We start from the raw sequence: 72,089 nt of genomic DNA, 5'->3' as shown, positions 1-72,089 counted from the left end.
TACCTAGATCTATCCTCGCTTTTATGCCTAGCTAGGGGCGTTAAACGATAGCGCTTGTTGGGAGGCAACCCAATTTTATTTTTATTCCTTGATTTTTGCTCCTGTTTAGTAATAAATAAATTATTTAGCCTCTGTTTTGGTTGTGTTTTTGTGTGTTTAATTAGTGTTTGTGCCAAGTAGAACCGTTGGGAAGACTTGGGGAAAGTCTTGTTGAACTTGCTGTAAAAAACAGAAACTTTAGTGCTCACGAGAACTGCTGTCATTTTTATTTTAAGAGTGATATTTAGTTAATTATTTTTGAAGATGATTAATAGATAAATTCCTCACGTCCAGAAATTTATTTTAGAATTTTTTGGGTTCCAGATCTTGCGCTAGCTACAGATTACTACAGACTGTTCTGTTTTTGACAGATTCTGTTTTTCGTGTGTTGTTTGCTTATTTTGATGAATCTATGGCTAGTAAAATAGTTTATAATCCATAGAGAAGTTGGAATACAGTAGGTTTAACACCAATATAAATAAAGAATGAGTTCATTACAGTACCTTGAAGTGGTCTTTTGTTTTCTTTCGCTAACGGAGCTCACGAGTTTTCTACTTTAAGTTTTGTGTTGTGAAGTTTTCAAGTTTTGGGTGAATTCTTTTGATGGATTATGGAACAAGGAGTGGCAAGGGCCTAATCTTGGGGATGCCCATGGCACCCCCTAGATAATCCAAGGACACTAAAAAGTCAAAGCTTGGGAATGCCCCGGAAGGCATCCCCTCTTTCGTCCACTTCCATTGGTAATTTACTTGGAACTATATTTTTATTCACCAACATGATATGTGTTTTGCTTGGAGCGTCTTGTATTATTTGTGTCTTTGTGTTTTAGTATGCCACAATCATCCTTGATGTACACACCTTTTGAGAGAGCCATACATGAATTAAAATTTGATAGAATACTCTATGTGCTTCAGTTATATCTTTTGAGCATTATAATTTTGCTCTATGTGCTTCACTTATATCTTTTTGAGCTAAGTAGTTTTGCTCTATGTTCTTCACTTATATCTTTTTGAGCTAAGTAGTTTTGCTCTATGTGCTTCACTTATATCTTTTTGAGCTAGTTTTGCTCTATGTGCTTCACTTATATCTTTTTGAGCTATGTAGTTTTGCTCTATGTGCTTCACTTATATATTTTGAGCGTTATAATTTTGCTCTATGTGCTTCACTTAGATCTTTTAGATCATGGTGGTGGATTTGTTTTAAAGAAACTATTGATCTCTCATGCTTCACTTAAATTATTTTGAGAGTCTCTTAATAGCATGGTAATTTGCTTAATAATAATATGCTTGGTATTCAAGATTTGTAAAACTTTCTTTTGAGTGTGTTGAATACTAAGAAAAGATTGAAGCATGATAATTTTTTTGAGATATGGAGGTGATAATATTAAAGTCATGCTAGTTGAGTAGTTTTGAATTTAAAGAATACTTGTGTTAAAGTTTGTGATTCCCGTAGCATGCACGTATGGTGAACCATTATGTGATGAAGTCGGAGCATGATTTATTTATTGATTGTCTTCCTTATGAGTGGCGGTCGGGGACGAGCGATGGTCTTTTCCTACCAATCTATCCCCCTAGGAGCATGCGCGTAATACTTTGCTTTGATAACTTCTAGATTTTTGCAATAAGTATATGAGTTCTTTATGACTAATGTTGAGTCCATGGATTATACGCACTCTCACCCTTCCACCTTTGCTAGCCTCTCTAATACCGCGCACCTTTCGCCGGTATCATACACCTACCATATGCCTTCCTCAAAACAGCCACCATACCTACCTATCATGGCATTTCCATAGCCATTCCGAGATATATTGCCATGCAACTTTCCACCGTTCCGTTTGTTATGACACACTCCATCATTGTAATATTGCATATCCCGGTACACCGCCGGAGGCATTCATATAGAGTCATATTTTGTTCTAAGTATCGAGTTGTAATTGTTGAGTTGTAAGAAAAAAAAAGTGTGATGATCATCATTATTAGAGCATTGTCCCAGTGAGGAAAGGATGATGGAGATTATGATTCCGCCACAAGTCGGGATGAGACTCCGGACGAAAAATAAATAAAAGAGGCCAAAGAAGCCCAAATAAAAAGAGGCCATAAAAAAGAGAAAAGGCCCAAACAAAAAAATGAGAGAAAAAGAGAGAAGGGACAATGTTACTATCCTTTTACCACACTTGTGCTTCAAAGTAGCACCATGATCTTCATAGTAGAGAGTCTCTCATGTTATCACTTTCATATACTAGTGGGAATCTTTCATTATAGAACTTGGCTTGTATATTCCAATGATGGGCTTCCTCAAATTGCCCTAGGTCTTCATGAGCAAGCAAGTTGGATGCGCACCCACTTAGTTTCTTTGGATGAGCTTTCATATACTTATAGCTCTAGTGCATCCGTTGCATGACAATCCCTACTCACTCACATTGATATCTATTGATGGGCATCTCCATAGCCCGTTGATACACCTAGTTGATGTGAGACTATCTTCTCCTTTTTGTCTTCTCCACAACCACCATTCTATTCCACCTATAGTGCTATATCCATGGCTCACGCTCATGTATTGCATGAAGATTGAAAAAGTTAGAGTACGGAACAATTGCTTGGCTTGTCATCGGGGTTGTGCATGATTTAAATACTTTGTGTGGTGAAGATAGAGCATAGCCAGACTATATGATTTTGTAGGGATAACTTTCTTTGGCCATGTTATTTTGAGAAGACATAATTGCTTTGTTAGTATGCTTGAAGTATTATTATTTTTATGTCAATATAAACTTTTGTCTTGAATCTACCGAATCTGAATATTCATCTCACAATTAAGAAGATTTGCATTGAAATTATGCCAAGTAGCACTCCGCATCAAAAATTCTCTTTTTATCATTTACCTACTCGAGGACGAGCAGGAATTAAGCTTGGGGATGCCTGATACGTCTCCAACGTATCTATAATTTTTGATTGCTCCATGCTATATTATCTACTGTTTTGGAATATATTGGGCTTTATTTTCCACTTTTATATTATTTTTGGGACTAACCTATTAACCGGAGGCCCACCCAGAATTGTTGTTTTTGCCTATTTCAGTATTTCGAAGAAACGGAATATCAAACGGAGTCCAAACGGAATGAAACCTTCGGGAACGTGATTTTCTCACCGAACGTGATCCAGGAGACTTGGACCCTACGCCAAGGCATCAGAGAGGCGGTCACGAGGGTGGGGGCCCCCCCTAGGGCGCGCCCCCTGCCTCGTGGGCCCCTCGGAGCTCCACCGACGTACTTCTTCCTCCTATATATACATGCGTACCCCCAAACGATCAGAACAGAAGCCAAAAACCTAATTCCACTGCCGCAACTTTCTGTATCCATGAGATCCCATCTTGGGGCCTGTTCCGGAGCTCCGCCGGAGAGGGCCGTCATCACAGAGGGCTTCTACATCATCATAGCCTCTCCGATGAAGTGTGAGTAGTTTACCTCAGACCTTCGGGTCCATAGTTAGTATCTAGATGGCTTCTTCTCTCTTTTTGGATCTCAATGCAAAGTTCTCCCCCTCTCTTGTGGAGATCTATTCGATGTAATCTTCTTTTTGCGGTGTGTTTGTTGAGACCGATGAATTGCGGGCTTATTATCAAGTCTATCTATCAATAATATTTGAATCTTCTCTGAATTCTTTTATGTATGATTGGTTATCTTTGCAAGTCTCTTCGAATTATCCGTTTGGTTTGGCCAACTAGATTGGTAGTTCTTGCCATGGGAGAAGTGCTTAGCTTTGGATTCGATCTTGCGGTGTCGTTTCCCAGTGATAGAAGGGGCAGCAAGGCACGTATTGCATCGTTGCCATCGAGGATAACAAGATGGGGTTTATTTCATCATGTCATCTTGCTTAAAGCGTTACTCTGTTTTAACTTAATACTCCAGATGCATGCTGGATAGCGGTCGATGAGTGGAGTAATAGTAGTAAATGCAGAATCGTTTCGGTCTACTTGTCACGGACGTGATGCCTATATACATGATCATGCCTAGATATTCTCATAACTATGCTCAATTCTGTCAATTGCTCAACAGTAATTTGTTCACCCACCATAGAATACTTATGCTCTTGAGAGAAGCCACTAGTGAAACCTATGGCCCCCGGGTCTATTCTCATCATATTAATCTCCATCACTTTAATCTTTCTTTGCTTTTTACTTTGCCTTTACTTTTCACTTTGCATCTCTATACCAAAAATATTATATCTATCAGATCTCACTCTCGTAAGTGACCTTGAAGGGATTGACAACCCCTGATCGCGTTGGTTGCGAGTAGCTATCGTTTTGTGCAGGTACGAGGGACTTGAGCGTGGCCTCCTACTAGATTGATACCTTGGTTCTCAAAAACTGAGGGAAATACTTACGCTACTCTGTTGCATCATCCCTTCCTCTTCGAGGAAATCCAACGCAAGCTCAAGAGGTAGCATTGCACAGAAGAATTACGTCTTGGAAGCACCGCTAGGTGTACCACCCACGCCAGCAACTGCAGACATTGTGAGTGCCTGGCAGACGCGTGTTAATGACTACTCGATAGTTCAGTGTGACATGCTTTACGGCTTAGAATCGGGACTTCAACGACGTTTTGAACGTCATGGAGCATATGAGAAGTTCCAGGAGTTGAAGTTAATATTTCAAGCAAATGCCCGGATTGAGAGATATGAAGTCTCCAATAAGTTCTATAGATGCAAGATGGAGGAGAATAGTTCTGTCAGTGAACATATATTGAGAATGTGTGGGTACCACAACCACTTGACTCAAATGGGAGTTAATCTTCCTGATGATAGTGTCATTGACAGAGTTCTTCAATCACTGCCACCAAGCTACAAAAGCTTTGTGATGAACTATAATATGCAAGGGATGGATAAGACAATTCCCGAGCTCTTCGTGATGCTAAAGGTTGCAGAGGTAGAAATCAAGAAGGAGCATCAAGTGTTGATGGTCAACAAGACCACCAGTTTCAAGAATAAGGGCAAAGGGAAGAAGGGGAACTTCAAGAAGAATGGCAAGAAAGTTGTTGCTCAAGTGAAGAAGCCCAAGTCTGGACCTAAGCCTGAGACTGAGTGATTCTACTTCAAAGGGACTGGTCACTGGAAGCGGAACTACCCCAAGTATTTGGCGGATAAGAAGGATGGCAAAGTGAAAGGTATATTTGATATACATGTTATTTATGTGTACCGTACTAATGCTCGCAGTAGCGTATGGGTATTTGATACTGGTTCTGTTGCTAATATTTGCAAATCGAAATAGGGGCTACGGATTAAGCGAAGATTTGCTAAAGACGAGGTGACGATGCGCGTGGGAAATGGTTTCATCGGCATGCTACCTCTACATCTACCTTCGGGATTAGTTTTAGACCTGAATAATTGTTATTTGGTGCCAGCGTTAAGCATGAACATTATATCTGGTTCTTGTTTGATGCGAGACGGTTATTCATTTAAATCAAAGAATAATGGTTGTTCTATTTATATGAGTAATATCTTTTATGGTCATGCACCCTTGATGAGTGGTCTATTTTTACTAAATCTTGATAGTAGTGATACACATATTCATAGTATTGAAGCCAAAAGATATAAGTTTAATAATGATAGTGCAAATTATTTGTGGCACTTTCATTTAGGACATATTGGTGTAAAGCGCATGAAGAAACTCCATGCTGATGGGCTTTTGGAATCACTTGATTATGAATCATTTGATGCTTGCGAACCATGCCTCATGGGCAAGATGACTAAAACTCCATTCTCCGGAACAATGGAACAAGCAACAGACTTATTGGAAATAATACATACTGATGTATGCGGATGAGTGTTGATGCTCGTGGTTGGTATCGTTGTTTTCTGACCTTCACAGATGATTTGAGCAGATATCGGTATGTCTACTTGATGAAACACAAGTCTGAAACATTTGAAAAGTTTAAAGAATTTCAGAGTGAAGTGGAAAATCATCATAACAAGAAAATTAAGCTTCTACGATTTGGTCATGGAGGTGAATATTTGAGTTATGAGTTTGGTCCTCATTTGAAACAATGCAGAATAGTTTCGCAATTCACGCCACCTGGAACACCACAATGTAATGGTGTGTCCGAACGTCGTAACCACACTTTATTAGATATGGTGCGATCTATGATGTCTCTTACTGATTTACCGCTATCATTTTGGGGTTATGCTTTAGAGACGGATGCATTCACGTTAAATAGGTCACCATCGAAATCCGTTGAGGAGACACCATATGAAATGTGGTTTGGCAAGAAACCCAAGTTATCGTTTCTTAAAGTTTGGGGCTGCGATGCTTATGTGAAAAAGCTTCAACCTGATAAGCTCGAACCCAAGTCGAAGAAATGTGTCTTCATAGGATACCCAAAGGAGACTGTTGGGTACACCTTCTATCATAGATCCTAAGGCAAGATATTCGTTGCTAAGAATGGATCCGAAGGAGTTTCTCTCGAAAGAAGTGAGTAGGAGGAAAGTAGAACTTGATGAGGTAATTGTGCCTGCTCCCTTATTGGAAAGCAGTTCATCACAGAAATCATTTCCAGTGATTCCTACACCAATTAGTGAGGAAGCTAATGATGATGATCATAAAACTTCTGATCAAGTTACTACTAAACCTCGTAGGTCAACCAGAATAAGATCCGCACCATAGTGGTACTGTAATCCTGTTCTAGAAGTCATGTTACTTGACCATGACGAACCTATGAACTATGAGGAAGCGATGATGAGCCCAGATTTTGCAAAATGGCTTGAGGCCATGAAATCTGAGATGGGATCCATGTATGAGAACAAAGTGTGGACTTTGGTTGACTTGCCCGATGATTGGCAAGCCATAGAGAATAAATGGATCTTCAAGAAGAAGACTGGCGCTGACGGTAATGTTACTATCTACAAAGCTCGACTTGTTGCGAAAGGTTTTCGACAAGTTCAAGGAGTTGACTACGATGAGACCTTCTCACCCGTAGAGATGCTTAAGTCCGTCCGAATCATGTTAGCAATTGCCGCATTTTATGATTATGAAATTTGGCAAATGGATGTCAAAATTGCATTCCTTAATGGATATCTTAAAGAATAGTTGTATATGATGCAACCAGAAGGTTTTGTCAATCCAAAAGGTGCTAACAAAGTGTGTAAGCTCCAGCGATCCATTTATGGACTAGTGCAAGCATCTCGGAGTTGGAATATACGCTTTGATAGTGTGATCCAAGCATATGGTTTTATACAGTCTTTTGGAGAAGCCTGTATTTACAAGAAAGTGAGTGGGAGCTCTATAGCATTTCTAATATTATATGTGGACGACATATTGTTGATTGGAAATGATGCTAAATTTCTGAATAGCACAAAAGGATACTTGAATAAGATTTTTTTCCAAAGAAAGACCTTGGTGAAGCTACTTATATATTGGGCATCAAGATCTATAGAGATAGATCAAGATGCTTAATTGGACTTTCACAAAACACATACCTTGATAAAGTTTTGAAGACGTTCAAAATGGATCAAGTAAAGAAAGGGTTCTTGCCTGTGTTACAAGGTGTGAAGTTGAGTCAGACTCAATGCCTGACCACTACAGAAGATAGAGAGAAAATGAAAGTCATTCCCTATGCTTCGGCCATAGGTTCTATCATGTATGCAATGCTGTGTACCAGACCTGATGTGTGCCTTGCTATTAGTTTAGCAGGGAGGTGCCAAAGTAATCCAGGAGTGGATCACTGGACAACGATCAAGAACATCCTGAAATACCTGAAAAGGAGTAAGGATATATTTCTCGTTTATGGAGGTGACAAAGAGCTCATCGTAAACGGTTACGTCGATGCAAGCTTTCACACTGATCCGGATGACTCTAAGTCACAAACCGGATACATATTTTATTGAATGGTGGAGCTGTCAGTTGGTGCGGTTCTAAGAAAAGCGTCTTGGCGGAATCTATGTGCGAAGTGGAATATATGGCTGCTTCGGAAGCAGCAAATGAAGGAGTCTGGATGAAGGAGTTCATTTCCGATCTAGGTGTCATACCTAGTGCATCGGGTCCAATGAAAATCTTTTGTGACAATACTGGTGCAATTGCCTTGGCAAAGGAATCCAGATTTCACAAGAGAACCAAGCACATCAAGAGACGCTTCAATTCCATCTGTGATCAAGTCAAGGAGGGAGACATAGAGATTTGCAAGATACATACGGATCTGAATGTTGCAGACCCGTTGGCTAAGCCTCTCTCACAAGCAATACATGACCAGCACCAAGACTCCATGGATGTTAGAATCATTACAATGTAATCTAGATTATTGACTCTAGTGCAAGTGGGTGACTGAAGGAAATATGCCCTAGAGGCAATAATAAAGTTGTTATTTAGATTTCCTTATATCATGACAAATGTTTATTATTCATGCTAGAATTGCATTAACCGGAAACTTAGTACATGTGTGAATACATAGACAAACAGAGTGTCCCTAGTATGCCTCTACTAGACCAGCTCGTTAATCGAAGATGGTTAAGTTTCCTAGACATAGACATGTGTTGTCATTTGATGAATGGGATCACATCATTAGAGAATGATGTGATGGACTAGACCCATCAGTTATCTTAGCACTATGATCGTTTAGTTTATTGCTATTGCTTTCTCCATAACTTATACATGTTCCTATGACTATGAGATTATGCAACTCCCGAATACCGGCGGAACACTTAGTGTGCTATCAAACGTCACAACGTAACTGGGTGATTATAAAGATGCTCTACATGTGTCTCCGATGGTGTTTGTTGAGTTGGCATAGATCAAGATTAGGATTTGTCACTCCGGTTGTCGGAGAGGTATCTCTGGGCCCTCTCGGTAATGCACATCACTATAAGCCTTGCAAGCAAATGTGACTAATGAGTTAGTTGCGGGATGTTGCATTATGGAACGAGTAAAGAGACTTGCCGGTAATGATATTGAACTAGGTATAATGATGCCGACGATCGAATCTCGGGAAAGTAACATACCGATGACAAAGGGAACAACGTATGTTGTTATGCGGTTTAACCAAGAAAGATCTTTGTAGAATATGTAGGAACCAATATGAGCATCTAGGTTCCTCTATTGGTTATTGACCGGAGATGAGTCTCGGTCATGCCTACATAGTTCTCAAACTCGTAGGGTCCGCACGCTTAACGTTCGATGACGATCAGTATTATGAGTTTATGTGTTTTGATGTACCGAAGATAGTTCGGAGTCCCGGATGAGATCACAGACATGACGTGGAGTCTCGAAATGGTCGATACATAAAGATTGATATATTGGATGACTATATTCGGACACTGGAATGGTTCCGAGGTGTATCGAGTATTTATCGAAGTGCCGGAAGGGTTATCGGAACCACCGGGTAAGTTATGGACCTTATTGGGCCTTAAGGGAGAGAGAGGGAGCAGCCAAGGGCTGGCCGCCCCCCCCCCCATGGGCCTAGTCCGAATTGGACTAGGGGGAGGTGCGGTGCCCCCTCCTTCCTTCTCCTTCCTTCTTCTCCTAGTAGGACTAGGAGGGGGGTCCAACTCCTACTAGGAGTAGGATTCCCCCCTTGGGCGCGCCCTATAGGGTCGGCTGGCCTCCCCCTTGCTCCTTGATATACAGGGGCAGGGGGCATCGACCAGCCCTATAGGGCGCGCCCAAGGGGGGCAATCCTACTCCTAGTAGGAGTTGGACCCCCCCCCTTTCCTAGTCCTACTAGGAGAAGAAGGAAGGAGAGGGGAAGGGGAAGGAAGGAGGGGGCGCCACCCCTCCCCCTAGTCCAATTCGGACTAGGCCCATGGGGGGAGCGGCCAGCCCTTGGCTTCTCCCTCTCTCTCTCCCTTAAGGCCCAATAAGGCCCATAACTTCCCCAGTGGTTCCGATAACCCTTCCGGCACTCCGATAAATACTCGGTATACACCTCGGAACCATTCCGGTGTCCGAATATAGTCATCCAATATATCAATATTTAGGTCTCGACCATTTCGATACTCCTCATCATGTCCGTGATCTCATCCAGGACTTCGGACTACCTTCGGTGCATCAAAACACATAAACTCATAATACCGATCGTCATCGAATGTTAAGTGTGCGGACCCTATGAGTTCGAGAACTATGTAGACATGACTGAGACTCATCTCCGGTCAATAACCAATAGTGGAACCTGGATGCTCATATCGGTTCCTACATATTCTATGAAGATCTTTATCGGTCAAACCGCATAACAACATGCGTTGTTCCCTTTGTCAACGGTATGTTACTTGCCCGAGATTCGATCGTCGGTATCATCATACCTAGTTCAATCTCATTACCGGCAAGTCTCTTTACTCATTCCGTAATGTGACATGCCGCAACTAACTCATTAGTCACATTGCTTGCAAGGCTTATAGTGATGTGCATTACCAAGAGGACCCAGAGATACCTCTCCGACAATCAGAGTGACAAATCCTAATCTTGATCTATGCCAACTCAACAAACACCATCGGAGACACCTGTAGAGCATCTTTATAATCACCCAGTTATGTTGTGACGTTTGATAGCACACTAAGTGTCCCTATGGTATTCGGGAGTTGCATAATCTCATAGTCATAGGAACATGTATAAGTTATGGAGAAAGCAATAGCAATAAACTAAACGATCATAGTGCTAAGCTAACGGACGGGTCTAGTCCATCACATCATTCTCTAATGATGTGATCCCATTCATCAAATGACAACACATGTCTATGGCTAGGAAACTTGACCATCTTTGATTAACGAGCTAGTCTAGTAGAGGCATACTAGGGACACTCTGTTTGTCTATGTATTCACACATGTACTAAGTTTCGGGTTAATACAATTCTAGCATGAATAATAAACATTTATCATGATATAAGGAAATATAAATAAAAAACTTTATTATTGCCTCTAGGGCATATTTCCTTCAGCGGCAGCTCATGTGCCATCAGAAGCGCAGCCCGCACATTCGTCGGCCCTCGGCGGGCATGGGAGGATGAAGTCGTAGCTGGGGTGAGGGAAGGCATGGCGGTGCGGGCATCGGGTTGCACGGAGGGGTGCATGGAGGAATCCTGCTGCTTGCGAGCAGCGGGGTCAGTGGCAGCGTTGGTCGCGAGCGAGGCGGAGTGGCAACGGTCACCACGGCTGGCGTGACACGAGCCGCCCGACGCTTGCTACCTCTTGAGCACTGCGTTGGATTTCCCCGAAGAGGATAGGATGATGCAGCAAATTAGCGTAAGTATTTCCCTCGGTTTTTGAGAACCAAGGTATCAATCCAGTAGGAGGCTACGCGCGAGTCCCTCGTACCTACACAAAAACAATAGCTCAACGCAACCAACGCGCTTAGGGGTTGTTAATCCCTTCACGGTCACTTACGAAAGTGAGATCTGATAGAGATGATAAATAATATTTTTGGTATAGAGATGCAAAGTAAAAGGCAAAGTAAAAAAGCAAAGCAATAATAAAGTGATGGAGATTGATATGATGAGAAAGAGACCCGGGGGCCATAGGTTTCACTAGTGACTTCTCTCAAGAGCATAAGTATTCTACGGTGGGTGAACAAATTACTGTTGAGCAATTGACAGAATTGAGCATAGTTATGAGAATATCAAGGTATGATTGTGTATATAGGCATCACGTCCGAGACAAGTAGACCGACTCCTGCCTGCATCTACTACTATTACTCCACTCATCGACCGCTATCCAGCATGCATCTAGAGTATTAAGTTAAAAACAGAGTAACGCCTAAGCAAGATGACATGATGTAGAGGGATAGTTTCGTGCAATATGATAAAAACCCCATCTTGTTATCCTCGATTGCAACAATACAATACGTGCCTTGCTGCCCCTCCTGTCACTGGGAAAGGACACCGCAAGATCGAACCCAAAGCTAAGCACTTCTCCCATGGCAAGAACAACCAATCTTAGGCCAAACCAAACTGATAATTCAAAGAGACTTGCAAAGATAACCAATCATACATAAAAGAATTCAGAGAAGATTCAAATATTATTCATAGATAGACTGGATCATAAACCCACAATTCATCGATCTCAACAAACACACCGCAAAAAGAAGATTACATCAAATAGATCTCCACGAGAGAGGGGGAGAACATTGTATTGAGATCCAAAAAGAGAGAAGAAGCCATCTAGCTACTAACTATGGACCCGTAGGTCTGAAGTAAACTACTCACACTTCATCGAAGGGGCTTGGATGATGATGTAGAAGCCCTCCGTGATCGATGCCCCCTCTGGCGGAGCTCCGGGACAGGCCCCAAGATGGGATCTCGTGGATACAGAAAGTTGCGGCGGTGGAATTAGGTTTTTGGCTTCGTATCTGGTCGTTTGGGGGTACGTAGGTATATATAGGAGGAAGGAGTACGTTGGTGGAGCTTCGAGGGGCCCACGAGGCAGGGGGCGCGCCCTCCACCCTCGTGACCGCCTCGTGGCTTTCTTTACGGAGGGTCCAAGTCGCCTGGGTCTTATCTGATGAGAAAATCGCGTTCCTGAAGGTTTTATTCCGTTTGGACTCCGTTTGATATTATGTTTCTCCGAAACACTGAAATAGGCAAAAAACAGCAATTCTGGGCTGGGCCTCTGCTTAATAGGTTAGTCCCAAAAATAATATAAAAGTGGAAAATAAAGCCCAATATAGTCAAAAATAGTAGGTAATATAGCATGGATCAATCAAAAATTATAGATACATTGGAGACGTATGAAGCATCCCCAAGCTTAATTCCTGCTCGTCCTCGAGTAGGTAAATGATAAAAACAGAATTTTTGATGCGAAGTGCTACTTGGCATAATTTCAATGTAAATCTTCTTAATTGTGGTATGAATATTCAGATTCAAAAGATTCAAGACAATAGTTCATGTTGACATAAAAATAATAATACTTCAAGCATACTAACAAAGCAATTATGTCTTCTCAAAATAACATGGCCAAAGAAAGATATCCCTACAAAATCATATAGTCTGGCTATGCTCTATCTTCACCACACAAAGTATTTAAATCATGCACAACCCTGATGACAATTCAAGCAATTGTTTCATACTTTTGACATTTTCAAAACTTTTTTGATCTTCACGTAATACATGAGCGTGAGCCATGGGTATAGCACTATATGTGGAATAGAATGGTGGTTGTGGAGAAGACAAAAAGAGGGGAAGATAGTCTCACATCAACTAGGCGTATCAACGAGCTATGGAGATGCCCATCAATAGATATCAATGTGAGTGAGTAGGGATTGCCATGCAACGGATGCACTAGAGCTATAAGTATATGAAAGCTCAACAAAAGAAACTAAGTGGGTGTGTATCCAACTCGCTTGCTCAGGAAGACCTAGGGCATTTGAGGAAGCCCATCATTGGAATATACAAGCTAAGTTCTATAATGAAAAATTCCCACTAGTATATGAAAGTGACAGAATGAGAGACTCTCTATCATGAAGATCATGGTGCTACTTTGAAGCAAAAGTGTGGTAAAAGGATAGTAACATTGTCCCTTCTCTCTTTTTCTCTCATTTTTTTTGTTTGGGCCTTCTCCTTTTTTTATGGCCTCTTTTTTTCGTCCGGAGTCTCATCCCGACTTGTGGGGGAATCATAGTCTCCATCATCCTTTCCTCACTTGGGACAATGCTCTAAAATGATGATCATCACACTTTTTATTTTTCTTACAACTCAACAATTACAACTCAATACTTAGAACAAAGTATGACTCTATATGAATGCCTCCAGTGGTGTACCGAGATATGCAATGAATCAAGAGTGACATGTATGAAAGAATTATGAACGGTGGCTTTGCCACAAATACGATGTCAACTACATGATCATGCTAGCAATATGACAATGATGGAGCGTGTCATAATGAACGGAACGGTGGAAAGTTGCATGGCAATATATCTCGGAATGGCTATGGAAATGCCATGATAGGTAGGTGTGGTGGCTGTTTTGAGGAAGGTATTTGGTAGGTGTATGATACCGGCGAAAAGTGCGCGGTATTAGAGAGGCTAGCAATGGTGGAAGGAAGGAAAGTGCGTATAATCCATGGACTCAACATTAGTCATAAAGAACTCATATACTTATTGCAAAAATCTAGAAGTTATCAAAGCAAAGTATTACGCGCATGCTCCTAGGAGGATAGATTGGTAGGAAAAGACCATCGCTCGTCCCCGACTGTCACTCATAAGGAAGACAATCAATAAATAAATCATGCTCCGACTTCATCACATAAAGGTTCACCATACATGCATGCTACGGGAATCACAAACTTTAACACAGGCATTTCTCAAATTCACAACTACTCAACTAGCATGACTCTAATATCACTATCCTCATATCTCAAAACAATTATCAAGCATCAATTTTTTTCTTAGTATTCAACGCACTCAAAAGAAACTTTTACAAATCTTGAATACCGAGCATATTATTATTAAGCAAATTACCATGCTATTAAGACTCTCAAAATAATCTAAGTGAAGCATGAGAGATCAATAGTTTCTATAAAACAATTCCACCGTGCTCTAAAATATATAAGTGAAGCACTAGAGCAAAACTATAAAACTCAAAAGATATAAGTGAAGCACTAGAGTAAAACTATAGAGCTTAAAAGATATAAGTGAAGCACATAGAGTATTCTATCAAATTACAAATTATGTATGGCTCTCTCAAAAGGTGTGTACAACAAGGATGATTGTGGTAGACTAACAAGCAAAGACTCAAATCATAAAAGACGCTCCAAGCAAAACACATATCATGTGGTGAATAAAAATATAGCTCCAAGTAAAGTTACCGATAGAAGTCGACGAAAGAGGGGATGCCTTCCGGGGCATCCCCAAGCTTTGGCTTTTAGGTGTACTTAGATTATCTTGGGGGTTCCATGGGCATCCCCAAGCTTAGGCTCTTGCCACTCCTTGTTCCATAATCCATCAAATCTTTACCCAAAACTTGAAAACTTCACAACACAAAACTTAAAGTAGAAAATCTCGTGAGCTCCGTTAGCGAAAGAAAACAAAAGACCACTTCAAGGTACTGTAATGAACTCATTATTTATTTATATGGGTTTTATACCTACTGTATTCCAACTTATATATGGTTTATAAACTATTTTACTAGCCATAGATTCATCAAAATAAGCAAACAACACACGAAAAACAGAATCTGTCAAAAACAGAACAGTCTGTAGTAATCTGTATCTAGAGCAAGATCTGGAACCCCAAAAATTCTAAAATAAATTTCTGGACGTGAGTAATTTATATATTAATCATCTTCAAAAATAATTAACTAAATAGCACTTTCCAAATAAAAATGACAGCAGTTCTCGTGAGCGCTAAAGTTTCTGTTTTTTACAGCAAGTTCAACAAGACTTTCCCCAAGTCTTCCCAACGGTTCTACTTGTAACAAACACTAATTAAACACAAAAAAACACAACCAAAACAGAGGCTAAATAATTTATTTATTACTAAACAGGAGCAAAAATCAAGGAATAAAAATAAAATTGGGTTGCCTCCCAACAAGCGTTATCGTTTAACACCCCTAGCTAGGCATAACAAGCAAGAATAGATCTAGGTATTGCCATATTTGGTAGGCAATTATTCAATGAGGCATCTATCTCCCTTAGGAATTTCTTTCTTTCTAGTGATTATCAAACTCTTAGGCACAAGATCAAAAAAGTCATTTGTAGCAATTGGTTCCTTAATGATAGCAAAAAGATTGGGATGAATACGTATAGATTTAAGATCCGCGGTTTCCTTACTAGATGATTCACCCTTATTTTTAGGAACATACATAAGCTTGGCAATTTTAGTAGGAGGACTTGGAGTGTTCTTTACGGAAGAAAAAGCAGTTCCCAAGTTCGTAATGATACCCTCAAGTTTATCGACTCTAGTGGAATCTAGATTTATTTTCTCATTAACTATGGGTTCCTTTTCCTTAATATTTTTCAAAGTCATTCCTACCTTAGATCCATATTGGGTAATTTGATTGTGGATCTTTTTATCTAGATTTTCAATTAATTCAATGGTAGCAACTTTATTTTCAATAATTTCAAGTCTTTGCATAACATGCTCCAAAGTTAACATAGTTCCATTAACCAAAAGAGGTGGTGAGCCAAATAAATCTAGCATAGCATTATAAGAATCAAAAGTATGGATACCCAAGAAATTCCCTCTGGTAATGGTATCAAGGATATATCTATACCAAGGACTAGCACCTACATAAAAATTGCGGAGAAGAACTAAAGTAGATTGCTTCCTGGTAGATCTATTTTGAGCATTGCAAATTCTATACCAAGCATCTTTTAGATTTTCTCCCTCCCTTTGTTTAAAATTTAGAACTTCATTCTCGGGAGACAACGGAGAAGATATGAGACTAGCCATGACGACAAGCGAGCAAACAAAAGGCAAATGGGCAAAAAGAGGCTAATAGAGAAAGAGAGGGAGGATAGAGAGAGAGGGCGAATAAAACGGCAAGGGTGAATTGGGGGAGAGGAAAACGAGAGGCAAATGGCAAATAATGTAATGCGGGAGATAGGGATTGTGATGGGTACTTGGTATGTTGACTTTTGCGTAGACTCCCCGGCAACGACGCCAGAAATTCTTCTTGCTACCTCTTGAGCACTACGTTGGATTTCCCCGAAGAGGAGAGGATGATGCAGCAAAGTAGCGTAAGTATTTCCCTCAGTTTTTAAGAACCAAGGTATCAATCCAGTAGGAGGCTATGCGCGAGTCCCTCGTACCTACACAAAAACAATAGCTCAACGCAACCAACGCGCTTAGGGGTTGTTAATCCCTTCACGGTCACTTATGAAAGTGAGATCTGATAGAGATGATAAATAATATTTTTTGGTATTTTTGGTACAGAGATGCAAAGTAAAAGTCAAAGTAAAAAAGCAAAGCAATAATAAAGTGATGGAGATTGATATGATGAGAAAGAGACCCGGGGGCCATAGGTTACACCAGTGGCTTCTCTCAAGAGCATAAGTATTCTATGGCGGGTGAAAAAATTACTGTTGAGCAATTGACAGAATTGAGCATAGTTATGAGAATATCTAGGTATGATCATGTATATAGGCATCACGTCCGAGACAAGTAGACCGACTCCTGCCTGCATCTACTACTATTACTCCACTCACCGTCCGCTATCCAGCATGCATCTAGAGTATTAAGTTAAAAACAGAGTAATGCCTTAAGCAAGATGACATGATGTAGAGGGATAGTTTCATGCAATATGATAAAAAAAACCCATCTTGTTATCCTTGATGGCAACAATACAATACGTGCCTTGCTGCCCCTTCTGTCACTGGGAAAGGACACCGCGAGATCGAACCCAAAGCTAAGCACTTCTCCCATGGCAAGAACAACCAATCTAGTAGGCCAAACCAAACTGATAATTCGAAGAGACTTGCAATGATAACCAATCATACATAAAACAATTCAGAGAAGATTCAAATATTATTCATAGATAGATTGGATCATAAACCCACAATTCATTGGTCTCAAAAAACACACCGCAAAAAGAAGATTACATCAAATAGATCTCCACGAGAGAGGGGGAGAACATTGTATTGAGATCCAAAAAGAGGGAAGAAGCCATCTAGCTACTATCTATGGACCCGTAGGTGTGAAGTAAACTACTCACACTTCATCGGAGGGGCTTGGATGATGATGTAGAAGCCCTCCGTGATCGATGCCCCCTCCGACGAAGCTTCGGAACAGGCCCCAAGATGGGATCTCGTGGATACAGAAAGTTGCGGCGGTGGAATTAGGTTTTTGGCTCCGTATCTGATCGTTTGGGGGTACGTAGGTATATATAGGAGGAAGGAGTACGTCGGTGGAGCTTCGAGGGGCCCACGAGGCAGGGGGGCGCGCCCTCCACCCTCGTGACCGCCTCGTGGCTTTCTTAACGGAGGGTCCAAGTCTCCTGGGTCATATCTGATGAGAAAATCACGTTCCCGAAGGTTTCATTCCGTTTGGACTCCGTTTGATATTCTGTTTCTCTGAAACACTGAAATAGGCAAAAAAAACAGCAATTCTGGGCTGGGCCTCCGGTTAATAGGTTAGTCCTAAAAATAATATAAAAGTGGAAAATAAAGCCCAATATAGTCCAAAACAGTAGGTAATATAGCATGGAGCAATCAAAAATTATAGATATGTTGGAGACGTATCAACGCTCAGCGCGAACACGGCGAGCATCAGCCATGGAGATGGTGAATCAGGAACTGGAGCGAACCGAAAAAGCTGCAGCACACTGATACATCTCCAACGTATCTATAATTTTTGCTTGTTCCATGCTATTATATTATCATTCTTGGATGTCTTACAATCATTTTATAGCAACTTTATGTCATTTTTGGGACTAACCTATTGACATAGTGCCTAGTGCCAGTTGCTGTTTTTTTTCTTGTTTTTTACTTCATAGAAAATAAGTACCAAACGGAGTCCAAAGGCAACGAAACTTTTTGGAGAATTTTTCTGGGCCAGAAGACATAGGATGGGCGAAAGAAGTACTAGAGGGGTGCCCCGAGGGGGGCACAACCCACCTGGGGGCCCAGGTGCGCCCTAGTGGGTTGTGCCCACCTCGGTGGCCTCATGCACCGCCTCTTTGCTCTATAAATACCCCAATATTCCAAAAACCCTAGGGGAGTCGACGAAACACAATTCCAGCTGCCACAAGTTCCAGAACCACTAGATCCAATCTAGACATTGATGACCCACAAGTATAGGGGATCTATCGTAGTCCTTTTGATAAGTAAGAGTGTCAAACCTAACGAGGAGCAGAAGGAAATGACAAGCGGTTTTCAGCAAGGTATTCTCTGCAAACACTGAAATTATCGGTAACAGATAGTTGTGTGACAAGATAATTCATAACGGGTAACAAATAATAAAAGTAAACAAGGTGCAACAAGGTGGCCCAATCTTTTTTGTAGCAAAGGACAAGCCTGGACGAACTCTTATATAAAGCAAAGCGCTCCCGAGGACACATGGGAATTGTTGTCAAGTTAGTTTTCATCATGCTCATATGATTCACATTCCTTACTTTGATAATTTGATATGTGGGTGGATCGGTGCTTGGGTGCTGCCCTTCCTTGGACAAGCCTCCCATTTATGATTAACCCCTCTCGCAAGCATCCACAACTACGCAAGAAGAATTAAGATAAATCTTGTTGGGGATCGTTGCAGAAATTAAAAAAATTCTACGCATCACCAAGATCAATCTATGGAGCTTACTAGCAACTAGAGGGGAGTGCATCTTCATACCTTTGAAGATCGCGATGTGGAAGCCTTACAAGAACGCGGATGAAGGTGTCGTACTCATAGCGATTCAGATCGCGGTTGATTCCGATCTAAGCACCACCGAACAACGGTGCCTCCGCGTTCAACACACGTGCAGCCCGGTGACGTCTCCCGCGCCTTGATCCAGCAAGGAGAGAGGGAGAAGTTGGGGAAGACTCCGTCTAGCAGCTGCATGACAGCGTGGTGGTGGTGGAGGAGCGTGGCACTCCAGCAGGGCTTCGCCAAGCACTGCGAGAGACGAGGAGGGAGAGGGGTAGGGCTGCGCCAAGAGAGAGGGAGACTCATGTCTCTGGCAGCCCCAAAAACCCCACTATATATAGGGGAAGGGGAGGGGGCGCCGGCCCCCTAGATCCATCTAGAGGGGGGCGTTCCCTCGGGGGGGCAGCGGCCCCCTTAGGGTTTCCAACTAGGGGGGGCGCCCGCCCCCCGGGGGGCAACGGCCCCCTAGGGTTTCCAACCCTAGGCGCCTTGGGCCCTTGGGGGGCGCACCAGCCCACTAAGGGGCTGGTTCCCACCCAACTAAAGCCCATTAGGTCCTTCGGGGCAGGTGGACCCTCCCGGTGGACCCCCGGAACCCCTTCGGTGGTCCCGATACAATACCGATAAACCCCGAAACCTTTCCGGTGGCTGAAACTGGACTTCCCATATATAAATCTTTACCTCCGGACCATTCCGGAACTCCTCGTGACATCCGGGATCTCATCCGGGATTCCGAACAACATTCAGTAACCACGTACATCTATTCCCTATAACCCTAGCGTCATCGAACCTTAAGTGTGTAGACCCTACGGGTTCGGGAACTATGCAGACATGACCGAGACATCTCTCCGACCAATAACCAACAGCGGGATCTGGATACCCATGTTGGCTGCTAGATGTTCCACGATGATCTCATTGGATGAACCACGATGTCAAGGATTCAATCAATCCCGTATACGATTCCCTTTGTCTACCGGTATAGCACTTGCCCGAGATTCGATCGTCGGTATACCGTTACCTTGTTCAATCTCGTTACGGCAAGTCTCTTTACTCGTTCCGTAACACATCATCCCGTGACCAACCCCTTAGTCACATTGATCTCATTACGATGATGTCTTACCGAGTGGGCCTAGAGATACCTCTCTGTCATACGGAGTGACAAATCCCAGTCTCGATTCGTGCCAACCCAACAGATACTTTCGGAGATACCCGTAGTGCACTTTTATAGCCACCCAATTACATTGTGACATTTGGCACACCCAAAGCATTCCTACGGTATCCGGGAGTTGCACAATCTCATGGTCTAAGGAAAAGATACTTGACATTAGAAAAGCTCTAGCATACGAACTACACGATCTTGTGCTAGGCTTAGGATTGGGTCTTGTCCATCACATCATTCTCCAAATGATGTGATCCCGTTATGAACGACATCCAATGTCCATGGTCAGGAAATCGTAACCATCTATTGATCATCGAGCTAGTCAACTAGAGGCTCACTAGGGACATGTTGTGGTCTATGTATTCACACATGTATTATGATTTCTGGATAACACAATTATAGCATGAACAATAGACAATTACCATGAACAAGGAAATATAATAATAACCATTTTATTATTGCCTCTAGGGCATATTTCCAACAGTCTCCCACTTGCACTAGGGTCAATATTCTAGTTACATTGTGATGAATCGAACACCCATAGAGTTCTGGTGTTGATCATGTTTTGCTCATGGAAGAGGTTTAGTCAACAGATCTACAACATTCAGGTCCATATGCACTTTACAAATCTCTATGTCTCCATCTTGAACATTTTCATGAATGGAGTTGAAACGACACTTGATATGCCTGGTCTTCTTGTGAAACCTAGGATCCTTGGCAAGGGTAATAGCTCCAGTGTTGTCACAGAAGAGAGTCATCGGGCCTGACGCATTAGGAATAACTCCTAGGTCGGTAATGAACTCCTTCATCTAGATTGCTTCATGTGTTGCCTCCGAGGCTGCCATGTACTCCGCTTCACATGTAGATCCCGCCATGACGCTTTGTTTGCAACTGCACCAGCTGATTGCCCCACCATTCAAAATATATATGTATCCGGTTTGTGACTTGGAGTCATCCAGATCTGTGTCGAAACTAGCATCGACGTAACCCTTTACGACGAGCTCTTTTTCACCTCCATAAACGAGAAACATATCCTTAGTCCTTTTCAGGTACTTCAGGATATTCTTGACCGTTGTCCAGTGTTCCATGCCGGGATTACTTTGGTACCTTCCTACCAAACTTACGGCAAGGTTTACATCAGGTCTGGTATACAGCATGGCATACATAATAGACCCTATGGCCGAGGCATAGGGGATCACACTCATCTTTTCTCTATCTTCTGCCGTGGTCGGGCATTGAGCCGTGCTCAATCTCACACCTTGCAATACAGGCAAGAACCCCTTCTTGGACTGATCCATATTGAGCTTCTTCAATATCTTGTCAAGGTACGTGCTTTGTGAAAGACCAATGAGGCGTCTCGATCTATCTCTATAGATCTTGATGCCTAATATGTAAGCAGCTTCTCCAAGGTCCTTCATTGAAAAACACTTATTCAAGTAGGCCTTTATGCTTTCCAAGAGTTCTATATCATTTCCCATCAATAGTATGTCATCCACATATAATATGAGAAATGCTACAGAGCTCCCACTCACTTTCTTGTAAACACAAGCTTCTCCATAAGTCTGTGTAAACCCAAACACTTTGATCATCTCATCAAATCGAATGTTCCAACTCCGAGATGCTTGCACCAGCCCATAGATTGAGCGTTGGAGCTTGCACACCCTGTCAGCATTCTTAGGATCGACAAAACCTTCTGGCTGCATCATATACAGTTCTTCCTTAAGGAAACCATTAAGGAATGCCGTTTTGACGTCCATTTTCCATATCTCATAATCATAGAATGCGACATGATTCGGATAGACTTCAGCTTCGCTACGAGTGAGAAGGTCTCATCGTAGTCAACCCCTTGAACTTGTCGATAACCCTTAGCAACAAGTCGAGCCTTATAGATGGTTACATTACTATCCGCATCTGTCTTCTTCTTAAAGATCCATTTATTTTCTATGGCTCGCCGATTATCGGGCAAGTCAGTCAAAGTCCATGCTTCTCTTTCATACATGGATCCTATCTCGGATTTCATGGCTTCAAGCCATTTGTCAGAATCTGGGCCCGCCATCGCTTCTTCATAGTTTGAAGGTTCACCATTGTCTAACAACATGATTTCCAGGACAGGGTTGTTGTACCACTCTGGTGTGGAACGTGTCCTTGTGGACCTATGAAGTTCAGTAGCAACTTGATCTGAAGTTTCATGATAATCATCATTAACTTCCTCTCTAGTCGGTGCAGGCACCACAGAAACATTTTCTTGAGCTGTGCTACTCTCTGGTTCAAGAGGCAATACTTCATCAAGTTCTACTTTCCTCCCACTTACTTCTTTCAAGAGAAACTCTTTCTCTAGAAAGGATCCATTCTTGGCAACAAAGATCTTGCCTTCGGATCTGAGGTAGAAGGTATACCCAATAGTTTCCTTAGGGTATCCTATGAAGATGCATTTTTCCGATTTGGGTTCGAGCTTTTCAGGTTGAAGTTTCTTGACATAAGCATCGCATCCCCAAACTTTCAGAAACGACAACTTAGGTTTCTTCCCAAACCATAATTCATACGGTGTTGTCTTAACCGATTTCGACGGAGCCCTATTTAAAGTGAATGCGGCAGTCTCTAAAGCATAACCCCAAAATGATAGCAGTAGGTCGGTAAGAGACATCATGGATCGCACCATATCCAATAGAGTGCGATTTCAACATTCGGACACACCATTACGTTGAGGTGTTCCAGGCGGCATGAAACAATTCCACATTTCCTTAAGTGCGTGCCAAATTCGTGACTCAAATATTCTCCCCCACGATCTGATCATAAGAACTTGATTTTCCTGTCACGTTGATTCTCAACCTCACTCTGAAATTCCTTGAACTTTTCAAAGGTCTCAGACTTGTGTTTCATTAAGTAGACATACCCATATCTACTTAAGTCATCAGTGAGAGTGAGAACATAACGATAACCACCGCGAGCCTCAACGCTCATTGGACCGCACACATCAGTATGTATGATTTCCAATAAGTTGGTTGCTCACTGCATTGTTCCGAAGAACGGAGTCTTGGTCATTTTGCCCATGAGGCATGGTTCACACGTGTCAAATGATTCATAATCAAGAGACTCCAAAAGTCCATCTGCATGGAGTTTCTTCATGTGTTTGACACCAATGTGACCAAGGCAGCAGTGCCACAAGTATGTGGGACTATCATTATCAACCTTACATATTTTGGCATTCACACTATGAATGTGTGTAACATCACGTTCGAGATTCAATAAGAATAAACCATTGACCAGCGGGGCATGACCATAAAACATATCTCTCATATAAATAGAACAACCATTATTCTCAGATTTAAATGAGTAGCCATCTCGCATTAAACGAGATCCAGATACAATGTTCATGCTTAAAGCTGGTACTAAATAACAATTATTGAGGTTTAAAACTAATCCCGTAGGTAAATGTAGAGGTAGCGTGCCGACGGCGATCACATCGACCTTGGAACCATTCCCAACGCGCATCGTCACCTCGTCCTTTGCCAGTCTTCGCTTATTCCGCAGCTCCTGTTTTGAGTTACAAATATGAGCAACCGCACCGGTATCAAATACCCAGGAGCTACTACGAGCACTGGTTAGGTACACATCAATAACATGTATATCACATATACCTTTGGTATTGCCGGCCTTCTTATCCGCTAAGTACTTGGGGCAGTTCCGCTTCCAGTGACCATTTCCCTTGCAATAAAAGCACTCAGTCTCAGGCTTGGGTCCATGCTTTGGCTTCTTCCCGGCAACTGGCTTACCGGGCGTGGCAACTCCCTTGCCATCCTTCTTGAAGTTCTTCTTACCCTTGCCTTTCTTGAACTTAGTGGTTTTATTCACCATCAACACTTGATGTTCCTTTTTGATCTCCACCTCCGCTGATTTCAGCATTGAATATACCTCAGGAATGGTCTTTTCCATCCCCTGCATATTGATGTTCATCACAAAGCTCTTGTAGCTAGGTGGGAGCGACTGAAGGATTCTGTCAACGACCGCATCATCCGGGAGATTAACTCCCAGCTGAGATAAGCAGTTGTGCAACCCAGACATTTTGAGTATGTGCTCGCTGACAGAACTATTCTCCTCCATCTTACAACTGTAGAACTTGTCGGAGACTTCATATCTCTCGACCCGGGCATGAGCTTGGAAAACCATTTTCAGCTCTTGGAACATCTCATATGCTTCGTGCTGCTCAAAACGCTTTTGGAGCCCCGATTCTAAGCTGTAAAGCATGCCGCACTGAACCAGGGAGTAATCATCACTACGCGACTGCCAGGCGTTCATAACGTCTTGAATTGCTGGGAAAACAGGTGCATCACCTAGCGGTGCTTCAAGGACATATGCTTTCTTGGCAGCTATGAGGATAATCCTCAGGTTACGGACCCAGTCCGTGTAGTTGCTACCATCGTCTTTCAGCTTGGTTTTCTCTAGGAACGCGTTGAAGTTGAGGGCAACATTAGCGTGGGCCATTTGATCTACAAGACATATTGCAAAGTTTTAGACTATGTTCATGATAATTAAGTTCATCTAATCAAATTATTTAATGAACTCCCACTCAGATAGACATCCCTCTAGTCATCTAAGTGATACATGATCCGAGTCAACTAGGCCGTGTCCGATCATCACGTGAGATGGACTAGTCATCATCGCTAAACATCTTCATGTTGATCGTATCTTCTATACGACTCATGTTCGACCTTTCGGTCTTCCGTGTTCCGAGGCCATGTCTGTACATGCTAGGCTCGTCAAGTCAACCTAAGTGTATTGCATGTGTAAATCTGACTTACACCCATTGTATGCGAATGTTAGAACCTATCACACCCGATCATCATGTGGTGCTTTGGAACAACGGACCTTAGCAACGGTGCACAGTTAGGGGGAACACAATTCTTGATATTTTAATGAGGGGTCATCTTATTTATGCTACCGTCGTTCTAAGCAAATAAGATGTGAAAACATGATAAACATCACATGCAATCAAATAGTGACATGATATGGCCAATATCATTTTGCTCCTTTTGATCTCCATCTTCAGGGCGCCATGATCATCATCGTCACCGGCATGACACCATGATCTCCATCATCGTGTCTTCATGAAGTTGTCTCGCCAACTATTACTTCTACTACTATAGCTAACGGTTAGCAATAAAGTAAAGTAATTACATGGTGTTTTCATTGACACGCAGGTCATACAATAAATTAAGACAACTCCTATGGCTCCTGCCGGTTGTCATACTCATCGACATGCAAGTCGTGATTCCTATTACAAGAACATGATCAATCTCATACATCACATATATCATTCATCACATCCTTTTGGCCAGATCACATCACACGGCGTATGCTGCAAGAACAAGTTAGACGTCCTCTAATTGTTGTTGCAAATTTTTATGTGGCTGATATAGGTTTCTAGCAAGAACGTTTCTTACCTACGCCAAAACCACAATGTGATATGCCAATTTCTATTTACCCTTCAAAAGGACCCTCTTCATCGAATCCGATCCGACTAAAGTGGGAGAGACAGACACCCGCTAGCCACCTTATGCAACTAGTGCATGTCAGTCGGTGGAACCTGTCTCACGTAAGCGTACCTGTAAGGTCGGTCCGGGCCGCTTCATCCCACGATGCCGCCGAATCAAGATAAGACTAGTAACGGCAAGTAAATTGGCAAAATCGATGCCCACAACAATTTGTGTTCTACTCGTGCATAGAAACTACGCATAGACCTAGCTCATGATGCCACTGTTGGGGATCATTGCAGAAATTAAAAATTTCTACGCATCACCAAGATCAATCTATGGAGCTTACTAGCAACGAGAGGGGAGTGCATCTTCATACATTTGAAGATCGCGATGCAGAAGCGTTACAAGAACGCGGATGAAGGTGTCGTACTCGTAGCGATTCAGATCGCGGTTGATTCCGATCTAAGCACCGAACAACGGTGTCTCCGCGTTCAACACACGTGCAGCCCGATGACGTCTCCCGCGCCTTGATCCAGCAAGGAGAGAGGGAGAGGTTGGGGAAGACTCCGTCCAGCAGCAGCACGACGGTGTGGTGGTGGTGGAGGAGCGTGGCACTCCAGCAGGGCTTCGCCAAGCACTGCGAGAGACGAGGAGGGAGAGGGGTAGGGCTGCGCCAAGAGATAGGGAGACTCATGTCTCTGGCAGCCCCAAAACCCCCACTATATATAGGGGAATGGGAGGGGGCGCCGCCCCCCTAGATCCATCTAGAGGGGGGCAGTGGCCCCCTTAGGGTTTCCAACTAGGGGGCGCCCGCCCCCTGGGGGGGCAGCGGCACCCTAGGGTTTCCAACCCTAGGCGCCTTGGACCCTTGGGAGCGCACCAGCCCACTAAGGGGTTGGTTCCCACCCAACTACAGCCCATTAGGTCCTTCGGGGCAGGTGGACCCTCCCGGTGGACCCCCAGAACCCCTTCGGTGGTCCCGGTACAATACTGATAAACCCCGAAACCTTTCCGGTGGCTGAAACTAGACTTCCCATATATAAATCTTTACCTCCGGACCATTTCGGAACTCCTCGTGACGTCCGGGATCTCATCCGGGACTCTAAACAACATTCGGTAACCACGTACATCTATTCCCTATAACCCTAGCATCATCGAACCTTAAGTGTGTAGACCCTACGGGTTCGGGAACTATGCAGACATGACCGAGACATCTCTCCGGCCAATAACCAATAGCGGGATCTGGATACCCATGTTGGCTCCCACATGTTCCACGATGATCTCATCGGATGAACCACGATGTCAAGGATTCAATCAATCCCGTATACGATTCCCTTTGTCTACCGGTATAGCACTTGCCCGAGATTCGATTGTCGATATACCAATACCTTATTCAATCTCGTTACGGCAAGTCTCTTTACTCGTTCCGTAACACATCATCCCGTGACCAACCCCTTAGTCACATTGATCTCATTACGATGATGTCTTACCGAGTGGGCCTAGAGATACCTCTCTGTCATATGGAGTGACAAATCCCAGTCTTGTTTCGTGCGAACCCAACAGATACTTTCGGTGATACCCGTAGTGCACCTTTATAGCCACCCAGTTACGTTGTGACGTTTGGCACACCCAAAGCATTCCTACGGTATCCGGGAGTTGCACAATCTCATGGTCTAAGGAAAAGATACTTGACATTAGAAAAGCTTTAGCATACAAACTACACGATCTTGTGCTAGGCTTAGGATTGGGTCTTGTCCATCACATCATTCTCCTAATGATGTGATCCCGTTATCAACGACATCCAATGTCCATAGTCAGGAAACCGTAACCATCTAGTGATCAACGAGCTAGTCAACTAGAGGCTCACTAGGGACATGTTGTGGTCTATGTATTCACACATGTATTACGATTTCCGGATAACACAATTATAGCATGAACAATAGACAATTATCATAAACAAAGAAATATAATAATAACCATTTCATTATTGCCTCTAGGGCATATTTCCAACAAATCTAACCATAGCATGAAACATATGGATCCAAATCAACCCCTTACGAAGCAACGCATAAACTAGGGTTTAAGCTTCTGTCACTCTAGCAACCCATCATCTACTTATTACTTCCCAATGCCTTACCTTAGGCCCAAATCATGGTGAAGTGTCATGTAGTCGACGTTCACATAACACCACTAGAGGAAAGACAACATACATCTCATCAAAATATCGAACGAATACCAAATTCACATGATTACTTATAACAAGACTTCTCCCATGTCCTCAGGAACAAACATAACTACTCACAAAGCATATTCATGATCCAGATCAGAGGAGTATTAATTATCATTAAGGATCTGAAAATATAATCTTCCACCGAATAAACCAACTACCATCAACTACAAGGAGTAATCAACACTACTAGCAACCCACAAGTACCAATCTGAGGTTCTGAGACAAAGATTGGATACAAGAGATGAACTAGGGTTTCAGAGGAGATGGTGCTGGTGAAGATGTTGATGGAGATTGACCCCTTCTCGATGAAAGGATCGTTGGTGATGACGATGGCGATGATTTCCCCCTCCTGGAGGGATGTTTCCCCGGTAGAACAGCTCCGCCGATGCCCTAGACTGGTTCTGCCCAGGTTTCGCCTCGAGAAGGCGGCGCTTTGTCCCGAAAGCTTCCTTCTAAATTTTTTTCAGGTCAAAACACACCATATAGCAGAAGATGGGTGTCGGGGGCCTGCCAGGAGCCCCACAAGGACGGGGGGCGCGCCCAGGGGGTAGGGCACGCCCTCCACCCTTGTGGCTGGCTGGGGGGCCCCTCTGGTACTTTCTCTGCCTAATATTTTTTATATATTCCAAAAATATTCTTCGTGAAGTTTCAGGACTTTTGGAGTTTCGCAAAATAGGTCTCTAATATTTGCTCCTTTTCTAGTCCAGAATTCCAGCTTCCGGCATTCTCCCTCTTCATGTAAACCTTATAAAATAAGGGAGAAAAGGCATAAGTATTGTGATATAATGTGTAATAAAAACCCATGATGTAATAAATATCCACATAAAATCATGATGCAAAATGGACGTATCAGACACCATCACGGAGGGGTTCATCATCCTCATTGGTGCCTCTCCGATGATGCGTGAGTAGTTCATTGTAAACCTACGGGTCCGTAGGCAGTAGCTAGTGGGAATACTAGTTGTGCATCCAAAATCCTTAAACTCAGTTTTGCCATATGAGTCCACCATACCTACCAATATGCGGTATTTTCGTGTCGTTCTAAGCAAATTTGTATGCGCCATCTCTAATCTTCAAAATAAATTTCCTTTTTGTGTGCTCGTACCACTCATGAAACGGTAGGGGATGACTGATATTTTTCCATCCTAGATGTGTTATTCTCAAGATGAGTGTTTATTCACTTGTCATTGCACAAGAGTACGGCAATGGTATTAGGGATGCCCAGTCCCGAAATGAAAAATGAATTTACTTTATCTTGTCAAATAATAAATTCCTTGGAAAGTGTTGGTATGGACGGTACTTGTGGATTTGGTTAGCCATGGAATGTGAAAGTATGGTGGAAAAAGGAATAAACTTTAATTTCTGTTTGGGAACCGCCTATGGTATATCTAGCATGGAAAGTATTGGGAACTACTCGATCGTTTTTGTTGAGAGGAAAAGCATGCCACCCAAAATGTTTTATCTCTTAATTTTTTGTTTTGAGCTCTGGCACCTCTACAAATCCCTACTTCCCTCTATGAAGGGCCTTTCTATTTACTTTATGCAATTTTTATTTTTTTCAGTCTTAATCTTCTCTTATAAAGCACCAACTAAGGGGCACTATGATCGTACTTGAGCATTAGATGTAGCTAATATGCGAGTGTGTTTCATGAATGGATCAATGAATGAGCATGATGGGCTAGGCATAACTTGCTTTAGTGTTGATATTTTGAAAGACATGGTTTCTTGTTGATATGCTTGAGTATTGAAATCTTTATGTCAAAACTAGACTATTGCTTTGAACCATATAGAAGTCCATATGTCCATGCTACAAAAGAAAAGAATGTGATGAACATGATAGGCAGCATTCCATGTCAAAAAGTCGCACTGGGACAGTGTTCGGCCGATGATAGTTCAGGAATATCAGCAGAATCCAGGCTCAAGGCCAGATCTAAGGCAGGGGCAGTCCCAGTGATGGGGTACACCATGCCCGAAGTCAAAGCCTCGGGGTTCGCTGACTCTTCAAGCGGAGCTAAGAACTTTGTCAGAATAAGATCTCCCCGGGAGTCAGCAATGAACTCTAGGATCCCAAACCCAACCTCCTGGTCGGGGGTGAAACTTCTGACCTGGCCGAGGCGGCCGGTCGGATCGGCGTGCAACACAATCCTGCCAAACGCGAAGATCTGCCTGAGGACGAAAACGTCCCCGTTGTAGATGTCGCTGCTGATGGCTAGGCGGACCATTGATTCTTTGGTGATCTCATATTAGAACTCTCAATGAAAGCACTAATGTTGGTGTCAAAATCGGCGGATCTCGGGTAGGGGGTCCCGAGCTGTGGGTCTTGGATCGATGGGGAATAGGAAACACATGGACATTATTTACCCTGGTTCGGGCCCTCTCGAAGAGGTAAAACCCTACGCCATGCTTGATTATATTGATGTGTATACGATGTTTACATAGTTGATCTATCTCGAGATCGGATGAACTAAACCCTAGATGAGTAGGATGGTGGTTCTTCTTCTTGCCTCTACAGACTAAACCCTCTGGTTTATATAGACACCGGAGGTACCTAGGATTACACATAGTCGGTTGCCAACAAGGAATAAACATGCCAATCCTTCCATCTTGACTTGGGGACACTCCAAGGCTTCGGAGGTTTTCCTTCTTGAATACAGAGTCGCCTTATAGTTCGGCCTTCCGATAATAGTTGTAGAGCAGCCTACCTGTCCAGCCCATAGGATTACACCGACAGCCCGAGGACCCCATAATCCCAGACGCCCTCACCGTTTAGTTACGAGAGCAGGCCGGCCTTTGGCCTTCCACTCCGTTATTAATGCGATTGACAAGGGGGTATTTTATATCGGGGTTGTGCGGCTACAAAGCTTTGCTGACACATGCGATAACACATCAATGTAGTAGTCCACTTCCCGCATTTCTGAAGCTTAGACGACGCTATCACTTGTTTCAAGAAAAAATGATGGCGTATAAGAGCAAGTACAATAAGTTGACATAAACAGGTTGTAAGACATACCACATCCATTTTTTGCCTAGTTGAGTAGAGAGAACTTTGTGAGAGAAAAAAAGTAAGCCACATATTAAAAACATAGCATACCAGTATAATCAATTATTACATAAATGAGCTATTAAGGTTGACTAAATGCAACGTGGCAACTTCGTATTGTTGGCTATACACCGCTCCTGCTCTGAGCCGGCCGATCAGACCGGAGATCGGTTTCAGGAACGGTGGAACAGAGGACGCCGCTATGGGCACACACCTTCAACTTTCAGTTTGAGTCAATTGCACCGGTGGTGTTAGAACTTGTCGTGAACGGTCACTTTGGTGCTAGAACTTGCGGCATACATCAAACTAGTGTAAAAACTTGGCTTGGGCGTGCAGATACGGTACAAATCGTGTTTGGATATGAAAGCGACGTTGACTAGGCTCACTTGCATGGAGCAGGGTCCCGCTGTCAGCCACCAGATGACATGAGGCCTGTTATTTTACCAAAAAGAAACTCAAATTTTTTATCCTCACGAAATAGCCCCTGGCACGTGTCAAAATGTTGGCCATATGGGTTTCATATGTCAGCCACACATAAATTATATAAAAAAAATAGGGCTACTGCAAATCGAACCATGTAGGTTTGCTAGCTTCCGCCAATGGTTAACCACGGCTAGACTTTCTTGTTTTGACAGGATACGTCATGTATATATCCTTCACGTCCTATGTGGGCTGCACTTGGTGGGACCCCCATTTTGCAGTGTTATTTTTTATAAAATCTATTTATATTATAATCATGTGTTACAAAAAATATACATAGTAGTAAAATAAATTAAATTATAAAAATGAGCACCTTATATGCATAATATTTTATTAAAACTGTGAACATTTTAAACATATATGAGCATTTATTGAATATATAAAACATAGAAATTCCATTTCATGTTTTGTGAATTATGCAAATTATAATGTGAATACTTTTGTAATCTATAATTCGAATATATGGATGCAATTTTAAATAATAAGTGAATAATTTATAATTTAATTGTTTACATATATATATATATTATTTATAACATTTGATTATAATTTACATATATTATGTAAACTTGACAAAAGTAATAGTGCAAATGGGCCGCATGAAGTGCATTCCCTTATAATATTTAACAGGATATAAAAAAATTCTTAAAACATGAATCAATCAATATTTTGTGAAAACTCTGAACATTTTTTAACTTATATAAGCATTTACTGAAATATACGGAAAAATATAAAATAAATTTGACATATTTTATTCAATATGCATATTATTACATGAATTCTGTAATTTATAATTTAATCATAGGGATAAATTTTAAATTAATACGTCAATATTTTATAATGTGATTTATTTTATGTATATTAGTTATAATATAGTACTAGATTTTACTTATATATATTCTACAGCTTTCTAAAAAAAGAGTGCAAAATTGGCTTTATTTGTATTTTTTTACAGTATAAAAACATTTTTATAGTTCATAAATATTATTTTAGATAGATGCATAATTTTAAAATAATACGTGAACTATTTTCTAAAGAATTTCTTCCATTTTATGTATTATTTATACTGCAAGAATAATTAAACTTTATTTTTATTAGTGAGATTAGAATTTACATACCTTTACGTACTTCTAAAAAGACAAACTCCAGGAGCGACTTTGTTCTACTACATTACAAAGGACTTACGAACTATAGGTGTGATGACGTTGTTGGTGCAGTGGCTATGACCGGTTGTTTCCCACCTACTCCCTCCGTTTCAAATTACTCGTCACAGAAATGGATGTATCTAGAACTAAAATACATCTAAATACATCCATACCTGCGACAAGTAATTTGGAACGGAGGCAGTATATGATAGCAAGTTCGAGTTTTTCTTTCAAATTTTCATATTATACTAACAGGCGGGACGGGCTTTCGACAGAGACGGAAAACATGCCAACACTCCAACATGAGAAGGAGCTCTTATGTGAAAATAAAAAATAAAAATCAAGAGTGTTTTCGTGAAAAACAGACACACGTCCTCCTTCCTCCCTTCCTGTCACTGACAGCGGGACCTGCACCATGCATGCGAGCCTGGTCAGCGCCGCTTTCGTATCCAAACGTGATTTGCATCGTATTTGTACGATCGAGCTAAGTTTTTACACTATGTATGCCGCAAGTTCTACCATCAAAATGATTGTTCACGACAAGTTCTAGCACCACTGGTGTAATTGACTCTTTCAGTTTCGTGGCACTGACGACACTCAACTCAGTCGCGCTTCTGAGCGAGAACTATTTTTGTCCAAAACATTACAGTCATTTCCCTCGCACACATTTGATTCCAGAAGGAAACAAGGAAGCTCGACAAAAATCAATTACTAATACACAGTACAAATGTCACTTGATCAGTCCTAATGTAACAGAAGCGTATGTACTTCTCTGTACAGACCATCTGAGCTGAACACCGCCGCCGCCGGCGCTCACCTGAAACTGCAGCAAAACCACACTACCACTAGGAATCTCTCGCCGTCGGTCACAAGCAGCAGAGTGGGCACCGGACGAGCCCGTTCTCGTTGCAGTCGGGGCACCGCCGGAAGCTGTCCAGCTCCTCTAGGAACACCTTGCAGCTGCCGGAGCACTCCTCGCACGGCACGAACCGGACGCCGCCGCACCCGGAGCACGCCTCCAGCGCGGCGCCCTTGCCGCCCGCGCTCGGCGGCGCCATCTCGCAGGCCTCCAGCGCCCTGGACAGCTCCCCGGCCTCGTGCAAGCGGCGGACCTCCTCGGCGCCGCCCAGGTGCTCGCCGTCCACGAACACCTGGGGCAGCCTCCCCGCGGAGCCCAGCGAGGCGTGGAGCTCGTCCTTGAACCCGCCGTGCAGCGACAGGTCGCGCTCGTCGATGCGCACGCCGTAGCCGTGGAGGATGGACTTGGTGGCCCAGCAGTCCTCGAACGTCTTGCGGATGCCGCGCAGGCTGGTCAGGTACAGCACCACCTTCCGCTGGCTGTCCGGCGGGGGAGGCAGCTGCGGCTGCGGCGGCTGAGGCGGAGAAGGAGGCGGGGACGTGGGTGTGGGCGTGGGCGTGGGTGGGCGCGCCAACTTGGCGAGCTTCGCGTCGATCCTCTGCTGGAACGCGCTGACCCGCGCGCGCACGATGCCAGGGAACCTCTGGATTTCGCGCTTCTTGACGCACTCGCCGTCGCCCTCGTAGTCCCGCGGCGGCGAAGCCTCGCCGAGCGCCTTGCGGAACTCCGAAATGACTTCCGGATCGAACTCCGGCGACTGCTCCCCGCGCTCATCCTCGGCGCCCTCGGCCGCATCGCGCTCCTCGTGCTTGTTGTCGTCGAGGCCCTCCATGAGCTCCCACACATTGATCACCTCGGGCTCGCGGACGGGCGTCTTGGTCGGCGTGCCGACCACCTGCCGCTGCCGCCTCGCCAGCTGCGGCTGCGGGGGCGGCGCCGGCGTGGCGGCCTTGCCCTTGGCCGCGCCGCCGAAGCTGCCGGCGCGCCACTTCATCATCTCCTCGTCCCGGTCCAGGCTGAGCGAGCCGAGCGTGGAGGACTTGAGCGCGACGGTGTGGTGCGCCGCCCCGGCGGCCGCCGGGTCGGAGCGGCTCCGCCCGAAGGACTTCCGGAGGCCGCCCCGCAGCGCGTGCCTGGAGCCCGTGCAGCCCATCCACCGCGTCCCCCACTACCCACTACCCAATCCAGCAACCAATCAAGACCCCGATCAGCGCCACTGCCGCGTCGCCGACCAATCCAACACAGAAGCCACCCAAACGCGCTGGGACAAAGAAGAGATGGACCAGGCCAGAGCAATGCCACCAACCGAGACGAGGGGAACCGGCACCGACTGATCGTGGATCGCGGCCAGCGGGGCGGGAGCTGAGCCTAGGCGATCTCGGCGGCGAGGCGGGGGCGGGGCGAGATCTGAGCAGAGGTGGGGCGCGCGGGCGGGGAGGTGCCTGCGACGGGGGGGAACGGGAGTGGGAAAGGCGAGCGCTTTATGCCGCGGAAGCAAGGAGCGTTCCGGGTCACGGGGTAGGCGCGTTACGCGTATTAACTCGCGCGTTATCTACCGGTTGGGGCCGGGCGGTGGTGGTGGTGGAGTTCCCGGCCGCGTCAGTCAGTCAGTCAGGTCAGGCGATGGAGAGTGGAGGGTGGATGGAATCATTGCCTCGCACGTCTCAGTGAGCAGTGGTGTCTTCGGCGATGGGATGAACGGCTGGAGCTGGGGTTATCCGCGTCGGATCGAGCGACGGAACCTTGGTCCGGCGGCTGAAAATTCGGGGGCCCGTGCATCGGACTCCGGGGCGCACGTTGCGCGGCTGCCTGGGGGCGAGGAACACACGTTTCTCAGTGCTGATTAGGGCATGTACAATGGTGCTATTTTTCGAGTGCCACGTAGGATAAATAATGAGGTGGAGGAGAGAGAACTCATAAGAGAAGGATTGTCTTCTCTTATTTAACATAAAACAAGAGATGATCTCTTAGCATAATATGTCTCACCACATTTTTAGGAATTGCCAGTTATTGAAGATAAGGCTAAGAGATGACCCATTGTAAACATTTTTCTTTGTTATTTTTAAATTACATGTAAAACTTAAGATAAGACTAACTTATCAACCATTGTACATGCCCTTAGACTGTCAATTCGGTAGTGGACTGACTAGGTACGTACGTTAGTCACCTCAGCGACCTACGATTTTGGATTTTCTTTTTCTTTTTCACGCGCCATCTGTTTCCTGGTCGACGATCGGCGGCCTCGTGAACTGATGATGGCCACTGACGATGTGTGGGTGTGGGTGTGGACTTCACTTCACTTGATGCCGAGATCGCGTGGTACTGAAACTTGCTGCAAAGATGGGATGGCATGGGTGCATGGACCACGTATTGGCAGCGCGCCTCGTAGGTTCGAAACCTGTCCTCGTCGGCGCAATGCCACGGTTCTCTCTTCTCTTTCTCCACAAGGGAGCTCGGCGGTGGTGCGTACGGCACGCATTCCGGGGGGAGAAGGCGTCGGCGTCGGCGTCGGCGGCAGGAAACGTATTGCTACGTGCAGTCCAGAGTCCGGACCAACCGACGCCCACCGGCGACCGAAAGCTCTGCCGCGGAACCGGCCAAAGCTTCTACACAGTCCGGCAGCCGCGACGTCCCTCTCTCTTCAGTCTCATCTACCACTGCTTCAGCGCTTCACTGCCACGACACAGTTTCTTCCGTTTTACCTTTGAACCGTTCTGCTTCGGTGCACCGACGCCAACTTAGAGCAACTTTAACAGACGACCCATTTCATCCGCCGTCGTTTGTTTGGATCGACGCGGACAAAAAAATCAATCCAACGTGTCGACGTGCGTCCATTTTTGTCCTCCTGCCGATCTATTTCTGGCTCATTTTTGAGCCGTATTTGTGTCGGCGCGGACACGAGACGGACGCGCGCGCATTCGCCCTCTCTTCTCTCCGGACCCGCTGATTGATGGCACATTGGCCTCTCCACATCCAACAGCACAGCCTCGCTCGCCTGCCTCATCGTCGACGCCGCCGGCCATTTTTTCCGATAGAAAAGGATACATAGATACTTCTAACGTACACAGATAAAAGAAAAGACCAACTACTCGTCGCTTTCCGACTCCGACTCGGTAATGTTCTTCTCCGACATCTGAATGTAGACGTCAGCATACTGCTCGTCCTCGAAGTCTCACCCCGATGTTTCTCGTAGTTTCAGTTTCAATTGAGCGACCTGCTTCCGCGCATGCTTGTCCTCCCGATAGGCGGCTCGCTCTGTTCTCCTCGCCTCCCTCTCCGTTCTTCTTTGCTTATAGAACTGGCGCTCATCGACGATGTCCTGAGGGAAGTGTTCGCGCCACACCACCATGGCTTTCACGTCCATCTCGGTGATGGCAAGGCGACGCTGCCGCCTCCGATGGACACGACGATCTCCGTCGGTGAAAAGCCGCGAGAGAGGCGCGAGATCCTGCGCCCGCTGGCTGGACACGTCGGGAAAATTCATCTCCTGAAGAGGCCTCAAGAGGCGCCATGCCGCCTCCTCTGCGGTGTCGAAGGTGCCGAGGATGAGGCGTTTCTCACCAAACCAAATCTCGGAGGAGAAGGCGCCGGAGCGGCGCTCGCGGACTTCGCGAAAATCCGAAATGCCCAGGCGGCGAATCGACATGGTGACGCAGAGGCGACGAGACTTGTGGGGCGAGACGAGTAGGCAGCGAACAGAGTGTGGAGGGAGCGCCTTCTTATAACGAGCGCCGAACGCGGCGCGCGTGCGAACCTTTCCCGCACGCTGGAGCGCCAAAACCAGCACGCGCTAGGCCGATTTTCCTGCGCGCTGGAGCGCCAAAATCAGGACGACGACACGGCTGCTGGCATGATCTAAGCACGCGCGGTTATAAAATGAGTCAACGCGTTGGGCGCACTGCCAACTCTAAGCTATAAAAGGACGGACGTCGGGCGGACGGCCGACCCAAACGAACAAAAAACAGACAAAAGCGTCGTTCGTTTGAATCGGCCTGTTGGAGTTGCTCGTAGAGAGGCCGAACCTTGACCCGGATAGGTTCACAGTATTCTGATCGAGAAGATCGCGGTGTTGGTTGGTGGTGACCGGTTATAGCTGAAGGAAGACTTTTTTTTCTTTTGAAAACTAGCTGAAGGAAGACTGGGACTGCTGGGGAGGTTCCTTCCGGGAGAGGGGTGTGGTTTTGGCGCGTGGGTGGCATGTCACAAGTCACCTGCCGCGGCCCGTCTCGTCGCCAGGGTCGGTGGTTTGTCCGATTCCCGCTTTTGTTTTGTGCGCTGCGCACGGCACTTCCAGATTAACCACCAAAGCATTTCGCGCGTAGTATTCTTTAGCTCGTGCTCCCGACGCGACGGGCGGCCATATTTTTACTCCCCGGTCAGGGGCAGCTCGCGCCCGGAGTCACCCGCCGAATCCACCGGATTGGAGCTGATCGCGACGGGCGATCGTGACCGTTCGTCTCGTCGCGCAGGCAGGTGGACCTCGACACACGTCAGAGTAAGTTCCATACAGGCTCGCCGAGTGCTGCTGGACACCTGAACTGCAGAGAAGTCGCGTAGGCCGTCGCTTGCCAAGCCACAGTTTCTTCTTCTTCTTCTTCTTCTTCTTCTTCCTCCGTCGGTTCTGAAGTTTCTTCGGCCAACTTGGGAAGCATCACAAACAGGTGAACATGGAAGCAGATCCTCTAATAAATCCGGGCACGAGCGCACGTTCTCCAATGCCAAAACCTCTGTGCCTTCGACAACTGCCAGCTCAACCGGCGCCTCTCGTTCGCAGGAAATCAAAACCGTCGCGATCATCGAATAATTAGGCTGATTGCGATTACTACTACTACTAGTAGTAGTACCATTAGTTATGGCACTATTTATTATTGGCGGCTTCCATCCTGAATTTGGAAGGGGAATGATGCCCGCGCCAAAAGGCGACGTCCAAAGTGCACTGGACTGGAGTGGTGGTGCTGCCGGACGTGGCCGGCCGGCCGTGTGGGCGAGCAGACCACTCGCCGCTGGTACAACTCACTCGATCCATCCTGCCGCCTTTCCTTTCTTTCCAGCTCGAGCTGCCGGTTAGACTACGCCTCATCACGCGTAGTGCTGCTTGTGATAACTGCGGCACTCATGGTATCGATACCGGGGGCGTCTTTTTGCCGGATCGGTGGCCGGAGATCGCCTTTTGTGTTCGGCTCTTTTCCGGGCGGGCCTGGGCACACGCTTGAAGTCCAAGGAAGGCTTTGGTCGGTGGTGGTTTCGCGGTGAATGTCACCGACGTGGTTTTTTTTAGGAGAATCTGTGGAAGGACGATCACGATGATGGTTCATTCTGCCGGAATCGCCCACGCGAGCTCTGCATGGGCCGGCCCATCACAAGGCACCGGGATCTGGGTTTTTTCTTCTTCTGTTTCTGTTTTTTTCTTTTGTTATTTGGGCCTTTTTCCAGGTTTTCTGCCTCACCATTTTCTTTGTCTTTTCTTATTTTCTTTCCCCGTTTCCTTTTTGTTTTATGTATGCAAATACATTTTTAAAGTAATACGCAAATATTTTCATAAAACATGTGAAAACTTTTTTTACGAGAAACTTCCAATCTATTAGTCAACTGTCATGGCAGTACAAAGGCCACTAAAAATAATAAAAATTACATCCAGGTCAATTCATCACCTAGTGACGACTACAAACACTGAAACGAGTTGAAGGTGCGTCGCCGTCATCGCCCCTCCTTCATCGGAGGCGGGCAAAATTCGTTGTAGTAGACAGTCCGGAAGTCGACGTACTAAGATCCCATAGGACCAAAACACCAGAACAGCAACCGTCGCCGATGAAGAGAAGCATAGATCAGAAGAATCCAACCTGTAAACACACAACGTAGACGCAACAAGACTGGATCCATGGAGATCCACCGAAGACCAACACCGACCGAATCCCACAAGATCCGCCAGATATGCACCTCCACACGCCTTCCGACAACGTTGTACGCACCACCGAAACAAGGACTAGACGGAGAGGACCTTATTCCAATGATAGGGAGCTGCCATCGTCTCGCCTCCCCGAGTAGGACACAAACCCTAATCAACTCCAAAAAAAAGACCTAAAAACATAGCATAAGCCCTCCGACCGATGAGGGCTGAGGTCCATCGTGCCTCCATGACCCTAAGGCCACCGGAGACAAAGCAGATCAACAGCGGCACCGGCGGGAGGCGAGAAGACCCTCGTCCTCGGTGGAGTTTCTCATGAGGAGAGCTAGATGCAACATGGGAAAACTTAAATGCCACCTCCACCTCCTAATTAACGCCTAGGGGGCATTTCCTATTCCGCATGTAGTTCAGGGATCAACAACCAAAGCGCACCCATCGCGCACGGTACCGGGACAATCCACACACATGTTTATCTGTTCTATTTCTCTATCTTCTAACCAGTTTTCGGAGGTTCTAGAGAGTTCAATGGTACAACATTTTCTTTTTCTGGCTTTCTTGGCACCGATTTCATTGAGATCTTTTCATTTTATGCCTTTTATTATTAATATTTTCTGTTTCTATTTTTGAAATCGTAAAGATTTTTCTGAATTTATGAAGATTTTTAAACTTCAAACATTTTTAATATTCTTGAGCAACTTTACAAATTGTGCATATTTTTAAAAATTCACAAACATTTTCTACCTCGAGAATATTTATTTTCATCTCGTATTTTTTTGAATTCATGAATATTTTTTGGAACCGCAAACAATTTTTTGAATTCCTGAACGCTTTTTGAACTTGCGAATGTTTTTTGAATTCGTGAATGTTCTTTTAATCCAGAATTTTTTCAAATTCACAAAAAAATCAAATTAAAAATAACTTCTTATTAAAATGTGAATTTACAATATGTTCATGATTTAAAAAAACATTCACTAATGTTAATAAATGTTCAGGATTTCACAAGATATTTTTAGATTTGAAAAAAGTACGAATTTAAAACGAAAAGTAAAACAAAAACACAAATAAAATAGGCAAAAGGATAAAAAAGGAAGAAAAAAAGCGGTCCATGGAAGGTTCGAACCTTCCTTCCCAAAACAAATCAGAAGATAGAGAAAAAAATAAGTGGGCAGGCTCATTACCGCATACAGAGGGTGCAATTTTGGTTCCCTACCCTTGACTCACATGTGGAATAGGGTTTGCCGATCGCTTGGCATTTGCATGTGTGTTATTGTTAGCAACTTATGTTTAGATTGTCTTATCTTTGAGAACCTAGTCTAGGAGGTAGTTTACGAGTTTACATGTGTTATACTCACTCCGTTTAAAAATATTTAAAGTTTCAGGTTTGTCCTAAGTCAAACTTGTATAAGTTTGATCAATTTTATAGAAAAAGTTTATCTAATATCTACCCTTAAACACTTTTCAAAGTTACAATTTCTAATATATAGTATAAAAGTTTATGTAATGACGATTCTAATGAAGCTAATTTGGTGTTGTAAATATTGGTATATTTTTCTACAAATTTGGTCAAACCTCTTTTGTTTTTACTTAGTACAAAACCTAGAACTTCAAACATTTTGGAATGAAGAAAGTAGATTCAGCTACTTCGGTTTGGACTGTTATATCTAACAGAGTCCACTTTGAGTTCAGGAGGAAGCTTGGGATTTTCAGATGGGGCTTCCACAACAGGATATTGCTTATGATGTGCCTCAGTTGAGACAGGGATTTATGTTCACAACGCTGAGAGACTTAACTTTTTTTTTGAAAAGGGACGCTTTATGTTACAGCCGGCATTACATAACTAAGACGCACACAGCCAAACAAGATCCTCTCTCACACACAAAAAAAGACCAAATACAAAGAGATCCGTAGAGTTCGTATAACGCCTAAAGCGTAGGGGGCCAATCCTAAGATCATGCTGCCACCCATGTTGGGTAAAAATATCCCTCGCCGTAGCTTTCAATCGTGTACACACCTCCGTAAACAGGCCTTGATTCTTCACACATTGTAGAGAGGACCATAAATGAAGAGTCTCGGCACATCTGTAGATAACCTGCATCAGAGAAGTACTTTTATCATTAAAAATCTTATCATTTCTACATAGCCAAAGCGACCAAATAACGGCAAGCGCTCCCACCCTGAGGAGTGTTCTAAACCTGATATCAATCCCATGTAACCAGTTGCGAAATGCATTAACAACACTACAAGGAGGACACAAGCCAGAAACTATTTGGATGACTGACCATATAAAACGAGCCAATTTGCAATGGAAGAATAAAATTTTTATTGTCTCATCATGGTGACAAAAGACACATTGCGTACTTTCATGCCAATTCCTCTTAATAAGGTTATCTTTAGTAAGAATGACTCCGCGACGAATATACCATGCAAAGAATTTATTCTTAAGAGGTATCTTCATCTTCCAGATCTTCTTATTATTATCAACTCACACATCAGACTGGATTAACGCTGTATACATCGACTCCACTGAGAATTGTCCATTCCCATGGAGGTTCCAACGGAAAACGTCAGACCCATGTGACAAATGCACAGTGGACAACCGCTGGAGCAGGATGTTTCATGATTGGAGTCGAACGCCACATTTGGCGGAAATGATTTCAGTACCGTGGCGATTGTATCACCCTTATGGCGCACAATGTTGTATAGAGCCGGATATTGTTTCCGGAGTGTGGCATCTCCTAGCCACTTGTCCTCTCAGAATCTAATTTTCGAGCCATCTTTAATTGAGAAGAATCGATAGCAGAAGAAATATTTCTTCGTAGCTATTAGACTTGCCCAAAAGTGGAAATCCGCAGACTTTCAGTATACTTGAGATACCGCCTTGAAACCTACGCATTTTCTCCTTAAGAGTGTTTGCCATGCACTATCTTCCGTCAGTAATTTAAACAATCATTTGCCGAGGAGAGAGAGACTTAATGCAGATTTCACACATGCACTCCCTCTGTTCCAAAATAGATGACTCAACTTTATATTAACTTTAAAGTTGAGCCATCTATTTTGGAACGGAGGGAGTATATATATATGACATGCCCTTCTCCTCTTTTATTTTGCAAGAACTTTTGTAGAACCTCTATTCACTAAATATTATTTCTCCACTCATCTTTGATACTCGTGTTGTCCTATTTACGTGTTGCTCCTGTGGCTAGCTAAAACGTATCGAAGAGGTTACTCATAGCAGACTGTACTGACACTGCATCTCAGCACCTCAACACGTTGACTGAACAACGAAATTCTCGGTCCTGTAGAAATAAACAAAGTTGAACTTTATACATCTCAGATTGCATAGCAGGTCCAGATGTAACCTGGAAGCTGAACTACTTTATGATAGAGTTGAACTGCTAAAGTGCATTTCCTCAATCCTTATTACCAAAACTACAGGCACATCTCGCTCACCTCATGTTTTTTCTCACGCAACACAACAAAAAGTTAGCAGCAAAAGACAAGCCTGATATCACCGGCGCGGCGAAGCGTGCCTATCAAGTATCACCCTAATAATAAGAGGAAAAGGAAAGCCAAATTAAGTTTTTGTACTAGCTTTGAAAGCTACTGTCTCTGCATCCTGAGCTCCTTGTGGAAGTCCCCGATGAACCTCTCCGTGTTGGCAAACAGCTCCTGCCGAGTCATTTCCACGTCGAGTTTACGGTCTTCCTGCTGCTCTTCGCATGCCTTGTCCTCTCCGCTGGCTCGGCTACCGTTCAGCGCACTGAGGAAGAAGATGCTCGCCGCCGACGGGCACTTCTTCATCAGCATCGTCAGCACCACCTTCTTGGTCTTGGTCTTCAGGTCAACTATGTTACTTGCTCCAATGGCAGGTACCGCATGATCATCTGCAACCGCCGTCTGGTCGTTGGGATAGACTGATCTGGCCCTCTGAAACGGTGAAGCCGCGATACTGACAGGCGTGACATCCTGACCAGTCCGCGAAGACCGGTGCCGGTCTTCGTCGGCGTCGGAAGAGGTCATGGTGCTGCCGCGGCGCAGGAGGCCGGCTTGGATGCCCAGCGCGAGGACGATGGCGTTGAAGAGGAGGTAGCAATAGGGGACCCTGAGGAAGGCAGGCACCAGCAGCACGAGAAGGAAGAGAATGAGGAGGGAGCCTAGCTTGGCCACCTGGGAGAGCAGTAGTGCTGCCGGGAGCTTGAGCCCCATTAATCGACCAGCTTTGCCGACTTGCCAATATAGCTGGTGGTTCAGTGTGCCTGTATTGTTTGGAGCAACGGTACCATCGGCCTAGCCCCCTGGCCATGCATATATAGGCAACATCGAATATCTATTGCTGGTTAAGAAAATGAAATATATCTGCCACTCACGTAGAGAAACATATCTAGCTCCCTGGCCAAGTATGTATAGACAAAAATCGAGATCGACTACATGCAAGTTGCCTGAAAAAAGATTTGGTGGAAGTCGATCTTTTGCCCTAACTTCTTTGTCCTGCTGTCGTCGTCTCCTCTTCCTCCTGCCCCTCCTCTTCCTACCCAACGTCGGCCGGGCCGTCTGCCTCCGCCACCTTCATTGCCTTGCCGCTGCCCCCGCCATTCCTCTAGGTTCAGACTCTTCTCCGGTGTCGGTGGCCCTCCCTCCCCACCCGCCATCCGCACCATCAACTTCCGAGTGTCCTCCACCGGTGACGCCGTGGCCAACCAGGTCGTCCTTGACTACAAGTTACATTCTCGCTAACTTGCAATTAAATAGCAAATGAGAGAAAAATCTCATGTTTAAATTGTGGGCTATGCCATTTAGCCATGCTTTGCTCATAAGCTATAAGCAGAATTAGGACTCTAGTAAGTGCCATAGTCAGGTACGAACACATGTGTCAACTCTGAACATTTTTTATGGTAAGTTTAGTGACGCAAGGATGGTAACTTTCGTGCTTCAATCTGACAGAAACTTGCCGTGTGTCACTGGAACTTAGACATCCTTGCGTGGCTTAAATTGCCATCGAAAAACGTCACGACCGGAGTGTCACGGACCTGACGTGTGGCACTTATCATTTGGCTAGAATTATAGAGAAGCTAAGCCTCATTAAGAGTTTTTGTTTAAATCATGAAAAAAATAAGCATACAACATCAGACATCATATATGATATATCACATATTTACATAGACATGTTCAGTCAGAAAGAAAAAAAAACTTTGCACGATTACTTCATATATATAACAAAAACAAAAAGGAAGAATAAGACAAATGTACAGATTTGTAGATCTCACTTAGGTCCCTCCTCTGACCTCAGCGGTCACCACATCTATTTTAGTGAGGAATGAATATAATAGGATTGTTGTACGTTGCGAGCCGTCTTATTTCTCCGTGGGATATAAATATGGTCCGCTACAACATGATTTCAAAAAGTCTAGATTTTATTTTTGCCACAGTAGTTTAGCCTCCAAATTTAAGGGTGTAGCAGAAATTAGTAAGGTATTAGCGTTCATTTTCAATTTAACATTAAAAGTATTTAGCTTCAGTGGTTGTGCTCTCTATGAGCTATAACGGCGCTATAGCCGCTACTGAAAACTTTGCATAAACAGATGTTTTATATTGCTGACGAAGAAAAAGAAACATATTGTATCTGCCACTAAAGTAGATAAACTAAAAAATACGGTTGTTGGTGCAGCGTGGGGATCATGCATTTGTAGTAAGTACCTACCGGTTGCTCCTTTAAACTAAATTAATTAATGAGAAAAATCAAGCGTCGGCGAAACATCAAAGCTGATGATCAAGTATGACTGCATGCCCAGGTAGTGCACCCGCACATACTACATACATGCCGCAGGGCAGACTGATAAGGCTGATCATAATGTGAGTAGTATAGGTAGTATCATGCATGTCAACTAGTCAAATTTGATGAGGTGTCATATGATTAAACGAACAAAAAAAGGGTTGAGTATTATATCATGATATCGTATCATATTAAATAATATGCTACTATGTGTCATGCATGCTAATAAATAAAGTCATCTATGATATTAACATATAATATTATGCACTACGAATGTAGTATCATACACTAGTATCATATACATGAAATTAGTATATAATACTTGCCATTACGACCAGCCTAAGGATTTACATACTCATTCGTGAGTGTTATTAATGTTATTATACAGGAAAAAGTACTCCCTCCCTTGTTTTAGATTCGTCAAGGTAGAGATGTATATATAATATACACGTTTCAGGGTGAAATTGGATGCATCGAATGAATTAGCGTGCTGGGCGGTGCTACAGTTGTCACATAGAAGAGCTTGTCAGGTCAAAATCACAACGCGCAGACACACAGGCTGAGGACAAGTCATATCGGCTTGTCGGCCAAGGTTTTGAATCGATTACTATATTTCAGGTAAAGGCGATTATATTTTGAAAGCAATTACGGCTGCGTCATGGCGCCCTGAACAGGGGAAGTGCACGCCAGTGCGCATGGATCCTGTTGAAATACATGTGTATTCCTATACGTGCACGTATCTTCTTGTTTAGAGTAAGGTTAATAATATAGCCAGCAGTTGGGTCATCCACTTTGTTGAAGTCTAATGTCGTCCAAATTTTATTTTAAGTGACTAACCAAGAAAAAAAATGCATTTGGGCGACAACCACATCTTCCAGACCATGGCTTGCAAATTACAGCGGGCAAGTCCAACGATTTGGCCTTGGAGGCCGGCAATGTGGTGTAGTTTCCTCCATTAATGAGCTTTCATATGATAAAAATTTGGGCTCCAGGTTGTCTGTTGACAATGGCCAACTTTTTCCAAAGAGTGGCGAATTGCTGCATGAGCACAAGCATCACCCCGTGTTAAGTATTAATGTGATTAATTCAAGCATTATCCCTCAAAGCCTTTTGTCCACTATGGTCCCCTTTTTTAAGGAAAACCTTTTTTTGTGGTGCAATGTCTTTGGGCCTTATCCCCTCCAACCAAGATGGCTCCCAAAATTTCGCAGTTGTACCATTACCAATTGTAACCTTAGTGGACGCCGCAAAGAGGTCCCAACCCCATTGTTGCATAGTGTCCCCGTGTTGTACAATGCTCTCGGAAGGTCATCCCATTCTAGCCATAACCATCTTAAACACATTGCAAAAGCGAAATACCCAAAGTTAAGAATTCCCAGACCTCCGAGCTCCTTGGGCCTAATATGCCTAAGTTAGTGATGTCCCCGACGCCATCTTTCTTGTGGATGAGAGCAAGATTAGTTGAGTTTAGCCAGTGGATTTTTTTCGTGTGGAGGCCCGAGAAGTTATTGATCACAAGCATGATGCCATCTTTGATAATATCCCAATATTCTTTGCAGAATTTCCCGGTGAATTCATCAGGCCCGTGAGCCTTGTCACTAGGGAGGGCAAAAATCGCAGCCTTGATCTCCTCCGTGATGGGGTCCCCAAGATGGGATAGGTCATGGTCGGCAGCAGGAATGGAAGCCCAATTCACGCTCTTAGCGCGTGGGTTGCTCTTTTTCATCATAGCTGAGAAGTGAGCATGGATAATGGCCTTCTTGTAGTCATGATCCGTTACCCCGCCACTCCCATGCTTAAGGCGGTGAATTAGGATTTTCCACCGAATTCCATTGATCTTCGAGTGAAAATAGCGGGTGTTGGCATCTCCCTCTTTAATGTTAGTGACCCTAGAGCTTGGTATTTTCCTAGCGCTTTCCATGACCACAAGTCCAACCACCCGCATTTTGAGTCTCTTTCTCAAATCTATCACCTCACAACTTAACTCTCTATTTTCCTGGGCCCCATTCAAATGAGGAATGATTCCAGGGCCATATGTAGCTGAATTTTGGAATTGGATAATATCGACTTACTCCAAATCTTAAACTCGTGTCTAGTAGCTTTCAGTGTGTGAAAGAGGCATTCATAGGGTTCAGTGTGCACAGAAGGTTCTTTCCAGACGTCATGGAAAAGTTGACGTAAATCGGGCATGTTCGTCCATAAATTTTTGAAGTGAAATGACTTATGCTGCCTAGGACCATCATTATTAGCCAAAATGAGAGCAACAGTCTAACACTGATGAGGATAGTGCATGAAGGATGTGCTTGTCAAAGGTAATGTCTTATTCCTCATTGTAGAAAAAAAAGGCATCCAACTTGGACATGGTTAGGTTGTTTTGCTCATTGCTCCAGTGTACTGTCAATCCTGAATATGAATCTCTTTAAGCTCGCAAAAGTCGAGGGCATTTCAAAACCGGACGATGCAACTACGATTTGCATTGGTTCGATTCTTGTCCCTAGCGCGGTAGGTTGAAAGTCACCCGTGGCAAGCCTTTTGTCACCAAGGGGAGGTTTTTCATTCTTGAGCTCTTGGAAGAAAACATATTTTTGGTCACTTATAATCGGGCCATAGACCGTGGTTATCTTCAAGGTGGTGTCGAATCAAGCCATGGTGATCTTGGCTAAGAGGGTGAAGGCGCCAAAGTGCCCATCTTCCACACGGACATGGTCTTCGTCCTAGAGCATGATGATCCCACAACGCATTCCAATTGCCGGACATGGGCAAAGCCATTCAGTCTGTACCCCTAAGGGGAAGGCAACAATCATGGCATCGACTACTTGGAACATGGATTCTTAAATAGGGGAAGGCAACAATCATGGCATCGACTACTTGGAACATGGATTCTTAAATACCTGCGATATGACACGTAGAAGTTACAATTGTTTCATTGACACTAGATCTCCTATTTGGACAATTGAGTCCATGCACATTCTAGTTCAGCAAACTAAGATTGATACTACTCACTAGGGAAACTAATTGACCTCTTACAACGAGTAGCACATCTCCAGCATGGAACATCAAGGCCTCGCTAGAGCATGAGCAAGTAGTAGTGCATGATGTCTACTACACAACCTTTTTCTTGTAGACGTTGTTGGGCCTCCAAGTGCAGAGATTTGTAGGACAGTAGCAAATTTCCCTCAAGTGGATGACCTAAGGTTTATCAATCTGTAGGAGGCGTAGGATGAAGATGGTCTCTTTCAAGCAACCCTGCAACCAAATAACAAAGAGTCTCTTGTGTCTCCAACACACCCAATACAATGGTAAATTGTATAGGTGCACTAGTTCGGCGAAGAGATGATGATACAAGTGCAATATGGATGATAGATAAAGGTTTTTGTAATATGAAAATATAAAAACAGCAAGGTAACTAATGATAAAAGTGAGCACAAACGGTATTGCAATGCATTGAAACAAGGCCTAGGGTTCATACTTTCACTAGTGCAAGTCCTCTCAACAATAATAACATAATTGGATCATATAACTATCCCTCAACATGCAACAAAGAGTCACTCCAAAGTCACTAATAGCGGAGAACAAATGAAGAGATTATGGTAGGTTACGAAACCACCTCAAAGTTATCCTTTCTGATCGATCTATTCAAGAGTCCGTAGTAAAATAACACGAAGCTATTCTTTCCGTTCAATCTATCCTAGAGTTCGTACTAGAATAACACCTTAAGACACAAATCAACCAAAACCCTAATGTCACCTAGATACTCCAATGCCACCTCAAGTATCCGTGGGTATGATTATATGATATGCATCACACAATCTCAGATTCATCTATTCAAACCAACACAAAGGTACTTCAAAGAGTGCCCCAAAGTTTCTACCGGAGAGTCAAGACGAAAACGTGTGCCAACCCCTATGCATAGGTTCGTGGGCGGAACCCGCAAGTTGATCACCAAAACATACATCAAGTGGATCAATAGAATACCCCATTGTCACCACGGGTATCCCACGCAAGACATACATCAAGTGTTCTCAAATCCTTAAAGACTCAATCCGATAAGATAACTTCAAAGGGAAAACTCAATCCATTACAAGAGAGTAGAGGGGGAGAAACATCATAACATCCAACTATAATAGCAAAGCTCGCGATATATCAAGACCGTACCACCTCAAGAACATGAGAGAGAGAAATCAAACACATAGCTACTGGTACATACCCTCAGCCCCGAGGGAGAACTACTCCCTCCTCGTCATGGAGAGTGTCGGAGTAATGGGCCACGGGTAGCCTAACCCGAGTCCCGAAACCTTTCAAGACATTGGGCCGGCTGCACCCCTCAAGACGTCAAGATGAAGCGTCGCCTTCTGGTGGCCGGCTGGCTGAACGGCCGACTGCCAGAAGGCGGCCATGCTCAGGAAGGCGGCTCCAAGATAGGCCGACTCCTGGCAGGCGGCCTCCAGAGAGGCCGACTCCCAGCAGTCGTCCCACAGTGCCCTCAAAGTCTGCACCTCCATTAAAGAAGACAGGACGGGGTGAGGCAACAATGTAGCCCATCCCCCCGAATCCGAGGCCGGGCGTGGCCACAGTGCCTCGTGCCAGCGGAGATCTCCGCTCGGCGCGGCACTGTTGCCACTTCGCCCTCGATGTCACTCCTGACAGGCAAAGCCCTGCTCCCACGACCGCCTGTCGGTACGACCCAAGGACGGCAGGCCCTACCGGTCAGCGAGAGCCCGGAAGACAGCAGGAGCCACACCAGTCGGACTCGAGGGAGGCTGGCTCCCCACAGCCGGCCTAATCCTTCCTTAGGGGCCCACACACCATTAACCAGATAAGATGCAGAGTGGCTACAGTGATCTCCCACCAGGCGGCGGGACTAAAGCCACGCCTCCCCGACTGAGCACGCGTCATTAGCAGCACGGCTACAGTAATCCATAGCCGGCAGGACCCGCGAGCGGCGGAGGCAGCCTGTCGACTCCGTACCAGACCAGGCGGCGGGGCCCACCAGGCGGTGGGCCCCAACAGTCGGTGGAGAAGCCGGCGACCAGAGAGATTGACAGCCGGGCCCTATGCCTGGCCGGATTACCATTGTACCCCTGGGGGGTAGGCCTATATAAACCCCTCAGGGCACCCATGCAAAGGGTTCCCACCCTGTTAGGACTAGATTCATACCTAGGGGAGGAGAGAGCGATGTTGGGGATCATAGCAGAAATTTAAAATTTTCTACGCATCACCAAGATCAATCTATGGAGTAATCTAGCAACGAGGGGAAGGAGAGTGCATCTACATACCCTTGTAGATCGCTAAGCGGAAGCGTTCAAGTGAACGGGGTTGATGGAGTCGCACTCGTCGTGATCCAAATCACCGATGATCCTAGTGCCGAACGGACGGCACCTCCGCGTTCAACACACGTACGGAACGGAGACGTCTCCCATGCCTTGATCCAGCAAGGAGGAGGGAGAGGTTGAGGAAGAGAGTCCAACAGCAGCACGACGGCGTGGTGGTGATGGAGTGGCAGTTCTCCGGCAGGGCTTCGCCAAGCTCACGCGGAGGAGGAGAGGTATTGTACCACGATGAACCACGATGTCGAGGATTCAATCAATCCCGTATTCAATTCCCTTTGTCCAGCGGTATTGTACTTGCCCGAGATTCGATCGTCGGTATCCCGATACCTTGTTCAATCTCGTTACCGGCAAGTCTCTTTACTCGTTCCGTAACACATCATCCCGTGATCAACTCCTTGGTCACATTGTGCACATTATGATGATGTCCTACCGAGTGGGCCCAGAGATACCTCTCCATTTACACGGAGTGACAAATCCCAGTCTCGATTCATGCCAACCCAACAGTCACTTTCGGAGATACCTGTAGTGTATCTTTATAGCCACCCAGTTACGTTGTGACGTTTGGCACACCCAAAGCACTCCTATGGTATCCGGGAGTTGCACAATCTCATGGTCTAAGGAAATGATACTTGACAATAGAAAAGCTTTAGCATACGAACTACACGATCTTTGTGCTAGGCTTAGGATTGGGTCTTGTCCATCACATCATTCTCCTAATGATGTGATCCCGTTATCAACAACATCCAATGTCCATGGTCAGGAAACCGTAACCATCTTATTGATCAACGAGCTAGTCAACTAGAGGCTTACTAGGGACATGGTGTTGTCTATGTATCCACACATGTATCTGAGTTTCCTATCAATACAATTCTAGCATGGATAATAAACGGTTATCATGAACAATGAAATATAATAATAACCAATTTATTATTGCCTCTAGGGCATATTTCCAACAGTCTCCCACTTGCACTAGAGTCAATAATCTAGTTCACATCGCTATGTGATTAACACTCACAGGTCACATCGCCATGTGACCAACATCCAAGAGTCTACTAGACTCAATGATCTAGTTCACATCACTATGTGATAAACACTCAAAGAGTTCTGGGTTTGATCATGTTATGCTTGTGAGAGAGGTTGTAGTCAACTGGTCTTGCCATATTCAGATCCCTATGTATTTCGCAAAACTTTATATCGTAGATGCTGCTACCACATTCCACTTGGAGCTATTCCAAATTATTGCTCCATTATACGTATCCGGTATCTCTACTCAGAGCTATCCGGATAGGTGTTAAGCTTGCATCGACGTAACTCTTTATGTTGAACTCTTTATCACCTCCATAACCGGGAAACATTTCCTTATTCCTCTAAGATAATTTTGACTGCTATCTGGTGATCCACTCCTAGATCACCTTTGTACCCTCTTGCCAGACATGTGGCAAGGCACACATTAGGTGTGGTACTTCAGCATGGCATACCGTATAGAGCCTATGACAAGAGCATAGGGGACGACCTTCGTCCTTCTTCTTTCTTCTGCCGTGGTCAAGCTTTGAGTCTTACTCAACTTCACACCTTACAACTCAGGTAAGAACTCCTTCTTTGACTGATCTATTTTGAACTCCTTCAAAAACATGTCAAGGTGTGCGTTCTTTGAAAGTATCATCAGGCGTTTTGATCTATCTCTATAGATCTTGATGCCCAATATGTAAGCAGCTTTATCCAGGTCTTCCTTTGAAAAACACTCTTCAAACAACCGTTATGCTTTCCAGAAATTCTACATCATTTCGAATCAACAATATGTCATCCACATATACTTATCAGAAATGTTGTAGTGCTCCCACTCACTTTCTTGTAAATACAAGTTTCTAGCAAACATTGTGTAAACCTAAAAGCTTTGATCACTCCATCAAAACATATATTCAGATTCCGAGATGCTTGCTCTAGTCCATAGAAGGATTGCTAGAGCCAGCATACCTTTTAGCATCCTTAGGATCGACAAAACCTTTTATTGTATCACATACAACTTTTCTTACGAAAACTGGTAAGAAAACTTGTTTTGACATCCATCTGTAAGATTTCATAATTGAAAAATACAGCTAATGCTAACATGATTCCGACGGACTTAAGCATCGCTACGGGTGAGAAATTCTCATCGTAGTCAACTCCTTAAACTTGTGAAAAGACTCTTTCCCACAAGTCGAGCTTCATAGATGGTAACATTACCGCCCACGTCCATCTTCTTCTTAAAGATCCATTTATCTCAATGGCTTCCTGATCATCGGGCAAGTCCACCAAAGTCCATACTTTGTTCTGATATATGGATCCTATCTCGGATTTCATGGCTTCTAACCATTTGTCGGAATACGGGCCCACCATCGCTTCTCCATAGCTCGTAGGTTTATTGTTGTCTAACAACATGATATCTAAGACATGATTACCGTACCACTTAGGAGTAGTACATATCCTTGTTGACCTACGAGGTTCGATAGCAACTTGATCCGAAGCTTTATGATCACTATCATTAACTTCCTATTCAACAGACGTAGGCGCCACAGAAAATGTCTTTCTATGTTGCATCACTCTCTGGTTGAAGTAAAGGTTCGACAACCTCATCAAGTTCTATCTTCCTCCCTCTCAATTCTTTCGAGAGAAACTCCTTCTCGAGAAAGGACCCGTTCTTAGCGACAAACAATTTGCCCTCGGATCTGAGATAAAAGGTATACCCAACTGTCACCCTTGGGTATCCTATGAAGATGTTTTTGTCCGCTTTGGGTTCGAGCTTCTCCGGCTGAAGCCTTAAGCATCGCAGCCCCAAACATTAAGAAACGACAACTTTGGTTTCTTGCCAAACCAATGTTCATACGGCGTCGTCTCAACGGACTTATATGCTGTCCTATCTAAGGTGAATGCAGCTGTCTCTAATGCATAACCTCAAAATAATAGCGGTAGACCGGTAAGAGGCATCATAGATCGCACCATATCTCATAAGGTTCGATTACGATGTCCGAACACACCATTACCCTGTGGTGTTCTAGGTGGCTTCAACTGTGAAACAATTCCACAATGTCTTAAGTGTTCGCCAAACTCATAACTCAGAAATTCTCATTGATCAGATCGTAGGAATTTGATCTTCTTGTTATGATGATTCTTAACTTCACTCTGAAATCGCTTGAACTTTTCAAACGTTTCAGACTTGTGCTTCATTAAGTAAATATACCTATATCTACTCAAATCATCAGTGAAGATGAGAAAATAGCGATATCCACCGCACGCTTCAATTCTCATTGGATCACACGCATCTGCATGTATGATTTCCAACAAGTCACTTGCCCGTTTCATTGTACCTGAAAACGGGGTCTTAGTCATCCTGCCCATGAGGCATGGCTCGCATGTGTCAAGCGATTCAAAATCAAGTGACTCCAAACATCCATCAATATGGAGTTTCTTCATGCATCTTACGCCAATATGACCTAAGCGGCAGTGCCACAATAAAGTGGTACTATCATTATTAACTCTACATCTTTTGGCGTGAACAAGTGTATTACCACGACCGAGATTCAATGAACCATTCACATAGGGTGCATGACCATGAAAGGTATTATTCATGTAAACAGAATAACCATTATTCTCTAACTTAAATGAATAACCGTATTGCAATGAACATGATCTAATCATATTCATGCTCAACGTAGACACCTGATAACATTTATCTAGGTTCAATACTAATCCCGAAGGCAGACGTAGCGTGCGATGGTGATCTCATCAACTTTGGAAACACTTCCAACACACATCGTCACCTCTTCCTTAGCCAGTCTCCGTTTAGTTCATAGCTTTTGCTTCAAGTCACCAATAATAGCAACTGAACCGGTATCCAATACCCAGGTACTACCAGGAGTACTAGTGAGGTACACATTAATAACACGGATATACTTTGAAGTTGCCAGCCTTCTTATATACCATGCATTTGGGGTAATTCCGCTACCAGTGACCGTTCCCCTTACAATAGAAGCACTTAGTCTCGGGTTTGGATTCAACCTTGGGTTCCTTCACTGGAGCAGCAACTGGTTTGCCATCCATGAAGTTTCCCTTCTAGCCCTTGCCCTTCTTGAAACCAGTGGTCTTGTTAAACCGTCAACACTTGATGCTCCTTCTTGATTTCTACCTTTTGCGGTCTTAAGCACCGCGAATAGCTCCGGGATCAACTCCATCCCTTGCATGCCATAGTTCATCACGAAGATCTAGTAGCTTAGTGATAGTGGCTAGAGAACTCTATCAATCACTATCTTATCTGGAAGTTTAACTCCCACTTGATTTAAGTGATTGTAGCACCCAGACATTCTGAGCACATGCTCACTAGCTGAGCTATTCTCCTCCATCTTGTTGGCAAAAGAACTTGTCAGAGGTCTCACACCTCTCAACATGGGCATGAGCCTGAAATCCCAATTTCAGCTCTTGGAACATCTCATATGTTCTATGGCGTTCAAAACGTCATTGGAATCCCGATTCTAAGCCGTAAAGTATGGTGCACTAAACTATCAGGTAGTCATCAGAATGTGTCTGTCAGGTGTTCACAACATCCACAGACGATGTTGTAGGGGTTTGCACATCGAGCGGTGCATCAAAGACGTAAGCCTTCTGTGTAGCAGTGAGGACACTCCTCGGACTACGGACCTAGTCCGCATCATTGCTTACAATATCTTTCAACTTAATCTTTCTCTAGGAACGTATTGAAATAGGGAGCTACAACGTGAGCTATTTATCTACAACATATTTGCGAAGACAATTTAGACTATGTTCATGATAATTGAGTTCATCTAATCAAATTAATTTAATGAACTCCCACTCAGATAGACATCCCTCTAGTCATCTAAGTGAAACATGACCCGAATCGACTAGGCCGTGTCCGATCATCATGTGAGACGGACTAATCATCAACGGTGAACATCTCATGTTGATCGTATCTTCTATACGACTCATGTTCGACCTTTCGGTCTTCCGTGTTCCGAGGCCATGTCTGTACATGCTAGGTTCGTCAAGTCAACCTAAGTGTTTCGCATGTGTCCCGAGGCCATGTCTGTACATGCTAGGCTCATCAACACCCGTTGTATTCGAACGTTAGAATCTATCACACCCGATCATCACGTGGTGCTTCGAAACAACGAACCTTCGCAACGGTGCACAGTTAGGGGGAACACTTTTCTTGAAATTTTAGTGAGGGATCATCTTATTTAAGCTACCGTCGTTCTAAGCAAATAAGATGTAAAACATGATAAATATCACATGCAATCAAATAGTGACATGATATGGCGAATATCATTTTGCTCCTTTTGATCTCCATCTTCGGGGCTCCATGATCATCGTTGTCACCGGCATGACACAATGATCTCCATCATCATGATCTCCATCATCGTGTCTTCTTGAAGTTGTCTCGTCATCTATTACTTCTACTACTATGGCTAACGCTTTAGCAATAAAGTAAAGTAATTACATGACGTTTAAGTTGACACGCAGGTCATAAATAAATTAAGACAACTCCTATGGCTCCTGCCGGTTATCATACTCATCAACATGCAAGTCGTGATTCCTATTACAAGAAAATGATCAATCTCATACATCACATATATCATTCATCACATCCTTTTGTCCATATCACATCACAAGGCATATGCTGCAAAAACAAGTTAGACGTCCTCTAATTGTTGTTGCAAGTTTTTACGTGGCTGCTATAGGTTTCTAGCAAGAACGTTTCTTACCTACGCCAAAACCACAACGTGATATGCCAATTTCTATTTACCCTTCATAAGGACCCTTTTCATCGAATACGATCCGACTAAAGTGGGAGAGACAGACACCCGCTAGCCACCTTATGCAACTAGTGCATGTCAGTCGGTGGAACTAGTCTCACGTAAGAGTACGTGTAAGGTCGGTCCGGGCCGCTTCATCCCACGATGCCGCCGAATCAAGATAAGACTAGTAACGGCAAGTAAATTGACAATATCGACGCCCACAACTGCTTTGTGTTCTACTCGTGCATAGAAACTATGCATAGACCTAGCTCATGATGCCACTGTTGGGGATCGTAGCAGAAATTTAAAATTTTCTACGCATCACCAAGATCAATCTATGGAGTAATCTAGCAACGAGGGGAAGGAGAGTTCATCTACATACCCTTTTAGATCGCTAAGCGGAAGCGTTCAAGTGAACGGGGTTGATGGAGTCGTACTCGTCGTGATCCAAATCACCGATGATCCTAGCGCTGAACGGACGGCACCTCCGCGTTCAACACACGTACGGAACGGAGACGTCTCCCACGCCTTGATACAGCAAGGAGGAGGGAGAGGTTGAGGAAGAGAGTCCAACAGCAGCACGACGGCGTGGTGGTGATGGAGTGGCAGTTCTCCGGCAGGGCTTCGCCAAGCTCACGCGGAGGAGGAGAGGTATTGGAGGGGAGGGGCTGCGCCAGGTTTTAAGGGTGTGGCCGCCCTCCCACCCCTCCACTATTGATAGGTGGGGAGAGAGGGGGGCCGGCCCCCCTAGATCCCATCTAGGGTTGGGGGCGGCGGCCAAGGGGGGGAGGAGTGCCTCCCAAGACTAGTGGAGGCCCTCCCCCTTAGGGTTTCCCCTCTCCCATGCGCATGGGCCTTGGGGGGGCTGGTGCCCTTGGCCCATTAAGGTTAGGGCGCCCCCTACAGCCCATGCTGCTGTATTGGACGTGGTGGAATATTTTCCGGACCTCCGGACCCCTCCGGAATCCTCCGAAACCTTTCGGAAGCTTCCCGGTACAATATCGAAAAAACCGAACTTTTCCCGGAACACGAACAACAACTTTCCATATATAAATCTTTACCTCCGGACCATTCCAGAACTCCTCGTGACATCCGGGGTCTCATCCGGGACTCTGAACAACATTCGGTAATCACATACAAGTCTTCCTAATAACCCTAGCGTCATCGAACCTTAAGTGTGTAGACCCTACGGGTTCGGGAACCATGCAGACATGACCGAGACAACTCTCCGGCCAATAACGAACAACGGGATCTGGATACCCATGTTGGCTCCCACATGTTCCACGATGATCTCATCGGATGAACCATGATGTCGAGGATTCAATCAATCCCGTATTCAATTCCCTTTGTCCAGCGGTATTGTACTTGCCCGAGATTCGATCGTCGGTATCCTGATACCTTGTTCAATCTCGTTACCGGCAAGTCTCTTTACTTGTTCCGTAACACATCATCCCGTGATCAACTCCTTGGTCACATTGTGCACATTATGATGATGTCCTACCGAGTGGGCCCAGAGATACCTCTCCATTTACACAGAGTGACAAATCCCAGTCTCGATTCGTGCCAACCCAACAGACACTTTCGGAGATACCTGTAGTGTACCTTTATAGCCACCCAGTTACGTTGTGACGTTTGGCACACCCAAAGCACTCCTACGGTATCTGGGAGTTGCACAATCTCATGGTCTAAGGAAATGATACTTGACAATAGAAAAGCTTTAGCATACGAACTACATGATCTTTGTGCTAGGCTTAGGATTGGGTCTTGTCCATCACATCATTCTCCTAATGATGTGATCCCGTTATCAACGACATCCAATGTCCATGGTCAGGAAACCGTAACCATCTTATTGATCAACGAGCTAGTCAACTAGAGGCTTACTAGGGACATGGTGTTGTCTATGTATCCACACATGTATCTGAGTTTCCTATCAATACAATTCTAGCATGGATAATAAACGGTTATCATGAACAATGAAATATAATAATAACCAATTTATTATTGCCTCTAGGGCATATTTCCAACAAGCGAGCCTTGCCTTCTCCCACCTCTAGCATACAACTCGAGGAGCACCATTATAGTCACTTGCGCCTTAGTGATCATGCGGAGACCCCATAGAGCAGGACTAGGGGTGTTATCTCCAAGGAGAGCCCCTAACCTGGGCAAAATTCACCGGGGTACGTGTCTATGCCTCTTCCCGCTTCCAGGCACCGGTGATGTTCTACTCGCTCCCACCATGATAAGCCATCCATTGGCATATGTCGCACCCAACCCCTGACATTTGGTGCCCACCGTGGGGCAAGGTGCACCGTCGTCTGAAGACCTGTTCTGGACGAGAACCCTTTTCCTCCCTGGCGAGCGTAGCCAGCCCGGCACGCCAGACGGAGTCTGTCCCGACGCGCTACATGGCGTGGAGCTCGCCTGTGCGGCGAGCTGCCTCACCGACCTTGTTGGCGAGGTTCGCCTCTCCGACGGGCCAGCGTCCGATGCGGGCAATGATGGCCCTGAGAGCTGCCTCATCAGCCTCCTCGATCAGCTCCACGTGGCCAGCGGGCCCGCTGCGGATTTGGAATCCGTTGGCTCCACCGACCCGATGCTTGTCGATTCTGACACTGCGTCACTTGACGCGTTCCCCACCAACATGGTGGTCTACGACGAGCCGCCTCCTCGCGCGGAGAGCGGCGAAAGCGCCGTCATGGAGGTTCTTGTCATCGGCCACAGTGAGCACTCTGGCAGAGGTGCTCACGATCCGCGCGGCACTACAAGACCTGACGGCGCCCATCCCAGAAGACGCCGACGCTGAGATGCTGGAAGCACGCCGCCTCCAGCTCGTCGAGGGCGCCAAGAAGCTGGCTAGCATGAGACGCTTGTCGGAAGCCTACCGGTGCGAAATGGACCACGCTGTGGGCGGCACGCCGTCTCCCGTTGGGCCCAGCCGCCTTGGCGCGGTCCAGCAGCGCGGCGTGGCCATCGCCAACCTGCTCGGGGCAGATCGCCCTGTCTATGCCAGGCCCGCGAAAAATATCTGAGCTGCCTAGGTGGCAACAGAAGAGCTAGACAAGTTCGAGGGCAAAGAACGTCGCCAGATGGCGGAGCGCGTCCAGCGGCTCCTTGATGTGGCTGTTGAGCAGCACGAGGCCGGTTGCCGCACTGAGGCACCGCACCGGCAAAACGACAATCTGCCTCCCCGCCGAGATCAAGGCGCATCATCTTGGACGTTGATTGGTGACGTCCGCGGAAGAAGAGACAAGGAGCCGGCTGCCAGCCGCAGCTGGACTCGCATCACCATTGAGCGCGACTAAGACGGCCGCCCAAGAGCAATGGAACGACGGGATGACTATCTGCCTCCTCCCCCTCGCAGGGAAAGGCGCATCTCCCCGCTGCCTGTTGATCATCCGACACTCGGCGACCGCCTTGGACGCCGAGAGGGAGTCGGAGAGAACGATGCTCGCCACCAGATCGACCGTCTCCACCGGTCCCTGGCGCTAGAAGAGGAAGATGAATTGGGTCCGCCCTGTTTCGGCCCCCGCATTCAAGACGAGCCCTTCCCCAAAGGGTTCACGCTCCCAAGAGACATGCCCAAATACACCAGCTCCGTGAAGCCAGAGGACTGGCTGGTTGACTACTCCACAGCCGTCAGCATAGCAAACGGCAAGAAGCGCGTTGCCGTGAAGTACGTTCCGCTCATGCTCCAGGGCACAGCCCGGACATGGCTGAACAGTCTGAAGCCCCGCAGCATGAACAGCTGAGTCGACTTCACCGAAGCCTTCATCCGCAACTTCACCAACACGTATAAGCGGCCGCCCAAGCCTCGCCAACTCTCCTTGTGTGTACAAGGCCCCAACGAGTCGACCCACGACTACCTCACGCATTGGGCCGAGCTCCACAACTCTTGCGAAGGCGTGCACGAGGTGCAGGCCATCGAGTACTTCACCGCTGGGTGCCGAGAGGGCACCTTCCTCAAGCACCGACTCCTCTGCGACGAGCCGGCGACCCTCGACGAGTTGCTGATCATAGCAGATAAATATGCCACGGCCGACCCCTCCATGAAGGCAGAAATCCGAGTTGATGCATCTGGCAAAGTAGCCCCTAAAGCTCCTCGAACCCCGGCTGGCGACACCAGTCGGCACCAGCAACCAAGCAACAACAAGCGCAAGACCATGCAGCTGGGTTCAACAAGCCGGCAGGTGGCGACAGTCGAAGACCACCAGCCGGATGGGCAGCCTCCGTCCAAATGCCTGAAGGGCGGCAAGCCCAATTGGCTGCCGGCTTTCTCATATGAGCAGACTCTTGATGCACCCTATAAATTCCACAGTGGTGCGAAGCCGTCCAACCATACCACTCGGAAATGCCATTGGCTCACCAGGATCGCCAAGGGAGACAGCCTTCTACCTCCTCCGCCTGCTGGGAAGCCGCCCCTCCCCCTCAGCAGCCGACCGTTCGACCATTCAGAGCCATACAAGACGAATACCCTGAAGAGCACGGAGCTTATGCCGTGTTCACCAGCGTGGCCGACGATAGGCACAGCAGATGGCAACGACAACAAGAAGTGAATGCAGTGGCATCGGAGACCCTCGAGTTCATGCATTGGTCCGAGAAGCCCATCAACTGGAGCAGAGCCGACCACCCAGAGGTGATGCCCAATCTCGGTTCCTATGCCCTGGTTCTGGATGCCACCTTTGCCGCTGATAGGCGAGCCGCTCGATTTTCTCGAGTTCTGATAGATGGCGGCAGGAGAATCAACATTCTGTACAAAGATACCATGGACAAGTTAGGAATCAGACAAAGACAGCTTCAGCTCAGTCGGACTGTATTCCATGGCATAGTTCCTGGCATTTCCTGCTCACCAATTGACAAGATCCAGATAGACGTCCTCTTTGGAGACAAGGATCACTTCCGACGAGAGCCAGTCTGGTTCGAGGTGGTGGACCTCAAGAGCCCGTACGATGCGCTACTTGGCCAACCTGCACTGGCCAAGTTCATGGCGGTCCCCCACTACGCTTACCTCAAAATGAAGATGCCGAGTTCTAAGGGAATTCTGACCATAGCTGGGGACTACAAGAAGCCGTCCGCTTGTGCGGCTGAGAGTAGTCGGCTGGCCGAGTCCCTCGTGATCGCGGCCGAGAAGCGGCTCCTTGACCGAGTTGTGGCAATGACAGGCAAGCAGCCGGACATGCCACCCCACCACAAGGAGTCGGAAGTCGAGGGCTCGTTCAAGCCGTCCAAGGAGACAAAGAAGATACCCTTGGACCCGGAGCGCCTGTAGAAGTACCCTGTCATAGGTGCAAACCTCGACAGCAAATAGGAAGTCGAGCTCGTCGATTTCCTCCGTGAGAATCGGGACATCTTTGCATGGTCACCTAAAGACATGCCGGGTGTTCTTTCCAGAGTGGCTGGCCAACCCAGTCCTTGTGCTGAAGAAAAACAAGCAGTGGCGCATGTGTATTGATTACACCAGCCTCAACAAAGCCTGCCCCAAAGACCCATTTGCTTTGCCAAGAGTTGACCAAGTGATAGACTCCACAACCAGATGCGAGCTGTTGAGTTTCTTGGATGCATACTCAGGGTATCACCAGATTAAGCTGAACCCGGCCGACCGACTGAAGACCGCCTTCATCACGCCATTTGGAGCCTTCTGCTACTTAACCATGACGTTCGGCTTGAGGAATGCCGGCGCCACGTTTCAACGTTGCATGCAGAAGTGCCTCCTCAAACAACTCGGCAGAAACACCCACGTTTACGTGGACGATGTCGTGGTGAAGACGGAGAAGTGTGGAACGCTGCTAGAAGACCTCAAAGAGACCTTTGAGAACCTACGCCGGTTTCAAATCAAGCTCAACCCAGAGAAATGCGTCTTCGGAGTACCAGCCGGCCAGCTTCTTGGATTCCTGGGCTCAGAGCGCGACATAGAATGCAACCCTGTGAAGATCAAGGCCATCGAGAGGATGGGAGTACCCACCCGACTGCTAGATGTACAGAAGTTCACATGCTATTTGGCGTCCATCAGCCGTTCCATCAGTCGGCTGGGAGAGAAGGCTCTTCCCCTGTACCAGCTCATGAAGAAGACCACTTTTTTCGAATGGAATGACAAGGTGGATGAAGCTTTTTTCCAGCTCAAGAAGATGTTGACTACTCCGCTAGTCCTGACGGCTCCGACTCCTAAGGAGCCCATGCCCCTCTACATCGCCGCCACCAGCCGAGTGGTCAGCGCAGTCATAGCGGTAGAACGCAAGGAGGAAGGAAAGGCGCTACCAGTCCAGAGACCGGTGTATTACCTAAGTGAAGTGCTGTCAGCCTCCAAGCAAAACTACCCCCACTATCAAAAGATGTGCTACGGCGTGCACTTTGCCGCCAAAAAATTGAAGCCGTACTTTCAAGAGCACCCAATCACTGTTATCTGCACTGCTCCGCTCGCCGAGATCATTGGAAGTCGAGATGCCTCTGGCCGGGTGGCCAAATGGACCATAGATTTGGCCCCCTACACCATCTACTACTAGCCTTGCACCGCCATCAAGTCACAGGCGCTGGCTGACTTCCTCGTCGACTGGGCCGAGACCCAGTACCTGCCACCGGCGCCGGACTGCACCCATTGGCGGATGCACTTTGATGGTTCCAAGATGCGCACCGGTTTGGGAGCCGGCATCGTCCTCACCTCTCCCAAAGACGACAAGCTCAGATATGTGTTGCAAATCCATTTTGCCGCTTCCAACAACGTCGCTGAATATGAGGCACTCATTCACGGGCTCCGGCTTGCCAAAGAGCTCGGCATTCGCCGGTTCCTGTGCTGCGGTGACTCTAACTTGGTGGTCCAGCAGTCGTCAGGCGACTGGGACACCAAGGATGCAAACATGGCGAGCTATCGTTTCCTCGTATAGCAACTCAGTGGATATTTTGATGGGTGCGAGTTTCTCCATGTACCAAGAAACGACAATGAGCAAGCAGACGCCTTGGCATGAATCGGCTCCACCCGTCAAGAAATACCGACCGGCGTCGCCCTACAACGCCTCCTCAAGCCGTCTGTCGAGCCATCGCTAGAGTCGGATTCTATCTTTGTGCCGGCTCCTCCCGAAGCAGTCGGATTCGACTTAAGAGCTCCAACAGTTGGCACGGGAATTCTGGTAGGCGACCCGGGGGCCGCGGCAGTCGCACCTGGCCCAGGGACTTCAGAGCCCGGCCCGGGGACTACAGCAGTCGGCCCGGAGACTTCATCAACCCAGCAAGCGGCAGCCGACTCCAACCCGCCACCTCCTGGCCCAACCGCCCTCATCCCAGTTGCAGTCCTAACAGTTGAAGAAATCGCAGCACCTTCATGGGCCCAGCCCATCCTCAACTTCCTGGTAAACAAAGAGTTGCCAACTGCTGAGATCTCGGCCATGCAAGTGCAACACCGGGCAGCAGCATACACCATAGTCAACAGAGAGCTTGTGAGGCGCAGTGTCACCGGCGTCTACCAGCGCTGTGTCGAGCCGGAGCAAGGCCAAGCAATCCTCAAAGACATCCATCAAGGCGAATGTGGCCACCATGTGGCTCCAAGAGCACTTGTCTCCAAGGCTTTCTGCCATGGTTTTTTCTGGCCAACTGCCCTGGAAGACGCCAAGAGCTTGGTCCAGAAATGCAAAGGGTGCCAGAAGTTTCGTTCAGAGCCTCATCAGCCGGCTTCTGCACTCAAGACTATTCCCATAGCATGACCCTTTGCCGTATGGGGCCTGGATATGGTGGGACCATTAAAGACGGCAAGAGGTGGCTTGACTCATCTGCTTGTCGCGGTGGACAAGTTCACCAAGTGGATAGAAGCAAAACCAATCAAGAAGTTGAATGGTCCAACTGCTTTGACTTTCATCTCCGACATCACCATCTGGTACAGCGTACCACATAGCATCATCACCGACAATGGCACGAACTTCGCCAAAGGTGCCCTGGCCAGTTTCTGCGTGACGCAGGGCATCCATCTGGACCTAGCATCCGTTGCTCATCCGCAGTCAAACAGCCAGGTGGAGCGAGCAAACGGCCTTATTTTGTCCGGCATCAAGCCCCGACTGGTCGAGCCTTTGGAACGGTCGACCGGCTGCTGGCTCGACGAGCTGCCGGCCGTCCTCTGGAGTCTGCGCACAACTCCGAACAAGTCAACCGGCTTGCCGCCTTTCTTCCTCGTCTACGGGGCCGAAGCCGTCATCCCAATGGACATAGAATTCGACTCCCCCCGAGTCACCATGTACACCAAGGAGGAGGCGGAAGAAGCTCGTCAAGACGGCGTCGATCTACTGGAAGAGGGCCGGCTATTGGCACTCAGCCGGTCCAGCATCTACCAGCAAAGCGTGTGCCGATACTACAACCGGAAGGTCAAGCCGAGATCTTTCCAAGAAGGAGACCTTGTGCTCCGGCTGATCCAGCGAACAGCCGGCCAACACAAGCTCTCAGCGCCTTGGGAAGGCCCCTTCATCATCAGCAAAGCATTGGGCAATGACTTCTACTACCCGATCGACGCTCAAAAGCCTTGAGCACACAAGAGGGACGACTCCGGCAAGGAGACGGAGCGGCCATGGAATGCAAATCTCCTTCGAAGATTTTATAGTTGATGCAATATGTACCATGCTACCTTTTGTATTAAAGCACGAAGACTCTGGGTCCCCCGAGAAGAGCTCGGGGACTGCCCTCTTTCATCTATATGATAAGAATTATGCCTATGAGTATGTCATTTTCTTTATGCCGCTCAGCACTGGGTCCAACTAGTCGGCCCGGGGACTTGCCGCCTTGTACTATGAAGCGCTTCCTGCAGCCAGACAAGTAATGTGTTGGCACTTAAGTCATCTCCTGCCAGAAGCCATAGCTCACAGAGCGACTGTCTGGTGGGTAGGAGCAAGGCAGAAAGGGTGTCCACATGAAAAATGGCTAAGGACACAAAGCACGTGCATAGTCCAAGCCGGCTTCTCGCCTCACCAGCCGGCCTGCCGGCTTCTACTTAACTTGCTAGAATGTTCTAAAAACGGCTAAGTACTTTCCTTCCCAGAAGCAGCTAAGTACTTGACCCAGCCACAGTCCGCAGAGCGGCTGTTCGGCTGGCAAGACGGCGACCAAGGGAAGGCGGCAAAGGAAAAAGCCAAAGAGCAGCAAGCAAGAAAAGATAGAACTCGGAAAAATATTTACATAACAAAGGCCCTTGGCCGATCTTCAAAACACAAGTTTAAGATACACCCCGCGGGTGGAATTGTGCAAAATTAACAAGTTTGTCGAGACTGATAGACAGGTAAAACAAAAGATAAATGGCGGCCTAGGAAGCGGCAAAAGGGTTCGGTGGATCGGAGGAATCGGCGGCGCCAATTGGTGGAGCGACCGGCTGGTCAGTCTCCGCTTGGTCGCCTCCGGCGGTAGCCGGCTCGGTTGTGCGGGGCTCATTGCTTGAGGCGCGGTCGAGATGGGGCTGGCCGCCCGCTCCGACCTCTGGCGCCTCCTCTTCGCCTTCCTCCTCCACCTGCCCTCTTCCTCACTGCTGGAATCGATCACCTCCGCCGAGTCCTCGCCGTCTTCCGGGTTCAGCCCGAACCATTTCGGCGGCGCCTCGGTGCCATCCTCAACCCGCTCTGGGACGAAGATGCTGGTGTCGGTGTACTCGGCGATTGACGCTGCGCGCTTGACGAGTTCATCTTCCACGACCGCCAATTCCTCCTGAGCCTCCAGCCGGAACGTGGCTAGCTGGGTTAGAGTTAGCCTAGGATACCACACCTTGACGAACTCCAAGGCCTGGTGCGCTCCAGCCCGGGATGAGGAGCCCTTCCAGGCCTCTAGACGGCCGACCGCCACCTCCAGCCAGTCGGTAGTCCGACTGGGAGTGCGCGGTGCCGGCATGTCAGGCCACAGGGCGGTGATCGCCTGGGCGCTGACACGCTGAAGCCCGTGCAGCATCCGGTGAGCCGGCTGTCGTGGTTCTAAGTCTGACAGTAATGTAGGGGGGTAAGTATGGAGAGGCAAGATCTTAGCTATGGAGAAGTTGTAAGCACACGAGGTTTATGAGTTCAGGCCCTTCTCGGAGGAAGTAATTGCCCTACGTCTCGGAGCCCGGAGGCGGTCGACTGGATTATGCATGTATGAATTACAGGGGTGCGAACCCTTTACACTAAGGAGGGGGGTGGCTTATATAGAGTTCGCCGGACCCCTCCGGCCCTCAGTTATGCAGGGTTTTAAATACATTAAGGTCGGGCGTTACTGATAACGCCCCTAATAAAGTGCTATGATGACCATAAAGGCTACTTAATAACCGACCGTTAGCATGCGGAGTGCCTTTAGGTCTCCTGGCCGTCGAGTGGTTTGGTCTTGGTCGAGTGATCGCTTCTTGGTCGAGTGTCTTCGAGTCTGTCGTGTGGAACACCTCCAAGTCGATTGAAAGGTGATTTCTTCTAGAGATGTCCTTGGGTAGGGCAGTTTGGACAGGTCCATGACCCTACCCTAGGTACATAGCTTCGTCATTAGCCCCTGAATGGATCGAGGTTTGAGTGGGGAAGGAGTTGAGAATTTTCCCGACTCATTTTTCATGCCATGAGCATATCTAGTTTCGGATCAATGAACCTGAGTGATGACAGCAACTTCCTTTTCAGTCGCCTTGATCCATTCTTAGCTCTTTGTCGAGTGAGTTTCTTTACTTGAAAGGCTCCGAGTGACGGTGCGGAGGAGATCTTCGGTCTGACAAGTTGTTCTGCTGCCCGCAGATTTCGCGGGATCCGACTTTTGGGAAGCGCGCGGGACGGGGGAGGCCGCAGTAATAGGATGGGATAGAGCGGAGCCGCCTCGATCCCCGCGCCACTTTTTCGCCACGTATCGCGCGCGCGATTGTTACGGGATTTGACAGGGCCGCCCGGGCCTACCAGTCAGCCACTCGGAAGCGGCCTCATATAAGGCGTCGGACCGGGGTCTCTTTGAACAGTGCGTCCCCATTATCTATTCTCCTCTTCACGCTCCCTCGCCACGCTCACTCTCGCCCCAGCGCCACCGCTCCGTACGCGTTTTGCCGGGGACGATGGGAAAGGAGAAGACGACGGCTCTAGAGTGGGTGAAGAAGGCGGCAGCGAGGTCGAAGGGGAAGGCGACCAGTCGGGGCGGATCCTCCTCGCGAACCGGCCTGCCGAAGGGCTAGATCCAGGGCGACTGGATCCGCTCAACGATCACCCAAGAAGACCTCGACGACCTAGCCGAAGGAGGGCTGATCCCCTATGAATCGGTGCGGCTTCCGGGGAAGGAATCCGAGCCGCAACCTTGGGAGGGTGAGCGCGTTCTCCTTGCCACCCACGTCGACCGTGGATTTTCCTTGCCTCCTCACCCTTTCTTTCGGGGATTTCTGAACTTCTTTGGGGCACAACTCCACCACTTCACTACCAACACAATCGTTTATCTCGCCGCTTTTGTTTCTTTGTGTGAGAATTTCCTAGGTTGTCGGCCTCACTGGGGCCTTTTCAAGCACATTTTCACTTGTTGCTCCCAGACGGTGAAAAAGGCTAATCCGAGTGACGAGAGGACTCAAGTGATTCAGATGTGTGGGGGTCTTGGTGTCCAGATGAGAGGGAAAAGCTCCTTTCCGGCCATGATTCTTCCCGACTCAGTTCGCGGATGGCAGTCGACCTGGTTTTACTGCAAAGACCAGTCGACGCCAGGGCATTCGACTGGCCTCCCTCCTTTCACCATGGACCGAGTGAGGAAACCCTCCCCTTTGAAGGTGCTCCCGGAGGAGAAGGCGCAGGTGAGGGTGCTGGTAGAGCGAGTGGTCCAGCTTATCCGTGATGGGGTCACCGGTATGGATCTCTTGGAGGTCTTCCTTCAGCGGTGCATCCAGCCTCTTCAAGCCCGAGACCACCCGATGTGGATGTATTCGGGTCTTGAAGACTCCACTCGGATTCACCCGGAGGAGGTCGATGATGACACACCGGAGAAGTGGCTGTCGGGCATGACCGGGAACAAGGACAACCCCAGGGGAGCCAGGAGAGTTCCTCCATTCGACCAGTCTCATGTACCAGAGAAGGTCCGATTCTGAGCTTTTGTTTGTAATCTGAATTCACTCGCGCAGTTGCCTATACTGAGTCGACTGACTTTGTTCTTCCTGCTTTCTTTCAGTCCATTATTGAAATGTATTCAATGCCCAACGGAGAGCAAGAGAAGGACCCGGAAGGAGAGGCATGCGGCGGCGACAGTGGCGAATGGGATTCTGATGGTGGAGGGGACAAAGAAAGCGACGATCCAAGTGAGGAAGAAGAAGTCGAGTCGCCTCCTTGCAGGGAGAGGCGGTCCAAACTTGACCAAGAATGACCGAGCGCCCGTGAAAAGGCGATTGCTCAAGCTGGTCAGTCTTCAAAGCGTCCTCGGACCTCTTCGCCAACTCCGACTGAAAAAGCGTCAAAGCATCCCAAAGTCACAGAGCCGAAGCTTCGGAAGGCGTTGCCGAAGATTAAGATTGACATCCCCATCGCTTCCGCGTGAGTGTCTCCCTTCATATTTACTCGACGTCCTGTGCTATTTGTTTTTCTTGTTTTAACCGGACGAACTTTGGAGCTGGCAGCGCTGCTACTTCCAGGACCTCAGCTTACAGGGATGATGATGAGGTGATGGAGGATGCGGTCACTTCTAATCTGGGTATGATTTCTTCCATTCTGTCTTTACTTTGGTCGATTCAACTGCAATGTGTACCATTGGGTGATGCGATTTTATCGATTGAACTTTGAACAGCTCCTAACATTATTGACCTCCCTGATGATGATGATGAAGAGCCTGAGAGGCCTTTGACGAGGAAAAATAGGCAAGCTCCTGCGAGCGAGGTGCCACAATCGGCACCGAGGGCGGAGCCAGTCGTTCAGGATGCTGGTGATGCCAATCGAGGTTCTATTACCTTCGCCGTGCCATTCTCGAGTGCCTTGCCTTTCTCGTCGACTGCTCAGGCCCCTGTCGACCCGCCTTCAGTCTTTGCGACCCATCATGTCCCAGAGGACGAAGTGAATGCTGCCAAGGAAGCCATACGCCAGGCGGGCATTATGATGGAGAAGATGAAGGTGATGCGGGACGCCAGCCAGGCCGCCTACGATGCCAACTCGGCTCTCCAGAGCAACGTTCAGGTTAGTTGGTCGCCGCTTGTTCTGTTAGGATATGCTATCTGAAGACTCTTTCCGAAAATCTTTGCATCTATACACCCACTGGGTGCGTCGATTGAATTTTTGAACTAGTGGGGGCACGCTGAGTGCACCCACTGGGTGTAGTCCCCGAGACTACGGTGGGCTGCTGGCAGTCGACTGTAGTCTTTTTATTTTGTCGAGTGTAAACCGAACTGGTAGTTTGTCTCTTCCACTTGATCTGGTCGAGTGGGATCAGAACCGGTGGGGGCACGCCAAGTGCACCCACTAGGTGTAGTCCCCGAGACCGCGGTCGACTGCTGGCAGTCGACTGTGGTCTGAGTTCTACTTTCTCTCCACTTTTTATTTTACTCCCTGCACTCGACTCCGGCAGGCCGGTCGAGCGGGATCAGAACCGGTAGGGGCACGCAAAGTGCACCCACTGGGTGTAGTCCCCGAGAGTATGGTGGACTGCGGGCAGTCGACCGTAGTCTTAGTACTTATTGTCTTTGTCATTTTTCGCTGTAAAATAACTTCTCCCCTTTGATTTCAGAAATCTTGTGATCTTGGAGCTCGCTTTGCTGACTTGGAGAAACAGCAGATTCAACTGAACCTTGACTTGGAGCTGGCCAAGACAGAGCTGCAAAAGGTCAAGGACGGCGCCACTGGTAAGACGAGTTTGTCGACTGGTCTGTCTTGGGCTTGAGTACCCTTCTGCTCTTTCTGAATCAATCATCATTTCTTTTCAGAAAAGCTGAGAGAAGCTCTGGTGAAGAAGGATCAGGATTTGGCTGCTGCTCAAAAGGAGGCTGACGACAGGACCGCTCTGGCTGAACAGAAACTGGCTTCAGTCGGCCAGTTGGAAGAAGAGAATACCAAGATGAAATCTGCTCTGAACGAAGCCAACAAGGAGTGCTCGCGCTGGAAGAAGGAGAACCTCAACCTATGCGAGAAGATGGAAGGCATCGCTCGTAGGAGGGACGATCTGGAGAGCTATCTGAGGAGCCTTGCCAAGAAGTTGTTCCTCAAGCTTGAAGGTGCACATTTTGTTCCGACTGATTTTTTTTGTGTCGACTCAGCGTATGAAAATTGACTTATCCTTGAATCGTGAATGCAGAGTTTTGCCAGGACTTCGAGGAGGAGACTGGGCGGGTCGAACCAGGTTTGGATCCAATCAATTCTCCCGTGAAAGATGAAACTGCCATGAATCTGCTCCGACTGGAATCCCGCATCGACGGTGTCGTGGACTACTTGGCTCGACTGAAGGTCGCCATGTCACGGATCGACCCGGCACTTTGGCCAGAGGCCACGCTCCAAAATGATCTTGAGTCCATGATGACTCGACTTAACGAAATCCCTGACCGAGTGCAGGAGTGGAAGAAGTCTTCTGCCCGGTGTGGCGCTGATGTGGCTCTGTCTCTGGTTCGCGTCCATTGCAAGGAGGTATGACAAGATAAGCTGGCAGCAATCAAGGTTGCCAATACCCAGAAGCATGACTTCCGATCTTTTATGGAGACTTTCATCGCTGCAGCCACTCGGATCGCCGACGGCGTCGACTTAGACGAGTTCATCGAGCCTGCTAGTCCTCCTCCTGCGGAGTGAACAAACTTTTATGTCTCACCTTAAATTTGCCTCGGAATGCCGAGTGGTTTTTGTAACCGTTAAACTCTTTCGGGCTGAATGCCCGAGCACTTCGATCTGTGGTCCGGAACCTTTAGGATTTATCTGAATTTGGTTTATCATTGAATATCTTCATGAATCCCCTGTCGAGTGAACTCGTTCTTCATTCGAGACAACTTTTGTATTTGTAGCGCAACTCCGAAGGAGAAGGAAGCAGTCGACCTGCGCTTCGTTGCCCTTGCGGGTCGGCGAAGCTCCTCAAGAGAAGGTGGCAGTAGTCCTGCACCTCGTCGTCCTTGCGGAGTGGGATGGAGCGCACATTGTATTTGTGGCGAAGCTCTCCAGGGAAAGGCGTCAGTCGACCCGCGCCTTGCTACTGCAGAGCGGGATGGAGCGCACATTGTATTTGTGGCGAAGCTCTCCAGGAGAAGGCGGCAGTCGACCTGCACCTCATCGTCCTTGAGGATTGAGATGTGTTTCGTACTTAGGCGAGTACTGGACTGCAGCTAAGCCCCCGAGTGGGAGGTTTGCTCTCCACTCGGTAGGATTTTTCAAACTTAGGCGAGTGCCGGACTACAGCTAAGTCTCCGAGTGAGAAAACTTAGGCGAGTACTGGACTGGAGCTAAGCCCCCGAGTGGGAGGGTTGCTCTCCACTCGGTAGGATTTTTTCAAACTTAGGCGAGTGCCGGACTGCAGCTAAGTCTCCGAGTGAGAAAACTTAGGCGAGTACTGGACTGCAGCTAAGCCCCCGAGTGGGAGGGTTGTTCTCCACTCGGTAGGATTTTTTTAAAACTTAGGTGAGTGCCGGACTGCAGCTAAGTCTCCGAGTGAGAAAACTTAGGCGAGTACTGGACTGCAGCTAAGCCCCCGAGTGGGAGGGTTGCTCTCCACTCGGTAGGATTTTTTCAAACTTAGGCGAGT

At 46.5% G+C, this 72,089-nt stretch overlaps 3 protein-coding genes across 3 annotated transcripts; all 3 read right to left on the bottom strand.

Moving 5' to 3' along the window:
• Positions 1 to 33,496: 33,496 nt before the first annotated feature.
• LOC125514606 (uncharacterized protein At3g28850) lies at positions 33,497 to 35,276 on the bottom strand. Its single transcript, XM_048679942.2, has one exon. The coding sequence runs from the start codon at positions 34,825 to 34,827 to the stop codon at positions 33,682 to 33,684; it is 1,146 nt and encodes a 381-aa protein (XP_048535899.1). The 5' UTR covers positions 34,828 to 35,276; the 3' UTR covers positions 33,497 to 33,681.
• Positions 35,277 to 36,846: 1,570 nt separating this feature from the next.
• LOC147966041 (uncharacterized) lies at positions 36,847 to 37,320 on the bottom strand. Its single transcript, XM_087530700.1, has one exon. The coding sequence runs from the start codon at positions 37,318 to 37,320 to the stop codon at positions 36,847 to 36,849; it is 474 nt and encodes a 157-aa protein (XP_087386826.1).
• A 5,560-nt stretch (positions 37,321 to 42,880) lies between these two features.
• On the bottom strand, positions 42,881 to 43,873 carry LOC125512539 (uncharacterized). The gene has a single exon (XM_048677638.2). The coding sequence runs from the start codon at positions 43,783 to 43,785 to the stop codon at positions 43,180 to 43,182; it is 606 nt and encodes a 201-aa protein (XP_048533595.1). The 5' UTR covers positions 43,786 to 43,873; the 3' UTR covers positions 42,881 to 43,179.
• Between the last annotated feature and the right edge of the window lie 28,216 nt (positions 43,874 to 72,089).

The sequence above is a fragment of the Triticum urartu genome, chromosome 6A, assembly GCF_056163025.1.
Source record: "Triticum urartu cultivar PI428250 chromosome 6A, HENAU_Tu73, whole genome shotgun sequence".
NCBI classification, from domain to species: Eukaryota; Viridiplantae; Streptophyta; class Magnoliopsida; order Poales; family Poaceae; genus Triticum; species Triticum urartu.
The sequence above is the reverse complement of the archived record's forward strand: the minus strand, read 5'-3'. Positions and strand labels throughout refer to the sequence as shown.

Excerpts from the sequence above, each read along its gene's own strand:
- LOC147966041 (XM_087530700.1), bottom strand. The coding sequence starts at position 37,320 with ATGTCGATTCGCCGCCTGGGCATTTCGGATTTTCGCGAAGTCCGCGAG.
- LOC125514606 (XM_048679942.2), bottom strand. The coding sequence starts at position 34,827 with ATGGGCTGCACGGGCTCCAGGCACGCGCTGCGGGGCGGCCTCCGGAAG.
- LOC125512539 (XM_048677638.2), bottom strand. The coding sequence starts at position 43,785 with ATGGGGCTCAAGCTCCCGGCAGCACTACTGCTCTCCCAGGTGGCCAAG.